Source organism: Vipera berus, assembly GCF_964194415.1.
Source record: "Vipera berus genome assembly, chromosome: 10".
Classification (NCBI taxonomy): domain Eukaryota; kingdom Metazoa; phylum Chordata; class Lepidosauria; order Squamata; family Viperidae; genus Vipera; species Vipera berus.
The window spans coordinates 6,823,964-6,884,911 of NC_138213.1; the positions used below are offsets into that span (position 1 = coordinate 6,823,964).

General features: G+C 43.8%; 3 protein-coding genes across 3 annotated transcripts; 1 reads left to right on the forward strand and 2 right to left on the reverse strand.

Moving 5' to 3' along the window:
• Positions 1-7,361: 7,361 nt before the first annotated feature.
• DNAJA2 (DnaJ heat shock protein family (Hsp40) member A2) lies at positions 7,362-21,839 on the forward strand. The gene is made up of 9 exons (XM_081335759.1): positions 7,362-7,583; positions 12,246-12,305; positions 13,388-13,611; positions 17,297-17,377; positions 17,702-17,835; positions 18,982-19,178; positions 20,013-20,157; positions 20,318-20,445; positions 20,976-21,839. The coding sequence occupies exons 1-9, from the start codon at positions 7,506-7,508 to the stop codon at positions 21,162-21,164; spliced, it is 1,236 nt and encodes a 411-aa protein (XP_081191885.1). The 5' UTR covers positions 7,362-7,505; the 3' UTR covers positions 21,165-21,839.
• A 1,936-nt stretch (positions 21,840-23,775) lies between these two features.
• Positions 23,776-32,605, reverse strand: LOC308672607 (borealin-2-like; the record flags this gene model as incomplete). The annotated part of the gene is made up of 10 exons (XM_081335651.1): positions 23,776-23,891; positions 24,595-24,681; positions 25,383-25,506; positions 26,730-26,837; positions 27,554-27,612; positions 27,956-28,032; positions 28,520-28,580; positions 30,101-30,153; positions 30,750-30,878; positions 32,470-32,605. The coding sequence occupies 10 exons, from the start codon at positions 32,603-32,605 to the stop codon at positions 23,850-23,852; spliced, it is 876 nt and encodes a 291-aa protein (XP_081191777.1). The 3' UTR covers positions 23,776-23,849.
• An 8,891-nt stretch (positions 32,606-41,496) lies between these two features.
• On the reverse strand, positions 41,497-60,026 carry GPT2 (glutamic--pyruvic transaminase 2). Its single transcript, XM_081336076.1, has 11 exons — positions 59,613-60,026; positions 51,288-51,377; positions 49,360-49,468; positions 48,520-48,653; positions 47,935-48,178; positions 46,534-46,613; positions 45,469-45,605; positions 44,727-44,901; positions 43,089-43,244; positions 41,707-41,819; positions 41,497-41,611 (listed from the first exon to the last, which is right to left on the reverse strand). Exons 1-11 carry the CDS (start codon positions 59,982-59,984, stop codon positions 41,521-41,523), a joined length of 1,701 nt encoding a protein of 566 aa, XP_081192202.1. The 5' UTR covers positions 59,985-60,026; the 3' UTR covers positions 41,497-41,520.
• Positions 60,027-60,948: the final 922 nt, after the last annotated feature.

A 60,948-nucleotide genomic window follows, 5' to 3' on the forward strand; every position in this document is an offset into this window, starting at 1 on the left:
AAATGACTGTCATCAATACCTTCTGCAGCCCAGGAGACCCGTTTTCATGCAATTCCTGACATTTTCAGAGAAGACCTTGGAAAACCTTGGGCTGCAAATCCTGCTCAGAGACAGTCATCTTGAAATGACCTATGATTTACAGCGTGGGCGACTTGGGCATTGCTGGTGGCAAATTACAGCCAAATGCCCAAATTTTGATCATGTGACCATGGAGACGCTGCAGTGGTTGTAAACGCGAAGACCGGTTGTAAGTCACCTTTTTCAGCGCGGTCGCAACTTCGAACGGTTGCTAAACGAATGGTTTTAAGTCAAGAACTCCCTTAATAAACAGGGGCAGATCCTCAGCGACGCATAACTAGAGATCCAGTTGAATCATGTTAAACTGTAACAGAGAGAGGTGTTTCGATGTGGCATAGTTCACTTTCACGACCCTTGGTTTAAGTCAATATTTTTCTGCTTCTGGATTTATTTATTTATTTATTTTGCTCGAAACTGGGGGGAAAATGAAGCTTTGAATTTAGGTTTTGACGATTAGAAAGATTTTTGTAATTGTAGAAATGGCTTTGAAATGTTGTGAAATCAAAACCAAAATTCTGGTCCCAGATGTGCTTGTAAGTTAAGGACTCCCTGTAGATTACAATAGTTGGGTTCACATAACACAGTACCTGCGCAAACAACATTAGGAAATAATGTGTGTGAAACCCTGAGATTTTAGCTGAGGTTGTATTGTTTTCGTAATCTGTTGCACCAAAGTAAGTCAGAGGTCATTTTTTCCCCTTTTCTTTCTTTGCTGTTTTCTCTTTCTTGTTTTCCTAACCTTGGCTTCTTCTATATTTTTTATCTTGGAACGAAACTTAACCAAAAGAAAAAATATCAATTTTTCCCAGCCTCAGCAACTTTAAGATGTGTGTGGAACTTCAACTTCACACCTTTTGCTGAGGTTGACAAACCCTGTTCTAACTTGTTTGCGTGTACACTTTTCAGACGTGGAAATGTTAATCTCCAGATAAAATGGAATACCGGAGGGAGGTTGGGTGCAGGATAAAGAAATGGCATTTCTCCTCCCCTGTACAATTACTTGCAAGTTGGGCTTCAGAATCCAATAAACTTAAAATGCCCTTTAAATCAAACCCAGTGCTTGGTGATGTCAGAGACCTATTGCTCCAAATGGGATCCTGCTGTAAAAAAAAAGGCTGGGAGAAAATCAAGGTGGATAGGTCAAACGGATGTGATAACGAGGATGAAAATTGATTTATTAGAAACCCTTCTGCAAAGATGTTTTATTCTCCAACTCTGATCTCCCCCACCTTTGAGACAAAGCTAATCCTTTTAGGAGGGATGAGGACCAGAAAGAGATTCACTATAAACTGTTTCGATTAAACCTTTAGGGTCACGGCTGATCTGACAAAGAAATCAACCCCAGCATTTCAAAAGGCTGGCGGTGATTTGGTGACATGATAACGCAAGACTTTCTTTGGGAAAAAAATATGGCTATAAATGAATAGGAGGGATAAATAGGAATTGTTATTGCTATTAAATGTTCCTCAGTGAAGATTCCTCTTGCTACGATTCGTTGATTTTAATATTTAAGGCTGACAGTTTGGGTTAGGGTTAGCGACAGTTTGAAACCAATGGCCTCTGAATGCATAAAACAGCACAAGAGGAAAGAGAAATTGGGAGGGCAGAGAGAGAAAAAAATCAATCTCCCAGGGATGATGGTCGTGAGGATGATTTATTTAATGGGTATGCCACCTGAGTTGCAATGATTCTAATAGCTAGACATAGATAGCCTAGACCAGGGGTAGGCAACCTCGGCTCTTTTATGACTCATAGACTTCAACTCCCAGAATTCCTGAGCCAGCCAAGCTGGCTCAGGAATTCTGGGAGTTGAAGTCCATGAGTCATAAAAGAGCCGAGGTTGCCTACCCCTGGCCTAGACCTTAGGGAAATGGCCCTCTTGAAGAACAGCCTTAGAAATGAGAGGGTTTGCAAGAGAAGGGTCTAAAAAAGTGAGTAAAAAGGGGGCAGACCCTTGACTGCCTGCTGGTGGCTGCCATCTTGACTTTTTTGACCTTCTCTGCAGATCCCCCACCTGGTTGAAGAAAGCAATAGGGAGGTCTCTCCTGCCCCAAAGGAGAGGATGAGACCCAACAGCCTTATGCTGCAGAAGATTTCGTATGTGCCTGAAGCAAATAACAACAGCAACAACAACAAAAGCAATAATACAAAGTGAAGAAGCTAAAGTGCTGTGGTACGTTAGAATTCAAGCCGATTCAGACCTATGATGATCACAATATATATATATATATATATATGTATGTATGTATGTATGTATGTATGTATGTATGTGTATGTATATGTATATGTATGTATATATATATATATATGTAAATTATTCAAATTGCTAATAAAGAATTTGGGAGGCTGAGATGATCATTTCAAACTTCTTATGTTCTCATCAGTCAGTCATACCCTTTATCTGAGATTCGAAGCTGGGCTAATTATATATTAGGCAGTTGTTTTAACTTCCTGAGCCACAGGTTCTTTCTCTCTTTTATTAGCTAGAAGGCAAGGGAAATATGTGTTAAGTATTTGTCAAGGCTTTTTGAATGCACCTTGCTAATTAACTCTTTCTTTCCTGCTGGAAAGAATTATATATTGCTGGAAAAAATAAAGGGAACACAAGATAAGACATCCTCCTATTAAATACAGTACATTGTGTTGTTTAAGTGTTCCATATATCATGTGATCTCCTATGCTATTTTCCCCAATTGGCTTTTCAACAAGCCAAGTCAATGGGGGATGAGTCATTTAACAACTGCGGTGATTCACTTAACAATATGGCAAAAAAAAGCTAGTAAAATTGGGCACAACTCAATAACCTTGGACATTCTGGTCCCTGTTATTGTCATAAGCTGAGGATTACCTGCAAGATGATTTTCCTTTCATGAGGATGAAGAACCTCAGTAGTGCTTTGTTTTTAGTAAAGAGCTTTATACAAGTGGGGTATTGTTGTTTTTTTTTGCTTAATAACAGTTGGGGGGGTGGGGTTTCCACACAGGGTGGTCAAAAACGGTCCAGATGTGGCTACAACGATGCCATCAAGGCTCTGCCTCTATTTTTGAGGTGCTCAACGTTGGCCAACCTGGTGCCTGCCAGGTGTGTGGGATTATCAACAGCTGTAATTTGCCACCAGCAATGTCCAAGCCACCTGTTAAGTCGTGGGCTCTGGTGAGCAGGAATGAAGACACAAGGCTGAGTACAGAGAAACTCATTCTTTTATTCTTGCTGGAACTGTACTTGAGCTTGGGCCGCACTCAGCCACAATATATAGCCTAGCCCTACGGTAGCAGCCAATAGGATTGAACCCGCTCTTGCCGCCTGGGGCTGACCAATTGCAGGACCGGAGATGGCCTGTCTGGGTTGCTGGAAAGCCGTTAGCTCTCCAGCAACGCACGTGGTGTGGTACCACAAGCCCAATACATAGCACCACCCACACTGTAAATCACAGGTCATTTCAAGACGATCTTCTCTGAGCAGGCTTTGCAGCCCAAGGTTTTCCAAGGTCTTATCTGAAAATGTCAGGAAATGCATCAAAATGGGTCTCATGCCTGCAGAAGTTCTTCCTGACAGGTCGATTATGATGAAGGTGGCCTGGCATCCCTGAACCCCTGGCAAGGCCATTGCCAGGCACCGATTACCCTCATTTCTCTCTTGCTCTGCACATCTCACGGCTTGCGCTTCCTTTGTTTCACCTTCTGGCACCACCGGTGGCGTTTTAAACATTTTGCAAACAAAAGCGCCCTCTGCTGGCTACATCAAGGGAAAGCTCCAACCTCCAAGCCTGCCTAGCAGGTTTTGCAAGCCTCAAGTTCGACCATTATTGTGACACCGAGTTTTGGAACATGAATGTCCAAGGTAGGGCTATAATAACGGGATAAATGAGTTCCCAACTGATTAGCCTACCTCCTTGAAAAGCTACGTTGCCCCCCCCCCGCATACATTTCAGTTGCATGTGGTATTTTAGGTCTTTAAAGCAGATTTTTCGATTTTGCAATTCCCAGCTGAAATGATCCATGAGAAGCTTGCTTTATCTGTCTCTCTTTTGTCTGTCTGTCTATCATCTATATCTATTTATCTCTCTCTCTTCTCTATCATCTCTGTCTCTCTGTCATCTATATCTATTTATCTCTCTCTTCTCTATCATCTATCATCTATTTCTATCATCTATCACCTATTATCTATCGATCTATTATCTCTATAGCTATCATCTATCTATTATCTATTGATCTATTATCTATCAATCTATTATCTATTTCTATCTATCATCTAGGGATGCGGTGGCTCAGTGGGTTAGGCCGCTGAGCTTGTCGATCAGATGGTCGGCAGTTTGGCGGATCAAATCCCGAGTGCCGCGTAACAGAGTGAGCGCCTGTTACTCGTCCCAGCTCCTGCCAACCTAGCAGTTCGAAAGCACGTAAAAATGCAAGTAGAAAAATAGGGACCACTACGGTGGGAAGGTAACAGCGCTCCGTGCGCCTTTGGCATCTAGTCATGCCGGCCACATGACCACGGAGACGTCCTCGGACAAGCGCTGGCTCTTCGGCTTTGAAACGGAGATGAGCACTGGCCCCTAGAGTCGGAAACGACTAGCACGCATGTGCAGGGGAACCTTTACCTTTATCTATCATCTATCTATTATATATCCATCTATCATTATTTTTGTATGCCACTCCACTCCCAACAGCTCTGGAGAGCTCACCAGAGCAATAAAAATGAAAATTAATGATACGGAGATGGCAGAACTGGATCAAACTGAAATGGAAAAGAAAAAAAGACAACCCAGGGGCTACAAGGCTGGGAGAAGAGCCAGATCTTTGCACCCACTTGGCATCATGGGATTACCATTTGCACCCTTACGGACTGCTTCCGACAAGCAAAATGAACGGGTGAAGCCAGATTTGCTTAACAACCATGGCAAAAAAAAAATGGTCATAAAATTGAGCACAACTTCCTTGCCTTGCTTAGCAATGAAATTCTGGTCCGAATAGTGACCGTTAAGTCGAAGACATGTATTGTGGTGGAGCCATTCTCATTTCAGCCAGAAGGAAGACGGTGCCTTTGACCCGGCGTTTTCAGTCAATGCCTACTCTAAATGTCAGCCTTTATCTCAGCACCGACCCCCTCCCGTGATCTCTACCTTTTCTACCTGCCTGCCACTCAAGAATAAAGGGCAGGGGATGCTGAGAACCAAGGGGTGCTCATATCTGAGGAGACAAATAGCCAATATGACCTTTTAGGAAAAGTTTTATTGCATTTCCTCGCCAGCCCAACCAAAAAAATGAATCCGTCTCTGCAGCAAAATAAAACCACCCCCTTCTGTACAAACATTAACAAAAAACACAGAAAGGGCATTTTACCTTCGGAGTAGAAACTGAACTCCTTACTAATTAAAATATTTATGAATGCCTTGACACCTTTTTTCCCCCCTTTGTATTTGTCCAATGGCAGGATTAAAAACTCCCGCTGCTGGGTAGTTGTAACCTGCTTCCAGAGCACGTCTGAAGAAAGAGTGAGAATTTATTGTAAATAAAATAGATACGTTAGCCAGCCTTTATTGATATAAGTGGATAATAATATAATGTAATCTGATGGCATATTTCTACTTTGAAATGTAATAGCGCTGTAGCACATTTTTACTCTGCAGAAGTATTCAGTTTTAAGAGAGAGATTGGTTTTAAAAGGTTACGGTTAGATTGTCAGGGGAAAAAAATCTATGTGTTCCCTAGGAGTTGAAAACAATTTAATGGCAGATAATCAACCCATCAGTCAATCAAGCACCCCCCTGTAATGGGAGGGAATAGCCATGTTGGAGGATAACCTACAAAATACCATATTGCTGGTTTTCATCGCAATCCAGCATTTAAAGTCAAGCTGGGGCTTCGGATGAAGAATCCAAGATAATTCAATGATGGCATTTTCAAGGTGTCGGTGCAACATCTCGAAGCTTGAAATGTGTACGCCGGGAGTGTCCAACTTTGATAATTTTAAGACTTGTGGACATTTAACTCCCAGAATTCCCCAGCCACCATATCTGGACTTCAGCTCCCAGAATCCCCCAGCCTGAATGCATTCATGCTGGCAGGGGAATTCTGGGACTTGAAGCCCACCCATCTTCCAATTGCTGAGAAGGAGAGATGCTGATTGATTTATTAAATTTCTATACCGCCCTTCTCCCAAGGGACTCAGGGCGGTGTACAGGGCAATAAAATACAACATACAAAAATTAAAAATAAATTAAATTAATTTAGCCCCAACAATAAATAGTTAAAAATAAACCCAAACCCTTAGTGCAGGCCGCCCTGTTCAAACAACCAAGTCTTCAGGTCACGGCGGAAAGAGCGAAGGTCGGGAGCCATCCGGAGCTCAACAGGCAGTTGATTCCAAAGGGCTGGTGTTCCCACAGAGAATGCTCTCCCCCTGGGGACTGCCAGCCGGCAATCCCTGACCAACGGCACCCTGAGGAGGCCTTCTCTGTGGGAGCGCACAGGACGAAGGGAAGTTGACGCTGGCAGCAGGTGCTCCCGTAGGTAATCCAGACCCTTGCCATTTAGGGCTTTATAGGTCATCACCAGCACCTTGAATCTCACCCGGAAGGCAACCAGAAGCCAATGCAGCTCGCGGAGGAGAGGTGTTACATGGGAGTATCGGGAAACCCCCCCATCACAACTCGCGCGGCCGCATTCTGCACCAGTTGAAGCCTCCCAGTTGTCCTCAAGGGCAGCCCCATGTAGAGAGCGTTGCGGTAGTCTATCCGAGAGGTCAGGAGCGCATGAGTAATGGAGAGACCGAGTGTGTTATTTCCACGGTCCTAAATCCAAAACCGAACCCGGCAATTTCCAGGGAACAAAGCAAAAACACCTTCCGCTGGTTCACAGGTGAAAAACCAGCGCCCATTCCAAAGCCCACCTCCCCACTGGCTTATTCGGAACAAGCCGCAATTGAGCCCTGACTCTGCCTTCCAAGCCCCTGGGAAGCACGCGGCTTTCCCCCCGGGGAATGCTGGGAATTGCAGTTCATTCCCCCCCACCCACCCCCAGCAGCGAACCGCCTTTGTTCGGCTGCCCCTCCGCTTCCCTGACGTCCCGCCAGCCTCTCTGGAATCCCCAATCCCCCGCGATCCGGCCTCCGGGTTTTCTTCCCCTCCCAAAAAAGGGCAAGCCAGGCTTCTTGGCTCTCCCCCTCCCCGGCCCGAAGGCGAAAGGCGGGGCCTGCAAGGAGGCGGGGCTCCTCCTGGCCGCGGGAAGCCGGGCGAGCGTGCGTGCGTGCGTGCGTCCCGCCGACGTCGCGTGCGTGCGTGCGTGCTTGCGTGCGGCCTTCGCTCCGCTCTCCGCCCTCTCCCCCTCCTTCCTGCTTCCCCCCTCAGACGCTCTCGCGGCGCCGTCGCGCTCCCGGCGTTTCGCGGCCTTTTCCCTTTGCCGGCGGCCGCCTTCCCCGGCGCGGACATGGCGAACGTGGCCGACACCAAGCTCTACGACATCCTCGGGGTGCCGCCGGGGGTCTCCGACAACGAGCTGAAAAAGGTCCGAGGCGGGCGGGCGGGCCAGGAAGGGAAAGCAGGCCCGGCTCGAGGGAGCCCCCCCCCCTCCAACCCAGGCCCTCCGCCTTCCCAAGCGGGTCCCTGAAGGCCTCGCCGGAGAGAAGGAGCCGGCGGGGAGGAGGAGGAGGCCGGGCGCTGGGCCTGGCCGCTCTTGGGGGGGGGGGCTGAGCAGAGGCCATCCGGTGGGGGGGGAGGGAAAGCAGGCCCCTAGGAGGAGAAGGTCGAAAGTCCAGGGCCCGCCGGCTGGGGATGATGGGGAGTGTGTCACGTAGGGCCCTTGGTAGGAAGAATAGAGGGTCGTGGGGGGGGAGGGGGAGGATCTGCAAGGTGAGGGGCCGGGGGGGGGGCGGGTAGAGGAGGGCAGGGTTGCATTTTGAGGAGGGGAGAGGGAGGGGGGATCGTGGGGGTGCTGGGGAGGATGGGAGTTGCAGTGTAACCGATGCAGAGGGTCTTGGGGGGAGGGGGGTGTGTGGGTGGTGGACGGGGCGCTGGGGAGGATGGGGCTTCTTGCCCCAGCTGCCAGGTGGGGGAGGGGTCGTTGTAGTAGAGGGCAAGGGGGGGCTTGGGAGGAGGCAAGGTGTAAGGTAAATTGTTCGGGGAGGACGGTCGGAAATATGAGAGTTTGGGTGCCGGGAAGTCGGAGTGGGACAGAAAATGGAGATTGCTGTGGGGGAGGGAAAGATGGAGGAGGGGGAGGCATCCCGATCAGCAGCATCCCCATTTGCTTCTTCCTTTCCCTCCCTAGCTTGTGGGGGGGGGAGGAAATCACATATCTTAAGTCCCATTTTTCTTAACTTTGGTGAATATCTATTTGTACAATTTTTCTAGCTACCCATCTTGCTAGGTTCTAATATCAATCTGACCCGTGGTTTCCAGGCTGTAATGTCTGGATCTGCAGCAAGACATTAATAATTGAGCAAATTCCTTGGCTTGGCTTTGCCTTTTGTATATCAAGGGTTAGTCTTCCAGTGTTCAGCGCTCTGTTCAAGTATGCTCAAACTGCAACTCCCAGCATCCCCAGCCAGAGCTGTAATCCCAAGCATCTCTCTATGCCCCTTTGGGAGAGGCTGAGCAACGTGCACCCATGTGTATATATGTAAACACCAATTTAAATACACGATGCCCTAGTTTGGAATGTGAAGAATAAAAAAATGTTGGGGCTTCCTTTGTTTTTGGCTTCTTCCTCATTCCTTCCCAAGAATAGGCATTCTGCACAATTGCCTTAAACAATTAGGATTCGAAAAGTAAAACAACATATAGCTTTCCTCTTCTGCCCATATTTTCACGTTCTTTTGAGAACTATTTTAGAGTGACGAGGGACTACATATTTACCCTCTTCCAATTTCGTAGGATAAGTTATGATTGCTTTGAAGAGCCAGAAATTACTTTCTTTTGGTTCATTCTCACTCCAGTATCTTAGGCATCTTCTAGAAATTTTTTCCACCTTCTGATCACATTCCCACTTCTTAGAGCAAGGAGGAGAAGAATGGGTCAACACTCGTATTTACTTTTCTTTTCATGGAAATAAATTTTGTTGCTCAAACAGGATGTCAGCTGAATTGTTTCTGTCTGCAGAATCATAATGAGGCTGAACTATATACTCCTCTTGAACTTCTCAAGTATTACCAAAAATAATTTCTAGTGAAAGAGATAGGGAAATTATTAAATGTGGCATTGTCTAATCCATAACTTTTTCATTAAATCAAATCCTGTTTACATTTTGCTCTCACCCGGCCCACTTTAGGGATTGTGTCACACTCTGGCCTTGTCCTCAGTAGCTGATCCTTTATCTATGTCCTTGTCAACCTTGCGCATCTGTCACCCAATCCAACGGAATGCCATCCCAGAACGCACTTTTCAACTGGTTAACCACTATGTCCTACCTCTCTATGATAAGCGGGTACTGCTACTGAGAAAAGAATCCTAGACATTTGGGAGTGTTGGTTTGGGCTGGATGTTTGTTATTGAGGAAGCAGGTGCATGGGAGGAGTCACACCAGGTGAGAGGTCAACAGGAAAATAAGTTCGCTTGTTGGGCTTGCCACAGCTTAAACCTTCAAGTAAAAACAATCATTGGCTCCATTTATTGAGAATTTATTTTCAGGCAAGATATTTTCATAACAGTCAATCCAGGCTTAGTTTGGCCCCTTCCTTTTTCCAGCTTGGTGACCTTGAGGCAGCATCTTGAGAAGATACAGCATTTACTTTTGTTTCCCAAAGCATTCCCCTCCCCATAGCTCATGGCAGTCTGTCACTGAATAGTAGTGAAGCACAAGCAAGCATGAAGTTGCTGCTGACATCCCTATTCTGAACTGGGGAGGGGGGAAAACCCCTATCTTCGGTGGTGTATTGCCTTTCTCCATGAGCAAACAAACAGAGTTTGATATTTTGTGATGTTTTGCCTCCTGTAAAACCATTTCCTTAGCTGGATAGTAAAATTAATTGTTCTTTGGCACTAATTTTGAATATCTGTTTGATCCTAACATTGAGAGAACACCTAAAGATTTCATAAATGTGGAATTGAAAATGCATCCCTTTTAAGAACTGCAAGTGAATGGGTTTATTTTAATATAGCTGATGTTGTTAGGGGGTCAAGTTGAATACCTAGCCATTTAATCTTTTCCCCAGATTCATAGAAAGTAGTATAAATCTGGCATGGATATTCGCTCTTTGAACTTTAGAACTCTTAATTATAACTGGCAAGTATCAGTTATGGAGAGTTCTGTTCCTATCTTCTAAAATGGTTGCTAACTAACAAGCCTTGGGTTGTATCTCACTCTGATGTACATTGCGTAACGATATTCCCATTCTTGTGCTGCTTGTCTTTTTAGAAGGAAGGTTTGGTAAAAGTGAAGTAGAACACAAAGCTGTTTCATTTTTAATAGAAAAGAGAATGTTGGCATGGCTATCTTCTATACATCTTGAAAAGAGGAGTGGTCTGTAACATGCCGAACCGATTTGGCTTCATTTTTATAACACTTGCAGTCCTTAGGAACAATTATTTCACATAAATCGATAATTGGGGTGCCATTTAAAATACCCCAAGGTGTTGGCCATGTTAGTTTTCTTCTCACAGTTGATTATTGCCAGTTTCTTGTACGCCTTTATAATGGTTTGAACTGCTGATCTTAGGAAAACATTATCACAGTGATTTAGCTGTTATTTGAAATAAAGTATACCTAGACTAAGGATGTGGTGGCTCAGTGGGTTAGGCCGCTGAGCCTGTCGATCAGAAGGTCGGCAGTTTGGCGGGTCGAATCCCGAGTGCCGCGTAACAGAGTTGAGCGCCTGTTACTCGTCCCAGCTTCTGCCAACCTAGCAGTTCGAAAGCACGTAAAAATGCAAGTAGAAAAATAGGGACCACTACGGTGGGAAGGTAACAGCGTTCCGTGCGCCTTTGGCGTCTAATCATGCCAGCCACATGACCACGGAGACGTCCTTGGACAAGCGCTGGCTCTTCGGCTTTGAAAGGGAGATGAGCACCGGCCCCTAGAGTCGGAAACGACTAGCACGCATGTGCGGGGGAACCTTTATCTTTACCTTATACCTAGACTAAACTCAAAAATGATTATTTAAGAAGTAAACTAATTGACCAGGTTAATATGTACTTATTGAACAAGTTATACTTGTTATAATCATATACAAGCGTTACGCCTCATGAGATCCCCAACTTTTAGAGGAAGTCCTAAAAGCCTTCCCAAAGTTGCTGCCAAATTGTAATTATGAAGGTGAGAGAGTTATTACATTATTTAAAAAATGTTTTAATTACAATTGGCTAACATTAAGTTAATTTTCTCAGATGAAAAGTATTTCTTGCTTTGTCCCTGGTTTTTGGAAAGCTGTTTCCAGTTAAGCTGAGTCTGAAACTTGGCAGAAACCAAAGTACAAAATAAAAGTGTGTAAATGATATACTAATAACTAGAGCAGTTGTAGCAACCATGATGGAGGGAGGTGTGCCTGTGTGGCGTTGGTGGGGGGGGAACCTGAAGCCTCAGGTAATGTTTGTGTTGTTGGACTCTTACTAGACCATCCCGTAACTATGGAATCCAACAACATTTGAACACCCACTGGTGCCCTCATATGGAATTACTAGTAATTTAGCCTTAGTTTCCAGACATTTTTTTTCTTATGACTAGTGCCTAATCATAGACTTTTGCTTTTTTCATATGTATTGATTTGGGAATGTTAATAAGGGTGAATTTTGTGGTAAATGGGGAAAAAGATGCTAGGTTTGTGAGAAGGATTACCTATTTGGAAGGGGGTTGTCTCAAATGTTTGGACTAACCACCCAACAATCAATCTATATTTGGACAATACTGTTAAATATGGCTACAAATATTGACTCTTGTTTCTGGTTGATTATTCCTTTTAATGGAGCCTATGGTGATATACACAATCTTGTCCAGGAATGGGAAATGATCGGCCCTGACGATCCTGTTGAACCCCAGTTCTTATCAGACCTAATCTGTGTGACTGAGGATGAGGAATTATAATAGCGGTAGTTCTACCGTGTCTGGAGGACCAGAACACACTCATTCTTGCATATTTTTGCATGGAAGTTAGATATTTTACATATTAATATAACTTGAACTGCAGAAAATTAATGACTGTCTGCTAACTTGCATTGGCTTCTTTTTGGTGTTTAGGCATACCGTAAGCTTGCCAAAGAATACCACCCGGATAAGAATCCAAATGCAGGTGACAAGGTATGATTTTCTTTCTTGCAGCTTGCTTTCGAAACATATTTTGCACCGTTAACTAAGCTAGATTCAATTGTAAATAAAATAGTATATGAACGTTTAGCCCAGGAGTGTCAAACTGCTGGCCCATGGGCCGGATGCGTTTATGAAGAAACCATAGCTCTTGATACGTCGCGCAATGTTACATGACGTTTGACATGTCTGGTTTAGCCCATGGATTTAGGAACTGACAAAATTTCAGTCTTCACCATAAAATAAAACATTTGATTGGGGAACAGGGCCTAGTTCAAATCCAGAGGCAGTCCTAAAATTCAGCAGGCCAAAAACTAGGAACTACTTTTCTTTTGAGCTTTTATAAGCACCAAATTAATGGACTCCTGTGTTCCCATGAGCTCCTTGGAAAACGGTGGCCTGCGGAAAATGTATTCACCTCTACCTTGTGTCAGAAGGTTGGGAGACTGAGTAGCTTTCAACCCTCAAACCTTTCTCCTCGCTATTGTGAGTCGAAGGAGGTGGAGTGGAATGTGTGGATGGCCTTGGGGGAAAAGAGGCAGGAGCCCCCTGTGGCTTAACAGAGAAAGAAAGTTGGGCAGGAAGGGCCTGTCCTAATGGGTGGAGCAGTTAGAAGTGGTGGCGGGAACAGGCTGATATTGTAGCATTACAGTAAGATGGAATTCATCTAGTCAAGTTTCCCGTCTGCTTTATCCAGGAGGACCGACGGGATCAGTAAAGGAGAATATTTGTAGTTCAGGGTTGGAGTAAAAGGGTCCTCAGTGCTCTCTGACTGACAGGAGCTTGCAAATGACAATTACTTTAAGATGCTTGAAATACACTGAGACTGGACCATCAGCTTAAACAGGCTGAGCAGAGGAGAGGCTTATGAAAGTAGACAGTGCAAAATGTTAGCTGCCCAAATGAAGCAACTTGTTTCTGGAACTGGTATACATTCACTTATAAAAAGCAGCAACGATTCCAGTATTACCCATGGAAGGTAACCTCACTTTCCTTCTTGGCTTGTAATACTAGGAAATGAAAGTAATCAAGGGTATTTTTTAAAAAAATAAAATGTTTTTTTCTTCTTTATTTAGTTCAAAGAAATAAGCTTTGCCTACGAAGTTCTCTCGAATCCCGAGAAACGTGAATTATACGATCGATATGGAGAACAAGGCCTCCGGGAAGGTAGTGGCGGAAGCGGAGGAATGGACGATATATTCTCCCACATATTTGGTGGGGGGCTTTTTGGTTTCATGGGCAATCAGAGTAGAAGTCGTAATGGGAGAAGACGAGGCGAAGATATGATGCACCCACTTAAGTAAGTACCAAGCTAATCTCCTTTCGTTGAAAAGTTCTTTAATTCACAATAGCCCTGTTTGCTGAAGTATTTCTTAGAAAGTGGGAGGGAGGGCCTGAGTTCTAGTTGAAACTGTTAACTAAAATATTGTTGACTTCAGGTTTGGTGACGGGTTGAAACCTGCGCTTCAGAATCTATACATCTGCTCGTTGCTGACTTTGCACAAATAAATGTAATTACTTGATTCCTTCCAGTGTGAATATGGGTGTGTGGGTGCAAGGGAATCACTAGGAGCTCTTATGGTGTGGATTGTGGCATTATTTGGGAGATGGGCCCTGTTTGCTCTCCAGTTCTTAGCAAGCTATCTCTGACTCAGTGGGGTTTTTGTGTTTTTTTTAATCTAGCTGGGATTTCAATGTAAGATTAGCAGGTAGAAAAATAACTGCTGCAAAGTAAAATATTGCATAACTTTTACAGTATTTATTTAGACTAACGTTACAGAGGGGCAAAAATGATAACGTAGAAATTAAGGGGAAAGTGACTTTGTACCTTCATCATATCTATAAATAATGATAACTCACCTTCCTTTAAATGCAACAAATGATCTCTTCTTCCCATGTTCCATGTCTTAGCTGTAAACAGATCCTTAAAGCCTCATCGTTCAGTCCTGATGTCAGTCCATTAAAATTTACCAGGGATAACATCTGTTTGAATCTTGATCCAATAAACCAACTTTGTATTCCTTCCTTTTACTTCTAAGAATTCTTAATCCTCAGTCTGTTCAAATAATCTCATGGAACTTGATTTTTTTTTCATTTTCTTCTATGGGAAAATTATCGCTTGGTTTATCGTTTGAATATCCCTTTTAATTATTGAAACATCATGGCTTACTTTCTCTTTTATCTGTTAACGCTCCTTGTATACCTTCACCAGTTGTTTTCATCTTTAGTCTCTGAAGAGAATCTTAGAAAATGGAAAGTTAATATAGGAAAACATAAAGGTATCCTGATCCAGATCATTTATACTTTAAAAGTACATTTACACTTTAAAAATACTATTTTGAACACAAGAAGAAAACGGAGTGGAAGCCAGTAAGGGCAGGAAATTACCTACTACTACTACTAATAATAAAAGTTTCTGATAGTAGCTGTTGCTCCATGCCATATTGGGCTAAATCTTCCTACCTGAAATTATACTTTGGACAATAATGGCTGAGTGTTGATTTCTGAATAATTTAAACACTATCAAAATTGTAAGGCCCTTGGCGGAAATAATTAAGCTGTGGTTAAAAAAAAATAGCGTTTCGGGCTTGACCCTTGAGGTCAGAGGAGGCTCTGTTATGGATTCTAGAATATAAAACTTCAAAATACTTTGTGGGAATTTTTATTTTGTTATTCATTTGTTTAGTACTTCGAGGCAAGCGATTCAAAAATAAGGTCATACCACTGAATCATCATAGAGTTGAGCATTAAAGCCTTGCCCACGCTGAAGGTAATGAGATACATTTCCTGGGGGAGGGAAACTGCATCTAGGAACAGCCCAGTAAGCTATAATAATAGACTGGAACCTATCCTTCTGCCAGTCCATGCGTTAAAAGTATGGCTCTGCATCTCTTTATAATAAAAAAACAGCAAAATATTTGAAATTGATCAAGACAAAAGCATTCACTGTATAGGACCAAATAGGCAACCATCAAGATGGGGGCATTTTTGAAATGTTACGTAATGGGTGCACTCAGAGTGGCTGGCACAGTAAGTTGCGTATTTGCAAATGAACTTCAGGATGAGGGTGTCCAGTCATGAAAACTTCATTTACTAGAAGATGACCTATCCCCCACACGGATGTTGTCTGAACATCCCAGAGGGACTTTTATGTGGTTCAAAGATCCTTTTCCTATTAATTATGTTAAGAGGATGGTGGTTGTTTTTTTTTTATCTGGGAGGGCCAGCTTCCTATTTAATTTTTAATAAACAATCTTCTAAGTCACGCGGAGCAGGTGATCTAAAAACATGTTGCCTGTGAGTGGTCCCACATTCCCACTTCTGGATATGCTGTCAGTCCTCAAAATACTGCAAGTTTGCATAGAGAAGACTTTTTATTGAAATGATGAATATTAGTGATCTATATCTTACTTGATACCTTGTCCTGGTTTTTTTTTTTAAAAAAAAATCAGGCAGCTCAACGTAGTGCATACATTTTTTAGAAGAAAATAACTTCAGTTGTGAGTGGAATGTTCCGTAATTTGAGTCTGCGATGATTCCTTCTCTCCTTGAAAGGATGACTTAAAAATTTGCCTTTTAAGTATGCTTTGAACTCTCCTGAAGGGAAGTGTAGTATATAGATGCTTTTAAAATTTTAAACAGTTCCCCCAGTAGGGCTTCAAAAGAGTTCACTTCCACTTTTGGTTGCACCTCTACGCAATTCTTCCTGTGTTATCATCACCTGATGGCTTTAAGTGATCTGCTAATAGCCATGTTATTTCTAGTGGACTGTGAGAATGACCTTGAGAGACAAGAGAAAGAACTGTAGTCTAGGCAACAGTCTTGAGAAACAAAAATTGAACCTAAACCAGAAATGTAATTTGAGAAAGCATCTCAGAATTGACCCTTACTATTTCTCTGAAACCAAACTTGCAATATTCTGCTACTTACAATAAAAATAGTATTCCTGATGTTAGTTTTCTGTTCTGGACTATTTGGGGGGGGGGGGCTGAAAGCAATGGTGCAAAAGAACAATTAAGCTGTGCCATAGAATTAAGTGTAAAGCTATGCAGCAGAAAAATCCTAATTATTCTGCTTAAAAAGGGAAGCAACAGAGAAATAGGGAGGCAGAAGAGTGAAATTAAATGGCTAGTACTACACATATATATATATTAAAAAAAGTTTTGGACTGAACACCTAAAAGGAACCCATCCCTTAATTGTTCCATTGACTTTCCTTCAGTTCTCCTCTGTTACTGTAACATATTCAAAATTCGGCTTATCTTGAATTTTGAACACAGCAGTGGTCAGGCGTAGAGGTAGAATGGCAGTACTTTTTTTTTAAAATTACAATTGATGCTGATTTAAAACCCGCCAAGTAGCTTACCACCAATACTAAGAAAAATCTGTAATTTAAATAGTTCAGAGTATTTCAAATTACAAACTCACTACGGCCTTCGACAGAAGTGATTGTTCTAAACACTGACACAAATTAAGATAGAAGTTTTAGGTTTATGGCTGAATGGCTAGCACAGGGGAAAGGTTGTATAGATAGCCAGGTGCATTATTTTGACCTACATTTCTTCCAGTGAAAAAGCTGAATGATGGTTATAGCATTGTAACCTGCTTTAGTTTCGGAATTTTCCGATTCAAATGCCTGCTCAACAATTAAACTCCAGTGATGTTGGGCCTGTTGGGGGTCTCGGCCTTGATTCCACGGTAGGATGAAGTAGACAAGATTCATCAGTGTTTTCCTATCCTTGGAGGAAATGGGGATAGAATGTAGTCATGGTGCATTATTAGAGGTGCAGAGCTCTCTGATGGCGAGAAGATAGAAGCTAACTGCTATTTAAATTAATTCAGCTCAACTCTTCTTACTTTGCTTGGGCCAGTTTTAACAAGTATTTGCAATGGCACATTTTCATTCCATCAAAGAAAACGTACAGCAGCACACCTATTTAGATTTGCATTTGCAAGTTTATTAAAATAAACTTCTTTTCTCCTCAGAGTTTCTTTAGAAGATCTATATAATGGGAAAACTACCAAACTACAACTTAGCAAGAATGTCCTTTGTAGTTCATGTAACGGGTGAGTTTTTCTTTTATTCATTTGTCTTCAGAAAGTTCTGAGTTCAAAGAATCGTCCATTAATCATTCCAAAAAAGCAAAAACAAAACCGCACATCCATCTAAAATGCAGCTGTTTGTATAAAGGGAACACTCTTCCGCCCCCCCCCCCCCCCCCCCCGGCCAGGGAAGCTGCGTAATATTTTGCATCTCCATTCTTTCTGTGGCCCTCGCTTAGGCCTTTCCATCCGGCACTCCTGCTTAACTTGAGCAGGCGCTTCCAGGCCATTATTTGGAACTCAAGAGATCACATTGTTTTTTTCTCTCTTTCTCTCCCTGGATCCCAGCCAAGGGGGTAAATCTGGAGCAGTTCAGAAGTGTGCAGCTTGCCGGGGCCGAGGCATGAGAATTATGATCAGGCAGTTGGCTCCTGGGATGGTTCAGCAAATGCAGTCGGTCTGTTCTGATTGCAATGGAGAAGGTAATCCAACCGGTTCTTCAGCAAGAAAAGAGGTAGCCAAAGAATTTAGGCAGGCTTGTTCCCATTCTTACCCAGTGAGTGATGGTTAATGTTCAGGATGATAACAGTGCCAGCTTCATAGCTAAGTGAGCATTTACGTTTTGTACTTTGGGGGGGGGGACAGAGAGGTTGTTTGCCTTGTCTGCAAACAATGGTATAAGTCAGGGGTAGGCAACCGTGGCACTTTTATGACTCCTGGACTTCAACTCCCAGAATTCCTAAGCCAGCATGACTGAGCTTGGAAACCTCTCCCTTTTCCCTCAGCGTGGCTGGCTCAGGCATTCTGGGAGTTGAAGTCCACGAGTCATAAAAAGAGCCATGTTTGCCTAGCCCTGGTATAATTGATGGACACAAAGTCTTCTGAAGTTGGGTGGTACCAATTGGCCATCTACATTTAGATTAGTTTGATAATACAGTAACTGGGTATGCCATTGATCTTGGCTTGGTTTATATATATCGCAGGATTAGTGGAATTGGGGTACAATTGAGACATAGCAGAGGGGGCTTTTTTGGTTGTTTTAAACAAGGTCTTGGATTACAACTCACATGCAGCATTACAGAGGTAGCATGATGCTATTGCATTATAATGTTTAAAACTAGATTTGAGTTGAGAACCTTTTAGGGATCAAGGCTACATTCAGAAAATGGATGTCTTCAAGGAGAAAAGCCGCAGGAAAAAACCCTTCTGTTAAAATTTTATACACACCGGGAATAAAAACATGTTTTTGCCACCAGCCAATTTTTCCAAGGAGAAGGCCGCAAAGTCCGAGCAAATAGGACAGTATCTTCTCATATAAACATACACAATCTCTCCTAAGTATGAAAAGGAGCAAGATTTCCCCCCCCCCCCCGAACATTGTTGTGCACTGCTAATTTTTTGGCAGTCAGGCCAAGAAGAAGGAACACAACCTCCTGTAAAATCTGGGAGAAGGAAGCATATCGATCTGCCCAGTTGTTTTGGATAGTGAGGCGGAAAGCCTATAAACTGAATCGATTCATAAATAAAATTATATGGAATAGCCATTGCTGATCTTAAGAATCGGGATCTTTGTGGCTTGAGTTTCCTACCTCTCGAAACAAGGTGCAAACATGTTGGTCTCTTTTTAGGAGAAGTAATCAACGAAAAAGACCGCTGTAAAAAATGTGAAGGGAAGAAGGTGATAAAAGAAGTAAAGATTCTTGAAGTCCATGTAGACAAAGGCATGAAGCATGGGCAGAGAATCACCTTTACCGGAGAAGCTGACCAAGCCCCTGGCGTGGAGCCAGGAGACATTGTCCTCCTGCTTCAAGAAAAGGAGCATGAGGTAATTGAATTTGAATTGCCAAAAGAACATTGGCTCAGTGACACCGGAACATTTTGAATGGGAATGTTTGGGGTGGTGAAACTTCATTAAATGTGCACAAGTCGTGGTGCCGCCATGGTTAAAAGTGCAGTATTGCAGGCTAATTCTGCTGACTGCCAGCAGTTCGATCCTGATGGGCTTCCATCCTTCTGAGGTCGGTAAAATGAGGCCCAAGATTGCTGGGGCCAAGATGCTGACTCTGCAAACTGCTCAAGAGAGGGCTGTACAACACTACGGAGCAGTATATAGGTCTGCTATTGCTAAGACTGATGGGATGCATCCTTTAGCCACCATTTTAATCTTATTTTTAGTGGAGATCTTAAGTGCAATTCTATGAGCAAGAACCCCAATATATTTCCTTAGTTGTGAGAGCTGTGGTGGCGCAGTGGTTAGAATGCAGTATTGTAGGCTAACACTGCCCATAGCTAGCAGTTCGATCCTGACCGGCTTAAGATTGACTCAGCCTTCCCTCCTTCCAAGGTCGGTAAAATGAGGTCCCGGATTGTTGGGGGCAAGATGCTCACATTGTAAACCATCCAGAGAGGGCTTTAAAGCAATGAGGGGCAGTGTGTGTGTGTGTGTGTGTGTGTGTGTGTGTGTGTGTGTCTTGTGATATTGTTGTTGTTAAATGATAACTTTGGTTTGGAAAACAGTGCTAACAGTGCAGTTCACTTGGGACAAGGGTTTGAAGAATCGAGTATGGTTTCTGAAGATGGCCAGCTTATGTATGAAACACTCTAGTGCCAAATGGTAAAAGCAAACACCCAACCCTGCCCTTCTCCCTCTTTCTCCAAGGTGTTCCAGAGAGATGGAAATGATTTGCACATGACCCACAAGATTGGACTTGTTGAAGCCCTGTGTGGCTTTCAGTTCACATTTAAGCACCTTGATGCACGCCAGATTGTGGTGAAATATCCCCCAGGAAAAGTAATTGAGCCAGGTAAAAACTCTTATGCTGTTGTTTTGAGTTCTTCCATCTTCAAACGCTTTTTAAAAATATTTTCACATCAGGTTTTTGTTTTGTTTTGTTTTTTTTGCCTAGAGAGAAGTGACACGCTGCCCTTCACTGACAGGTTTCCTTTTTTTTTTTTAAACTCTAGGCTGTGTCCGGGTAGTTCGAGGGGAGGGAATGCCACAATACCGCAACCCTTTTGAAAAGGGTGATCTTTATATAAAGTTTGATGTGCAGTTTCCTGAAAACAACTGGATTAGCCCAGAAAAGCTTACAGTAAGTATACAAAGCAGTCTGCTAAATATTCTCTCCTCAACTCTTCACATCTCCTCTCTACACGCAATCAAACCTTAAAATAAGTGTAATATTATTCAAGGAGAAGCATCCGCTCCCAAACACAGGAAAATCACATGATCTGGCCCATTCATTCCACATCATTGTTCCACCTTCTCCAGAAATCTTGGGGGTAGGGCTGGTAGCCACATCATGTTATATGAGCAAAAGGCAAGTTTTATTGAAAAATCAAATAACCATAAACATTTGAGGACATAAATAGAATGACAACTCCATGCAACCCTTTCCTTGCTTTGTCCTCAGGCTATCACTCATAATTGTCACAATGTTGTATGGCTGTAGTATTTTAAAACCTCATTATCTTTCTTAACCCTCTTATTGGTATTATTATCATTATTCTGTTGCTTTGCATGTACAGTGAGAACTTCTGCACCAGAGACAATTTCCTTGTGTGTCCAATCACACTTGGCCAAATAACATATTCAAATAAATTGGAAATATTTCATTTTTAGGAACTTGAAGATCTTCTGCCCTCCAGACCAGAAGTTTCCAACATAATTAGCGAAGCAGAAGAAGTAGATCTTCAAGAATTTGACACTACTCGTGGGTCAAGCGGTGGGCAGAGGCGTGAGGCATATAATGATAGTTCCGATGAGGAAAGTGGCCATCATGGACCCGGGGTGCAGTGTGCCCATCAGTAAAAAAAAAATGTTTGTCCAGGGCAGGGTAAGGGAAGTTACACATGGATTTTTCTCTCTTCAAAATTTTGCCTGACTTGTTCTCAGCAACACGGTTGGATAGTCTAAACAATGCACATGAGCCCAGTGGACATCCGTTGCTGTCTGTGTAACTTTTAAATTGGTCCATAGTATCTACAGAGTGTATAATTTAAACTAACCACATACACACACACACACACACAGAAAAAAGCTTACTTTTTTCCCCCCTCAACTGACTCTTCTGTAGCAGAATAAAAGCACTTGAAAGGAAGGTGAGACACTCTCCTGTTCATCTGGATTAAGTTCCAGTCCTTGTACTCGTGCTTGATTTTTACCAGTTTTTTGTGTAGATTTTAAGTTTTCTCTATTTTAAATTCAAATTCTACATTGTAAAGTTTTTGTGTAAAAATTTGTCCCGAGGCTTGGTATTTGGCTGCATCTGCATAAGCTGCTACAAATAGAATATTAAAGACATTCATAGCCTGTATCTACCACTTTAGATGCATGGTAAGTAAATTGGTTTTGGCAAACAAGAGGAAAACCTGATGGGGAAAACCATGGAAAACTTAAAATAAAAGTGGTTGTAAGAGTTTTTTTTTTACCATCTTGTGAAAAAAAGGTTTCTGAAACTTAATAAAAACCATTGGTGTATGATGATACGTTTTGTAACAGCTTTCTTTCGGTCAATTCACAGCTGAAGTTAGACCTTGGAGTTTTGAAGCAAATCACTTCCAGTATTGACTAGCTTGAACTGAAGAGAGCTAAAGGAAATCGGCCTAAAGGAAGCAAACGGGCCTCGGCATGTAGCACCAAGGCCCCCATAGGGGCATTATTTTTGTACGAAAGGAGAGGTAATAGCTGTAGCAGGAAGCCTACGTTAAGAAAACCCACCAAAAAGGCATCTCATTTTAGCTTTGCTTCCTCAACATCTCCCGCGTTTCCTTGCATAATCCAGTGTACAGCCCTGTGCAGGAGTAAAGCCACGTTCAAATAAATTCCCGTAGGAACTTGCATGTGATTACAGTTTTGGATTGACAAATTAGGAGGGCAGTTTTCAACATCTCGTTGATTGTAATTCAAATTTGCAAAAAAAAAAAGGCTGCAACGTGTTCACTTGAAATATTTGAAGGAGCATCATTTTCAGTTTTAAAGTTTCCAAACTAAAAAAAACTATGTCCTGTTCTTAAAAAATAAAATTACTTCCTCCTCGGGCTAAAACAATCTAGCCTTTACACAGATAAGCTCAGATCAAGTGTCTCTTGAAAGTGAACAGGTTTTGCAGAGAAATGAGAAAGGATCGTGGGCCAGTATCCTAAAAGTTCATGTAATTTGCAGGGCAAGAGGTGATCGTACTAATATGCTTAAGCTAGGACAACTCGGCTATTGGAATAGCTTTTAAGAAAGCTGTCACAGAAGCCGATATCCCCATTGCAAACATTCCCATACCCCTTGAAAAGCTGTGTGTGACTTGCACAATTGAAGACAAGTGCGTCTGTGTGAGGTCTCGAAGCATAAAATGCTTATAAATGTTTCTATAATGCAAAGTTCTTGAAGGTTCATAGAGGTCAACCATAAACTCTCATCAATTCTTTGCAGTTACTATTGCCTTGTAACCAGAACAAATAGAGGTTTGAGAGGTAATTCAAAGAGTAAACATAGCTGCTGGCCACTATTCCCTTCTACCTCTCCACCCTTCCCTTAGGATCTGAGCTAAAGTGGCCCCAAAAAGTTCTACCCTACGATGTTCCTAAAAACCTAATCATGGACACAAAGTCAACATCAAAAGCCACAGAGACTTAGCAATATACTAATTGCAAGTATTCTATCAAGAGACACTAATTTTCCAGAATTGCATCTACCTTAATTTTGTCTTAAGTTCTCAGAGCAGATACAGATATCAATACCCCACCCCAAAGTATGAGCTTCTATAATATTTCCACCCCCTTCGTGGATGTACCATCTTGGGAAGGGGATTTCTCTTATTTTTACAAGGTATATATCCTATGTGATATATATCTATTATGTTGGTCACAAAACAAGGTTGTAAGCTGAGGACTATAGCATGTCTCTAGCCAACTTTTAAAAACAAGCTAAGGCACTGAATGTACAGTTGGACTATGCAGGTTGATTTCTGATTGTCAGCTATTCTCCTTTGATAAGATCATATTGGGATTTTTCCTGAATTGTTAAGAGCCATTCTCAAAAGTCTAAAAAATGCAGATCTCACTAGATGCGCTACCATTTATTTTTGACCAGGAGAGATATACCTTCACCAAACTTTGTCATACTTATGTTCACTATAAGATTATGCCAAGAATCAGGCAATTTTATAACCTGATTATCAAGGTGACAAATGCTAAACCTAATCAGAACTCTAATGGAAGGTCAGTTTCAAATGTTTCAATAAACTTTTAGCTAAATTCACTAATTACACTTCAGGCATAAATTGAAATCTGGGGAAACGAATGCCAATAATCATTTTACTTTCATTCTCCCACTAAGAATGTTTGCTTCAAATGTCAAGTCACCAAGTGTTTCTAGATGAGAAATATACAAAGTTTATTAAGCAATAAATTCTTAAAACCAATTGTCTGCTGCTTTAAATGTATCAAGGAGTTTCTTCACATGAAGGAAATACAGGAAAAGCTGCCGTCTATTTCTTCAACTTTACTTAACTGTTGCTTTTCCACAAAGGGCCGTCAGCTGGTTCTGAGGAAGGAAAAGGCAATTTCATGTAAGTGTCTCCTTAGAAATCTAAGCATCATTTTGGGGGTTATTCCTGCTTTTTGTGGATTTTTATTTAATGGATTTTACGTGAAGGTAGAATTGATTCCATGTAGTTTTATGTCCAAACAAAATGGAAAGCTGATTGTAGCAAAATGATTATCCTTAATGTCATTTATTTCTAATGAAGGCTACAAGTCTATTCACCCTGGAAAAAAACCTATCCATGTGTCCACTAAGAATCAGTGTTGACTTGATGGCATAGAATTGATCAGTCTTGCAAGTCTCACTTGGATCCACAGCGTGGGTCATTCCAGTTCAATGATTTAATTCCCATTCTAAATAAAAATAGGGAATACCTTATCTCCAAGGGAACAAACGTTTTCCAGTTGGCCAAGTTGAATCCAGCTGCCATTTTGCAAAATTGCCAGTGTTTTATCTATAGCAACCCTTGTGTGAGAGTATCCAATACAAGCTCTCAATGTTATCTTTATACCCTCTGGCTGAAAAAGTTGCCAACTACTTTTCACCAATTGGGAAAGAGAAGGTTCAGACCAGCTCAGAACTGAGCAGAGTCAAGAGCTGGAGAGAAGCTTTCTGAAGAGGGAAACTCCCAAATTCTCAAAAAAAAAATGGATGTGGGAGACAGCTAGCCCATTTCTCAAAATACTTCACTTTCAACACTTACCACCAGGGTGTGGATGTGCTGGACAGTGTCATTATTTAACAGCTGCACATCAATGTTTTGGATGTCGTCACCAGATGAGCAAAGAGTCTGAAACCAGGCAAAAAGAATGTCATTTGGCATGTACCTAGGGGGACTCCTCAACTTTCCTTTAGCAACCAAAGTTATGATGGTGCTAAAAATATATATATCCAGTCCTCACATTTATGATTGTTGCAACATCTAACAGTCACGTGATCAAAATTTAGGCACCTGACAACTAGCATGTATTTTACGATGGTGGCAGCAGCCCATCAAGCGCAGTCAATGTGGGAAGCCAAATTTGCTGAATGACCTGGTTCATTTAACAACTGCGGTAATTCATTTAATGATGGCAGCAAAAAAAAGTGGTAAAATTGGGTATGAGTCCCTTAATGATCACCTCGCTTAGCGACATAAGTCAGTCCCAATTGTCATAACTTGAGGATCATCCACACAGCAAATAATACATCTAGTTTCACATAATTTCTTCCCAATTCATGTTGCTGGATGTTTTGTGGTCTTATTTCCACCCCAGTGACCTCAAAACTCCAGGGCCTTCCCTTAGTAATGCCGATTTTATTCCTAAGCATCTTGAAATAATTGCTACTGATCTGACAGTGAAGCCTGTCTTTTTCACCATCCTATTTCTGTGATGACCAGATTCATGCAGCTTCTTAACACACAATAATTAGATCCCGGAGATGTGTGTATACATAATACCCATCAAGTGAAGCCAGTTCTGCTATAGAAAAAGCCCATAAGAGCCATACCTGCCCATCGCTCAGAGGTATGTTGACAAAAGGAAGGGATCGTTCGGGAGGCATCGAAGAACTGCGAAGACTGGAAGTCTGAGTTCTCTCAGAGTTTCCCGCGGAGAGCGCCCTCTCTGCAAATCTAGCGAGAGAAAATGGGGAGTGGGGGGATAGACAAAAGAGATTGCTTTGAGTCTTTGAAATACTCATCTTCAAAAAAATCAGGCTGGGGGTATCAAAATCAAATGTGTGTACATATATATCCATGCATAGATAGGTAGATGGAGACAGAATTTTAATTTATTGGCTGCCCAACTCTACATATATACAAATGAACTTACACACAAGCAGGTAGACAGCTTCAGAGGTTTTTTTTTAAAAAAAAAATGCATCTCTGTTCCTATTTCCAAGCTATCAGGACACTGCCATCACATCACTTGCTCCCCAAGGTCCCCAGAACAGGCAAGAAGAGGGTCATCTGAACATCCAGAGGGCAACTTTCTCAAGGACCTCTAGAGAACTGCAGCTGGAGAAATGGTCCAGCACCAATCCATTCAGAAGACCCAGGGCGTTTTCCTTTCTTGTACCTTAACAACATAAACATGCCCTGACAATCACTTAAGTTTCTGACATTGCCTTCGTCTTCTCCATGAGTGAAATGGGCTTAGGGCACCCCTACTTCAACTGGTGCCGCACACCTTATATCCATTTTGACAGCATCTAAGGATAGCTTATCAAGGGACGCAGTGGCTCAGTGGGTTAGGATGCTGAGCTTGTCAATCAGATGGTCGGCAGTTTGGCGGGTCGAATCCCGAGTGCCATGTAGCAGAGTGAGCGCCTGTTACTCGTCCTAGCTTCTGCCAACCTAGCAGTTCAAAAGCATGTAAAAATGCAAGTAGAAAAATAGGGACCACCACAGTGGGAAGGTAACAGCGTTCCGTGCGCCTTTGGCGTCTAGTCATGCCGGCCACATGACCACAGAGACGTCCTCGGACAAGCGCTGGCTCTTCGGCTTTGAAACGGAGATGAGCACCGGCCCCTAGAGTCGGAAACGACTAGCACACGTGTGTGGGGGAGCCTTTACCTTTACCTTTAAGGATAGCTTCCAGACACAGATAGTTCCTTAGGCTCATCCTCTTGGTAAGAGGTCGGGCTGCTGCAGTGACTCGAAAGAGAAGCAAAGCAAGCAGGGTAGGGATCCGCAGTGAGAACAATCAGTTTCACGCTGCGGTCATTTTGTGCGTGGAGAACCCTTCAACTCTGGAGGAAAGCTGTAAGCAGACATCCACCTTCTCTGAAGAAGTCCAGTTAGTGGTGTAAGAGGCTCAAGAATCTACCCTTTAAAAAAAACCCAGCAATATTGACCTTTTAGAGCCTGAGCTGGTGAACCTGGGAGTAGATCTTGGCGGCTCGCGCAGAGAAGCTGATCGCTCAGTGGGTCTCATGTTTGGAGTGGAGCACACAGATGCAGACCTGATGGAAGATACCATCTTGAATAATTACACACACACACACAATATTTCTTCCTATAACTGCTCCTATTTACACCCTCCTGCAAACACAACTAAGGTGCAATTGACTAAAACCTAAAATGTTGGGAGAAAAACTATTTTGCACAGTCCTGAGAAACAGCAACTGGCTTTATTCTTTCCTTGGAACCAAAAAAAAAAAAGATTCTTGCAAGCAACCCATAACGGATCCACTTGCTTTTGCAAAAGGAGACCCCAGCCTTCAACTGCTTTAAGACCATTCCAGCTAGGTCAATTTCTAACCGCTTGATGCTTAAAGGTCTTCTCCACTAAAATAAATTAAAAAAGAGTCAGCCTGGGCCTGACATTGCTTATAATACAGACAAGTGCTCCAGGAAAACATTCCAGACCAGAGCAAATTCTGATTATCCATCCACCAGTCTCTTGTCCATATTTTCACTCCTCTGCAGAAAAATCCATTGCACCTTTGGCAGTCAAGCCATGCTGATTCCTTACTGGTTCATTACTGAGATTTTTCCCCATAAGAGGATTCCCCCCACCCGTTTTGGACACCCGATACTGCTAAGCACTCATCCTCACCCCTAGAATATTGCCAAGCGTCTCAGCTATCCAGCTATTTTTTTTATCAATCCCTCCCAGTAGACAAATCACCTTCATTTTTAAGTACAGTATGAATTAAAAGCATTGATCTGTTCTTACCTGCAGAGAATGCCTTTTTTATCTGTGTTGGCAGAAGTCAGTGACTTGGTTTTAAATATCTGCAAAAAAATAAGATATATATATATTATTTGCATAGCATTGAATCCAATGGGGTAATGAAATACAAACCTGGTGTAATAATAATAATAATAACAATAATAACAATAATAACAATAATAACAATAATAACAATAATAACAATAATAACAATAATAACAAGAATAAGAATAAGAATAAGAAGAAGAAGAAGAAGAAGAAGAAGAAGAAGAAGAAGTAGTAGTAGTTGGAAGGGACCATGGAGGTCATCTAGTCCAACCCCCTGCTCAGGCAAAGGTGCCTTCAAACCTGCAAAGAAAACAGGCGGAAGAAAGCAGAAGAGATCATTATCCTTTTCCCACCTACCTTCTGAGATCTTTTCTTGCTCTGAGTCCCCTGATCCTCTTTTGCTTCTTTATACTCCACAATTGTGGTGACTTTAACTGGAAAGGACATTTGGGTCAAGAGTTAGGAGACTAACACTGGGTACAAGTAAGTACATCTGTCTCTGCTTTAGAAATGACATAACAGGACAGTTTAGACCTTAGGGATTCAGTAGCTAATCTTTTTTTTTTTTGACATGCATGGCCCTAATAACCAGCCATTTTTTTCATCACCACAACTATGGTAAAATGGGCTCAAAAGGAACTGGGTGCGCCATCTCAATCCCCCTTTAAAGTAGCCCCTGACATTCCCACAATCTCTAGAACTTCTCAGCAAGTAGAACTTGACCGAGAAGTCAAGAAACTAAGGTCCATTCATCTGGTAGGTGTCCAAGCTCTAGAAGCTAGAATCAAGCAGACTTTGATGCCTTCCAGATGTCTTGAGACACCATTACTCCCTTCAGCTCCAAAAAGGGTCAGTACAGAAGAACTTGGGAAGAGTAGAGAAAAGTTTCTTTTGTATCCGGAGGAGCACTTTCAGATTTACCTCGCTTGCTGTTTTTCCTTATTAATCTGGGACTCTGCAGGTTTCCAAAGCCACAGTTGCTCTTTAGAGACGTTGGGGAGAAAAGGGTAAAAATTAAGACTAGCATCCTAGAGATCCCTTCTTCCAGATTAGGCACAAATCATCCATTTCTAGCTATATAAAATAATCAGATGTCATGGTTCTGGCAGATGAAACTCTTTAAAGAACTTCGAGGCATTAAAGAATCTTTATTCAAGTAGCATCGCATCGGCACTTACATGGTTGAAGGCAAAATCTGAATTCCCCTCCCCTGAGCACATAGTATCAAAGCACAATTCCCTCCTCTGATTAACAGTCATAAATCACATTCTCCAATTACTTTGAAATGCAGGCTTTCCCTCCAGTCCTCCAACCCAATTCTTTTCATCTCTTATTTCAATAACCTTAGTTCCCACACTGTTACAATATTGTTATGTCTAACCAACTCCCATACACATTCCTCCTCTTCCCCCCAGTACCATCTAATTCTAAGAGTAAAACATAAGAAGAAAAATGGTTGCATCTCCATATGTTGTCAAGGCAAAAACATCTGATGTTAGCAGCATTGACATCAGAAATAAGGTTTCGGGATCCCTGCTAATAGTTCTATGGCTGCAAGAAATCCCAACAGGTATAGATGTTATCCATGACCCCCTTGTGTGGACATTTCAGAGACATTTCCTCACCAGACTCCACTCCATGCCTCCAACAGGCGCAGAGCTTCTAATGTTCTGGAAAAGTTCTTAAAAATTGAGGAAGCTATTCAGAGATGCATCTGCCTTGAAAGTACAAGAAGTCCTTGACTTACGACTCCAACTGAGCCCAACATTTCCGTTACTAAGCAAGACAGTGAGTTTTGCTCCTTTTTTGGGGGGGGCACGGTTAAATGAATCACTCCAGTTGTTAAGAAAGTATCATGGTTCTTAAGTGAAATCTGGCTTCCCCATTGACTTTCCTTGTCAGAAGTTCAAAAAAGGGGATCCCGTGACCCCAGGACGCTGCAACCGTCATAAATATGAGCCAGTTGGCAACCGTCCAAATTTTGATCACGTGACCATGGGGGGGATGCTGTAACGGTCCTATGAAAAACAGTCACAAGTCCGTTTTTTTCAGTGCCTTTGTAACTTCAAGCTGTCCCTAAATGGTTAGAATTCGAGGACAACCTGTAGTCCAACTTGAACTGAGTAGCACAATCTCACATCCGAAGCTGACCACGGAAATCTCATTGTCCATCGTGCATTATGTTTCAAATCCTTACAGCAATTTTACACCATATTTTATAAAATGCCAAATTTCAATTCCACAGGAGTTATGAGTCCTGGATTTTGGGCCCCTTCTGTAAGTTAGCCCATTGGAGGTAGCTTGGTTCAAAAATTGTTCCATGATGCACTGTTTCATCCAGTTAAAGATTACAGGCAAGAGAGCTTTAATAGTATATAAACAGAAGAACTAATTCCATCCCCATCAGCCTATCAGAGATCTCCCTATTGGTATAGATATAACATACTATTCCCATTCAATGTTTTAATATACTTGGATACAATGGACTCTGCAGATACTTACTTTCTCCAGAGTGGCAACAGCTGTTGCTGCAGCTGCATCTTCCTCTTTCAGATCTGAAAGACAAGAGATTAAACCAAGTGACTTGCATCCTCCAGTTCAGAAATATCTGGAGCCGAATCACAATTCTCAGGATCTGCATCCAAGCAGGCCAGTAACAGCAAAGATTGCTAGAAGTTGGAATTTAGCAACTTCTGGAGATGCAGCCATATTTAGCTGGTTTTAGCTTGATCTCAAAAAGTTAAGCAGGGATAGTAAATTTTGGGGCTAGAGTTAAGAATGGGAAATCAAAAGACTTCCAGGAAGAAAACAGTGACAATGTCCCATCCATTATAAAAAAAAAAAGTTGGACAAGTCCATGGACAAGTTCAGGTAGACCTTCAACCATGGAAAGTCTCTGGCTGGCGTTCACCAGTCACTCTCTCTCTCTGTGGGCCAGGGTGAAAAGAGTACACCGTCTTGAGGTATGGGGGGAAAGAGTTCCCTTCCTCTTATGCCACTTTGTCTGAATCCATAGATATGGAAGGGTTGTCAGGAAGACCAACACCAAAGTAGGGTCTGCAAGCTTACAAGTCAAACCCTGCTGTGGAGAAGAAAAACCTGGGCTAGGAGAAGGGAGAAACAAGGTGGGCAGCATGGCCCAAGAGCTCACCCAATAAGTCTTTCCTCTTCATTTTTCTCATGGCTGGGGGCAGAGCCAGCAGCTCCACCCTGAAGGCTTGCTCAGCCATCTGGAGAAGTGAAGCCAGCTCTTTCTTCATCTCTTGTACGTGTTCCTTTGCTTGAAAAAGAGAAGCAGGTATCAACAGAAGAGAATACCGTATATCTGGGGTGTCCAACCTTGGCAACTGAAAGACCTGTTGTTGTGATTCAGGGTCAGCCTGTGGGTTCGGCAGCTGGGTCGGACGATTGAGAGGAGGAGGAGGGGGGTGTTGGAGAGCTTGCAGAAAACAGCCCTGAGGCTCCGCAGAGCCCTCAGCCAGGCCCCTCCCATCTGGTTAGGAGGCAGACCCAGCTGTGTGAGCCTGACAGCGTGGATGAAGATGACCCACAGCTGGCCCTGTTCAAGGACGCCCGACGCAGGAGGCAGTCAAGCAGGAGTAAACAGAGGAAGGCAATGGGACACCTCGGAAGGAGGTCAGAGAGAAGCCACGCCTTGAACTGTTTAAAAGGGGAATGTGTGGGAGGGCTGGTTTGCTGAAGGCAACCGTTTGTATAGCTCCTGTTTCATGGTTCGTGTTTCTGTTTTGCTCTGTTTTATGTCAATAAATTTGGCAGGCTTAGTTCCAGCCTCTTGCCGGTTTGTAAAGGGGTTGTCCCTGCCTTTTCTGCAAGGCCGGTAGTAGGCTGGTACAGAACACCTGTGGACTTCAACTCCCAAAATTCCCCAGCCAGCCATGCTGGAAGTTGAAGTCCACAAGTCTTCAGGTTGCCAAGGTTGGACCACCCCTTCTCGATATGTAGCTCAGGGTTGAACTTGTGAAGTCCTTGATGCTCTCCGAACTTGGGTTATTTGCTTGCAGATGGTTTGTTACCCAAGATGAAAACCGCCAAGCTCAGAGAGCACCAAGGACTCCAACAGAGAAGCAAGGGGTGAAAAGAGTGTCAACCTTTTCTCCAAAGTAGTTGGGGGAATTGATGGGGAAGATGGCAGGGAGAATATGAAACATGGCTTGCTTAACCCTGGTTTGCAAACAAGGTTCATGCAAAATGCAAACCCAAAGCTAGCCAGATTATGCTCAGCCAATTGACACCCAGAACAACTTGCACCATCAATGAAGGGTTACTGAATAAACCACAATGGGCAAGGCTCTCCCCCAAGGATAATCCATAAATACCACTACTAATCACAGGGATGAAGTTCTCACACGGTGTGAAGCCCAAACCAACTATAGCGTCTTGTAGTTTAGCATGAGGATATCACACCGTCTCCTAACTTCTCCTGCCAACTTATGGGATGTTGGACTCTTGAATCCCAGGTCTCAGCATAATGGTTCTTGTAGTCAAACAGAACGTCTGAAGATCATGGTTGGGGAAAGATGGAAGAACACCCACCCACCCCTTCAGGGAGACAAACGTGTGAATGAATGAATGACCACAACGGGTTGCGCCCCTTTTTTATTATTATTAAAGAGTTTTACAAAAAAAATTTTTACAATGCATATCCCCAAAACCCACCCGCCCCAAACCACCCCCCTTTCCCCCCCCCCACTTCCCAGAGCTGAATACAGGGTCATAGATACAATAATCATAGTCTAACTAAAATTATCCATTATAAAATTAACCAAATTCAGAATGTGCTTTAACTCCCCTTTAACATTGATACATTCAAATTATTCAAAACATAAGCCCCTTTCTGGAAGCCTCCTCACCTTGGTGGTCGAAATCCTGCAGAAAGAGGCTGATCCGCTGGTGCTTTTGCTCTTTGCTCAAGACGTTCCGATCCGGGTCGACTCCGGAGTCGGCGCTGCGCTTCTTGGCGTCTTCCATCGGCTTCGAGAGCGCCATGGAGAAGGACCGTGCCCGGCTGAACCACCTCCGAGCCCGCGGGATGATGCCTCTCCAAAAGGAACGCAGGTGCTGGTGGGGATGGTGGTGGGGGGATATTTATAGTCCCGCCCCTTTGGTAGACACGCCCCCTAGGAACCATGGGGCGGGGGCGGGGGGGGAAGGTAATAGGGGCGATTCCCAGCTGGGCTGCCGGGATCGCTTTGGGGGCGTGGAAGCAACAGAGATTCAGGTGGGCTGGATCTTTGTTGAAAAAGTTTTGGGTTGTTTTTTTTTTTTTTTTTGCAAAGATGGGCTGGGGGCAGATCTGCACCTGCTAATTCGGGGTCAACCACCAAAGGAGACCAGGCTGGGGAGGCAATGGGGCTATATTCCCATTCTACACCACCACCCCACCCCACCACCCAAAACCTTGAAGGTCTGAACTGGAGTCAGGCTGAGTTCCAGTTGTGCATCTGTATGTAATGCTTTAAACCTGGTTACTGTGTTCTGTCTGGGTTTGCAGCCTGTAGGGCCAGAAGGTGATGCAACTGGCTGGCTTTGCAAAGGACCTAAACCAGGGATAGGCAACTGTTTGGTTCGAATTGACGAGGACTCAGAGTGGTTAACACTAAACGAGTTTATTGAATACACAAAGTCAACTGTCAACTGTCAAATGTTGCAACCTTTTATAGAGAAAGCGTTTGAACTGTAACCAATAGAAACAGTCTCTTTTCCCGCTCCTTGGTTGTGGCGTCCAATGAGTGCACCTTATTTTCCCACTTTAAACCTTGCAAAGCTGCACTGTGTTTGCAATCTCTTCCATGGCTTATTGCTAACTATTTACATACACAACACCCCTTACCCCCCAGTTGGTGTCATTTCTTTACAAAATCCATTAGGTATTTTGGTGGCCTATGTATTCTGGACGGGTATCTGTTACTTTGGCTATTAGGGACACTTCTTCCTGGTTGACTGCTTGGCTGCTGGTTACTACTAGACCTGGGCTCTGGGTTACTGGCTTCAGATGTACTGTCTTGTGTATTAGGTTGTGTTTGGGATTCATTGGTCACTGGCCTACTTCGCAGGGGTATTCCCCAATCAATTGGACTGAATTGTTGTTGTTGGGCATCAGAGAATGTGTCATCTTGCCCAACCTCTACACCGCTTCCTGGCCTACTGTTGTCTGTACTGTTTCCCCTTACTGAGCTTTGGTCCCCCGCTTCAAATGTTCTGTTAGGAATGTCTAATTCAATGTTTGGTTGGAGTCTGTCAGGGTGTAATCTGTCCAACTTGGTCGATATTTTCCTGCCCCACCTCATTTCAGCTGGACTTTTCCCTGTAGCCGAACAAGGGGTTGTGTGTTGAGCCAACAAGAACTCAGCTAGTCTCTGATGCCAGTCACCTCGAATGATTCTTTTAAGCGCGTCCTTCGTGGTCCTCACATTCCTTTCAGCCAATCCGTTGGTGGAGGGGTGGAAGGGTGCAGAAGTCTTGTGCTTAATCGAGTTGGCCTTGAGGAAATCCTGAAATTCAATAGATGTGAATTGTGGCCCATTATCAGACACTATTAAATCTGGCAACCCATGAGTGGCAAAGAGGCCCCTTAATGCCTGTATTGTTCTGCCTGCCGTTACTGAACTGACCGGTACTACTTCTAGCCATCTAGAGTAGCTGTCGACCACTACAAGGAACGTTAACCCCTGGAAAGGTCCAGCGAAATCAATATGAATCCTGGACCAAGGATTCCTAGCTAGCTCCCATTTATGTGTGCGGATGTGTTGTTGTTCAGGCCTGGAACGTTGGCACAGATGGCAATTGGCAACGCATTCCTCAATGTCGTGGTCCAATCCTGGCCACCACAAGTGACTCCTAGCCAGGGCCTTCATCCTTACTATTCCGGGGTGTCCCTCATGCAATTCAAATAGAATAGCTGATTTGTGGATTTCCGGAATTACTACACGAGTTCCCCAGAGTAAGCAACCCATATGAACTGATAGTTCATCTTTCCTTCTGAAAAATGGACTGTATTTTACGTCCGGGTTGGCGTTGGGCCAACCGCTCATGACCCAGGCCATTACTCTCCTTAAGATGAGGTCCTTATTGGTTGCCTCAGCTATGTCTTTAGCAGTTAGGGGCAAATCAGGAATATCTTGTAGGGACATTACTTGTCCCACTGGGGCAGGGTCCTCCTCTGTTGCGCTAAGGGGCAATCTGCTAAGAGCGTCTGCATGACCCATGTCCTTACCAGGTCGGTATTGGAGGGAAAATGAATATGCTGAGAGGAAAATGGACCATCTCAGCATCCTGGGAGACATAATTTGGGGAGTCTGTTTATCTGTGGTAAACAGTCCCAGCAGGGGTTTGTGGTCAGTCAGTATTGTAAAGTTCCTGCCGTACAGGTAGTCGTGGAACTTTTTAACTCCTGCCACTATGGCTAAAGCTTCCCTGTCAATTTGAGCATAGTTCCGCTCTGCCTTGGTTAGTGTGCGGGAGTAGTAAGCAATGGGTCTTTGCATTCCCTGGGCGTCTAAATGGCTGATTACTGCCCCAACGCCATAAGGCGAAGCATCGCACGCCAGGTAGATTGGTCTATTTTCTATAAAGTGGGTTACAGTTGAACTACTGGAAAGGATGTCTTTTAAGGTCTGGAAACTCGCTTGGTGCTTGTCTTGCCAATGCCAAGGGGTCTTCTTATCTAAAAGCCTGTGCAGAGGTTCTGCAATGGCAGCCTTATGTGGCACAAAAGTGTGATAAAAATTTACCAAGCCTAGGAAGGCCTGTAGCTCCACCTTGTTCCTTGGTTCAGGAGCCCCTTTTATTGCTTTAATTTTTTCAGGGGTAGGATGGACTCCACTTTTGTCAATCCTGAACCCCAAAAAATCAGTGGATTTAACCCCTATGCTACATTTTTCCTTTTTTAATTTTAATCCAGCCTTTCTAAATCTGCCCAGTACCTGTTCCAGCCGCTCTACTAACATTCCTTCATCTTTTCCAGCTATTAGGACATCATCAAAGTAAGGGCATACTCCAGGTATGCCCTTTAAGGTCCTCTCCATCACTTCTTGGAAGATGCCTGGAGCTGCTGCAATTCCAAATTGCAGTCTGTGGACTCGGAACGCCCCCTTGTGGGTAACAATTGTCTGTGCCTCTGCAGCCTCCTTGGAAACAGTCAACTGTAAGTACGCATGCGCCAAGTCGAGCTTGGCGAAGATGGCGGCGTCCTGGATCGTGGCGAGGACCTGCTTCACCGTCGGGACCGGGTAAGCATGCTTTTTCATTCCAATGTTGAGGGTGGCCTTGTAGTCGGCGCAGATTCTCACATCCCCATTGGGTTTGAGGGGTGTGACAATCGGCGTCTCCCACAAACCGCCCTCAACAGGTTCTAAAACTCCGAGGCCTACAAGCCGGTCGAGCTCGGCCTCGATTTTTTCTTTTAAGGCAAAAGGTACCCTCCGGGCCTTTAGCCTGATTGGATTTACTGAGGGGTCTAGGTTAAAATTAATGGGGGGCCCTTTGTACTTGCCTAGAGATCCATCGAATACGTCTGCAAATTCTTTGCAGACGGATTCGAGGGTCTTATTTCTAATCACAGAATTTATTCCCCCAATCCAAATTCCCAGGGCAGGAAACCAATTAAGCCCTATTAAGCTGGTCCTATTCCCCTCCGTAACTATCAAATCTAAGACCCCCTTAAACCCCTTAAAGTTTACTCTAAGGCTGGTCTTCCCTTTTACGATTATTGGACTTTTTTGGAAGTCCATTAATTGAATATTTGTTGGACTAAGTGGAATTCTTTTTCCGCTTAGTTGTTCGATTTTCTCAAGGGTTTCAGTGGAAATTATCGACACTGAAGCCCCTGAGTCGATTTCCATTCTGCAAGGGACCCCTTGCAGAAGGACTGTGATTTTTAATTTTCCGTCCGGAAAATTGTGACCCCTTCCCCGCTGTCTCCGATTGACTCGGGCCACCTCCCTTAGGTTTGGAATTTTCACCCGGGTTTTAGGGGTCTCCTTGCCACTGGCTTTGGGGGTTACCTTACCCTCTGGCCACACATCGACTTCATTCAGACGGGTGTCCCGAACGCGGTTTCTGCAGATGGCCTGGATGTGGCCGGTCTTGCCGCAAGCCCTGCACTTGGCGGTACGGAATCGGCAGGAAGCGCGGGGATGGTTGCCGCCGCAGCTGCCACATCGGTTCTGAGTTTCGTTGTCGCGCGGTCTGGTTGCTGTGTCCCGCCACGGTCGTTGTGCCCCTGTCGGTGGTCTTTGCGGTGTTGCGGGTTGTTGCCGGCGGCCAGGTTCAGGCCCCTCGCTTCTGAGTTGTCTTGGTGCCATCTTTCCGAATCGCCTGGAGACTTCGGCAATCTCTTCCTCCCACTGCTGATCCACCTCCCCGCAGTCCACATAGCCCTCTTGGTTAATTTCGGGCGCTGCCGCCATGCTACTGCGGGGGGGGTCGCGATACCCGGTTGACTCATACGTTAGGAGTTCGTCTAGCACTTCCTGTAAATCGCCGGTAGGTTTGGCGATTATTCTATTTTGTAATTGTTCATCGCGTAAGCCCAGCACGACTCTGTCCCGAATTCTAATTTCTAAATTATCGTATTTGCAACACACTGCGGCTTCCCTGACGGCAGCGACGAATTTCTGTATGGACTCCCCCGGTCTCTGATTTCTCTTTTCAAAGATGCGCCGCCAAAAGAGTTCGGACCTTCGGGGAGTAAAGTGAACTTTTAATTTTGCGAGGAGGTCGGCATAGGGCACGCTGGAGACTGGTTGTGGCTGGCACAGCCCGACAGCAACTCTGTAGACCGGTGTGCCGCAGATTGTCAAAAGTGCCGCCGCTTTTTTCCGGTCGTCAGTGATTCCGTTCACTAACAGGAATCCTTCGACCTGACCGATGTATTCTTCCCAATCTTCGGGGAAGTTAGGGTCGAATTCCTTCAGTGACCCGATTTGCGCCATTCGGAGAATTTTTCCCTATTCTGCCGCGGCCACTCGGTTGACTGTGACTCGCTCTGAATTTGCCGCCTTCACGACAATTCTTCCTAATCTCTGGTCTTCTGTCAATCCCACCTTCGTCGCCAGTTGTTTGGTTCGAATTGACGAGGACTCAGAGTGGTTAACACTAAACGAGTTTATTGAATACACAAAGTCAACTGTCAACTGTCAAATGTTGCAACCTTTTATAGAGAAAGCGTTTGAACTGTAACCAATAGAAACAGTCTCTTTTCCCGCTCCTTGGTTGTGGCGTCCAATGAGTGCACCTTATTTTCCCGCTTTAAACCTTGCAAAGCTGCACTGTGTTTGCAATCTCTTCCATGGCTTATTGCTAACTATTTACATACACAACAGCAACCACGGCTCTTTTATGACTCATGGACTTCAACTCCCAGAATTCCTGAGTCAGCCTACCCCTGACCTAAACCTACTGGGAATGAAAGCCGATCAAGGTTCAGAGTAACCAAGATTTAACAGGTAGAGAGAGATTCATATAGCTTTTGCATCTCAGTTGGAGTGGCAAACAGCCAGCTGACTATGGTTTCCTGGATTCAGTGCCTGGTTCAGATAACACGCATGCATGATAAGTGAACTGTTGTTTGGATTTGACCAGCACTCTGGGGGCCCCCAACAGCCAACCACATTTATATTAGGGTGCTGAATTAACTCGGTTATCCTTTTTTTTTGCCTCAATGCAAGCCTGACCATGGGGAGTTGGAAAATGGACTACTATGAGCCCAATCATGGTTAAGCACTGCATTGGTTGTGATGTGTGAACCAGGGTACCCTACATCAAATTATTAAATGACTTCCACAGTTCATAATAGTTTTTATTAGTAAAAAATTAAAATTCACTCAAGAACAGGATGAAGAACACCAGAAGGCAGGAAAAACAAACCCATAGCCAAACATTGCAATGTTAGCTTGCCTTGGTAATCAATTCTTGACATAAAAAATGAAATGAGCTCCTACATTTTAATTATTTTGAAACCATACGAGGATCATATCCATCAAGGCTTGGAAGCAGATCAGAGAAAATGACCGTCACTAGCCAAGGACAATTAAGTGGCATGTTAATTTCCTTGCAGTAATGACCAATGTGATAAATCAGCCTTAACAATGATTATATTATGCACCATGCTCAGAGATGTTATAAACTCAAAAATATCAGAAATCCAAAGGCATCATAAAATACCATTTCTGAGTCACAAGGAAAGCTAGAAGTTGGTGTTTTTACAGTTAAGAGTAAATCAAAAGTATCACCTTCCATTTTTAAAAAGTGCAAAGAGGAGCAGTGGGCTAATGCCTCCTTAAGTAACACCAGCTGCCTGCAATTAGTGCAGGTTCGCATCCCACCAGGCTCAAGGTTGACTAATCACAGGGATGAAGTTCTCACACGGTGTGAAGCCCAAACCAACTATAGCGTCTTGTAGTTTAGCATGAGGTTGATTCAGCCTTCCATCCTTCCAAGGTAGGTAAAATGAGGACCCAGATTGTTGGGGGCAATAAGCTGACTTTGTAATAATGCCGCTTGGGGGGGGGGGAGAAAGCCCTAATAAGCAGGCATATACATAGAATGAAGGCTATTGCTAAGCACACTGATTTGTGCTTAGAGTGTAAGCCGCCCTGAGTCTTCGGAGAAGGGCGGGATATAAATGGGATTTTTTAAAAAAAATCAAAGTCTCTCTGTAAAAGCATTAGTTAGAAACATGTAAACTTGACGTAATTTTCAGTAGCATTAAAAAGTGACCACAAGAGAAAAACAAAGGACTACACATGCTCACTTCCCATCCATACGATCTGAAAATGTTTACTTACAAAAATATTTTTAATTGCAACTGCTCCGGATGAAGCATTAATATTCTCTTGCATTGGTTAACTACATGCATGTAGTGCATGACAGATCTGTGGGGGAAATTGCCACGTCTTTCAGAACTGCTATCACCCTCCTACAAATTGATGTCCTCAACAAAATACCAAATATGATTTAAGAGGCAGCCAATTGTAATTTATAATATAATCTAAGGAAGTCAGTTCAGAATTCAACGAAACTTACACCCAACCAAGCATATCATTAAGAAAACAGTGGTCAAGTAATTTCCAACAGAAGAGACGTTTGGTATGAAAGTTTGGGAAACTGGCTCAGCTACTCAAAATGACATATAATCTTGGTAATTAAGAAACCTTTTGAGTATTGATGGTACATTTTTGATATAATTCGTAACAACTCGACTAACATGACAAAGTTCAATATAAGAGATCTTCAGATGCATTGAACCCATAATTCCCATTGTATCTGAAGAACATTAGGCGGGCAGCAATTCTAAATCTTATTTTATGATACCCAAGTATAAGAGAAGTTTTAAAGGTTGAGAAGGGGTATTTCAAAATACACCTAATGGATATTTCAGTCTTATCTGGCAAAGAGCCATTAGCCCTTTGGTGAAGCAATCTGGGAAAAAGAAGAGAATTTTTCTTCTGGAATTCAGCCCGATTAATGAAATTCCATATGAATTTTTCCTTCTACTGTATGGTGGAATCTTGTTATTGGAGGCTTGACACCAAGGATCAAAGTAAGCAAGTGACATCCCATTTAGATATGTGAGAAACATTTCTTTTGCTATCCTGTTCTGTTATTTATGTTTTCATGTACATGGATCAGTCTTCCAACATCAAACAACATTTACCCAATTAAGAAATTTGAGTGAATAGCTTCTGAACAGTTGAAATTCGAGAAGCAGGAACACAGTTTGAAGCAGACTAAGTTCCCAACCAAGTCCCAGTTCAATAACAATTTAAATTTAAGTCACAGTCCTGAAGGAATCTGAATATTCAGGGAGGCAACATCAAATTGGACCCTTTCCTATTGTTCAGTCTTCTCTAGGTTGGCCCCTTTAAGATTATTCAAGGGCAATCAGAGACCCTTTCATGAAGAACAGTGATCAAGAAAACCAAAAGTTTTTATGAGCAAACGTTCCTCTGTCATCATCAACTTTTGTTTACTATGCAAAGATGTAATCCAACATCCCAATAATGTCTTCTTTTGTTTTGGACACTTTATCCAAAGTAACCATTTATTTTCCAAAATGTTCCTACTCAGATTTCTGCAACCGAGTTGCTCCCTGCTTCCCAATTTATTAAGACCAGCACTCATGATAGCCAAAGGAAGCTTAAACTCAATATTTCTAGCTTGGAAACAGCTGGCTAAAATTAAGAAGGAGTTTAAGTATTGTTATAATTCCTTAAGTCTCTTTCTAGCTCCCCTCCTTTTACTTATTTTTCAGCCAGGCTTGTAAACAGATGAAGTGACTGTTCTTCTTATCAAAGATAAATGTTGTATTTTGCATGTTGAGGCAGCTTCACCAGAAATTCAAAAGGCACTGAATTCATTCTGATTGTCAGAACAAGATCTTGAGCCCCTTCTTTTGATCCCGAAACAGGAGATTTTAATAGTTTTATTTGCAAAAAAAAAAATCTGGGTTCATCTCCCTTAGATAGGCTCATCAGAAGAGTTCCAAATAATTTCATCTGTGGTTTTAGCTGACCTGTACAACTGTAGTTTTCTAAATTGGTTTGGTAGGAAAGGATATTGTGATATCTTTTTTTTTTAAAAGAAAAGCATAAAGAATGTTTATCGGCACCAAGGCAATCAAGTTTTACTTTCATACTCAGGGACTGAGGCAATTTTTGTGACATCTCAATTTGCAACCAATGACTGCATTAATAATTCTTTTAATGCATTTCCCCTATCTTATTTCTGTAGGTTTGTTCCCGTATTTTACTAGTCTTTTCTATCAAACTGAAGCTCCAATAATTGTAATTCTATCATGAATTTGATGAAAAAAGACCGCCCCCTCTGAAAAGCATATTTTCCCGTCGCAGCTTGAATACACTTTCAAAGATACAGTCTAAAAAAATAAGAAGTTTTTTATTTTAAGAGTATTCCTCCAGAAATTTTATATGAAAATCTTTCACTTTCTCCAATAAGATCTTTAGTTTCTCCACTTGTGGGAGAATCGTCATCCTAGAAGGAAAAAGAAAAAGTACTTTAGTGAATATCTTTTGGCGATTACAAGGAAATAATTTCCTTGTGGCAGTATCTGTAAGTCCAGGCCTTACCTAAAGTGATAAGTTCCTTCTCTTTGGCCAAACCCGCTTCCAGGAACAACACAGATCCCGGTTTCTTCTAAAAGTTTCATACAGTAGAACATGTCGGGAGCCATTTGGTGGACCTGGAGTAATGTGAAGTTCAATGGCTTAATTACTAATCGCATAGGCCTTCCAAAATTCTCTGCTTGTTTCTGAATATTGTGCTATTCTGAAATGATTAAAGAGGTCTGAATGCCCTCATGTTCAGATACGACCATGTGTTTTCTTGCCCCCATGTGGTTTAGCACCTTACACTGGGTGTAGGTTTAAAAGAAGCAGTTGGGAGTGGGCAGGATCGCCAACTGTAGACAACTTACAACAGTCCGTTTAGTGATTGTTCAAAGTTACAACAGCACTAAAAACAGTTACTGATGACCATTTTTTCACACTTATGACAATGGCAGCGCTGGTCCCATGATCAAAATTCAGTTGCTTGGCAACTGACTCGTATTTATGTCCCAGGGTTACGTAATCACCTTTTGGGACTTCTGACAGGCAAAGTCAGTGGGGAAGCCAGATTCACCAAACAACCGTGTTACTAACGTAACAACTACAATTATTCACTTCATAACTGTGGCAAAGTAGTTGAGGATTACCTGTACACAATATCTGTTTTAGAATGAACCCTCAGATTTACCTGTGTTTTTCATTTCAAATGTCTTGGTGATGGACTTCAAATGTGTAGGATGCTGATTTCTAGAAACTATGGATTCAGATAAGGGCCTGAGGTCTGCACTAAATGATTGGGCACCCTGGGAGGTATAAGGAGAAGGACACTACCACCAAACCTAATATAATATAATATAACATAACCTGCCACATCTATTCTTTTTCTATCCCATTGTTTAAAGCAGGGGTCTTCAAACTTGGCCCTTTTATGACTTGTGGACTTCAACTCCCAGAATTCCTCAGCCAGCATGCCTGGCTGAGGAATTCTGGGAGTTGAAGTCCACAAGTCATAAAAGGGGCCAAATTTGAAGGCCCCTGCTTTAAAGGCACGTTCTCCAAGAAGCAAGCATAACTATCTTTTCATTCACTGGAAGAGCAGAGCAATTTGGCAACAAGTGAGATATTTAGCAGATAAACCAGCTTGTCCAATACTCTAGGCTCGCATTCTCATCATGGATAATGCCGCCCACATAACAGAGTTTTATTAGCGAAATGGCCAATGTAACGTATAAAGTCTAGCTTATGTGTAAACTCAGCCAGTTTTGGTTCCATTAAGAAAAATGTGGCCGAACAATCCTGCGTCATTTTGGCGCACGAATGTTCTGTCTAAAGCAGGCGAACAACCTCCAGTTTGATTCAGCAGCAGCAGCAACTTTTCTTGTAGAAAAACGAGACAGTCTCACCTTGGCTATTTCAATGGCCTTGGCAGGGATAAAGATTTGTGGGAACGCATACATGGCTCCTTGAAGCGGGTTGCAGTGGAGTCCCGGCACTTGATTGAACAAGTCTTCGGTTAGTTTGGCTTTCATTGCAAGGTTGTTCAAGACCGACTCCTTTTCCTGTGTCAGGAAAAGTGAAAGCATGTCACACAAAGGACACATGAACTGGGCAGCTCAAACCAGCTGGCACTATACAAAGATGATCAGGGGACTGGAGGCTAAAACATATAAGGAAAGGTTGCTGGAATTGGGTAGGTCTAGTTTAATGAAGAGAAGGACGAGGGGGGACATGATAGCAGTCTTCCAGTATCTCAGGGGTTGCCCCAAAGAAGAGGGAGTCAAGCTATTCTCCAAAGCACCAGAAGGCAGGACAAGAAGCAACGGATGGAAACTAATCAAGGGGAAAAGCAACCTAGAACTAAGGAGAAACTTCCTGACAGTTAGAACAATTAACCAGTGGAACAACCTGCCTCCAGAAGTGGTGAATGCTCCAAGACTGGAAGTTTTTAAGAAGAGACTGGACAGCCATTTGTCTGAAATGGTATAGGGTTTCCTGCCTGAGCAGGGGGCTGGACTAGATGACCTCCAAGGTCCCTTCCATCATCATCATCATCATCATCATCATTTTGCAGTTCTTATTTTATTTCTTACAGTATCAGTTATTCAAGTTTCTCAGCACCATCCACTCACCATCTAAACTTCCCTTCATCTGGTATATAAAAGGAGAGCAGAGTCTGCTGCCTACTAGCCCTGATGATGTTACTTAGTTCGGCAGTGAAAATGTCTGCAAGAAAACAACCAAGCTCGGAGAGCACCACGGACCCCACATCTAACTTGGCATCGTCCCATAATCTGCATTTTCTTGGCTGGAGAATGGGAGAAGCTTTGTATCCCACTCTTAACGAAAGAAATCACAGACAGGATAAATGAGTGAATAAGCAAACGATTATTCCAGCGAGGTGGACACAGCCAACTGTGATAGTTCTTGGTTACAATAGGCAATTAAAATTGCCCAGTATGCACTTGACTTGATTCTTAAGTTCTTAAGTTTTGTTATGCATTGTTTCTGTTGAATATTATTTGGGTTCCTGTGTGGTTTGTCGGCTGACTTGAAAGACTGCGCGAACCCAGCCAGGGGTATAAATGATTTGCAGTCCAATCTAATCCTATACGATTCAAGTGTGAACCCACAAACTATCCCTGATGCATTGTTATCAGTCTCTCTAAACACTGCCCACCACCTTCAGATAACTGTGCACGTTCTCAGTCTGGGATCCTCACGTGCCAGATGGAAACGAGTAGAGTTAAGTTCAAAGGCAAATTTGAAAAGGCACCAGATGGAGGAAGTTTGGATGGATGGAAGGACAGCTTACTTTCTTTTTAAATAGTTGTATGAAAAATGAAAGGAAATTCCACTTTGGAAAAATGGATCCCAGATGAATCCTTATGGACACATTGAAAATGTGACGTTGTCTTGGTGTTTTTTTTTTGAGCACCTATCATTCTCCTCTCCTCTGGCTGCCAGTGATTCAAGAGCTCCTGCTGGCTTTAAGAAGGATTTTTTTTAAAAAAATGGAAAGAATGTTAAATGCATGCACAAACCTTAATAAACTGGGCATATGATTCTTCTCCAGGAACAGGGGGGCTCACGACCACATCCATAGCAGCTTGACCGGAGACAGGTGGACACAGACGGACAGAGAGGAGCTTAAGTAGCTGCCCTTTAATTTCTGGATGCAGGTTTATCACTTCCATATAGCCCCCCCGGTAGCCACACCTGAAAATCAGGCAGAAGCAGCAGGAACAGAAAGGAGAAAGGAGAAAGAGGGGGGAAAAACGTGCTGGTGAGGAAAACGTAGCATGAAATTCTCGCAATGGCAGAAAGGCAACCTATAAAACCCACAACTAACACAGGATCCTATTTGAATCTTCTTGTTGCAAGAAAGGAATGGCAACTGCTTGGTGGATTATGCCAGCGTATAAGCCAAGGCTACGCATTGCGGCAGGGAGTTAAAAAAAATATCAGAGTTAATATGGACATAAACTTTCTTTTCTTCCCTTCATCTTTAGGGTTTAAGTTATCTAAATCATCAGGGTATTAATAATCTTCCAATCAATGCTAAATAAGTACTACCGTACCCAAATAATAGAAGGTACTACTTGTTTTGTAATAGTAAATTTTTTTTGAAAAATCAACCTGCCACACCTGTGCAGTTCAAGCCACAGCCCTTTTCTACAAAAGAAGTGAGGTGTTGACTTTGTTTGACCATGGAAGCCACAGCAAGGGATTTAAGTCAATTGGATATTGCATGGCAAAAATTCCATACTCAGCTGGGAAACTTACTCGCCCATGTAGCCCTTGGAAGTGGAATGAAAAGAAGCAAGTTCAACGTTATTCCAATAATCGGGTCCCATTTCATAAAGGATTTTTTTGAAGGAGTGGAACTGGCAGTTCTCCGCATATACGTTGTCTTGATAAACCTGCACCCCAGAAAAAGACAAAATACAGGGAGTCCTCAAATTAATCACCATGATGGTAACCTGTCCATTATAGTCGTAAGGTGTGGTGGTTATAAAGTGGGTCATCACATGACTCACCCAATTTTATGACCTTGGCCATTACCCTGAACCCATTGTTCACTCTGGGGCATTTTTTGCTAAAAACCGCCAAATAAATGCCAATTTTCAGCAAAAACGTTGTAAATTATGGTCACATGACCATGGGACGCATCTAAAGCCATAAAGGTGGGTCAGTTCCTGAGCGTCCAAATGTGATCACATGACTACAGGGGAAGCCTCCCCCTTTGGAACCAGGTTGTAAGTATCTTTCAGGGGGGACTGTAATAACTTCAAACAGTTACTAAGTGACCAGTCGTAACTTGAGGACTATCTGTAGGCTTCTTGTTTTTCAAAAAGCAAGATCACTTTTTAGGACTCAGTTATTTATATGACAGCGAACATTGTAGAGCTTCTGATGCTCCTTAGCTTGTGTGTTCAGGGAAAGCTCTCTTTATACCCAGCAGTTTTCTTTTCAGATTTCCCCCCCCCTCCATTTTTAACATTCTTTTAATATAAGTAAAAACATTGCTGTGCTCCAAAGAAAGTCCCCACTCTAACATTATCCTGAGTTGCATAAGGGTCTCTGGGTCTTCGGTCAATAAGTAAGTATGCATTGAAACACCTCATTTTAATTTCCTAAGAAAAATCTTGAAACCTAGGAAGGACCCAGGAATAGGTACGGTATTTATTTCTCTAGGACAAATAATGTATCAATCTTGTCTTTTCGCATCTGGAAGTTTTGTGATCGGCCCCACTGATCCTCCTGGTCATTTTGCAAGAACATCACAGCGATACATGCTCTCCAATGTCCAGATAAGCTGTTGTCTCCAAGGCTGAACATTTTCATTACCTCGTCAGCCAGAAGAAACAGTTTCTCTTCCCAGGCAAAATGTATCACGTCTTCAATACATTTCCGATTTTGAACTTGACCTAAAATTCAAGGAAGAAACAGGGGGAAAAAAAGTTTCAAAGCAGTCCTCCTTTCCAATGAAACAGAGGATACGTCCAGTGGTGGGATTCAGCCGGTTCGCACCACTTCGGCAGAACCGGTAGCTAATTTTTTGTTGCCCAGGCCCAGAATGGAATTCCAGAAGCGGCATCCACACAGAGAACCGGTTGTTCACATTTTTGAATCCCACCACTGGATACGTCAATAATGTCTTCATTCCGAAACAAAAGAACAACTGTCTCAGTCTTAGGTGTGAGGGTCAGGTAGGGTGTGAAGGGTGCACAAGGCTGTGAGGGATGCACAGCAAAAGGAGCATGGGGAGGGTGCAAGGAGGTGCTCAAGGCAAGTGTGACGAGGGTTGGGAAGGATGCGCAGGAGGTGTGACGAGGCTCCGGGAAGGTTTGAGTGGCGTGCAAATGGCCAGCACAAGTTGCCACAAAGAAGAAGGGGTCAAGCTATTCTCCAAAACACCTGAAGGCAGGACAAGAAGCAACGGATGGAAACCAGTCAAGGAGAGAACCAGCCTAGAACTAAGGAGACATTTCCTGACAGTGAGAACAATTAGCAGTGGAACAGTTGCCTCCAGAAGTTGTAAATGCTCCAACACTGGAAGTTTTTAAGAAGAGACTGGACAACCGTTTGTTTGAAATGGAATAGGGTTTCCTGCCTGAGCAGGGGGTTGGACTGGAAGACCTTCAAGGTCCCTTCCAACTTTATTATTATTATTATGGGAGAAGGTGCATAGGTGGGAGAGACTTACCTTAGTGACTTTTTTCAAGAGGCAACTGAAGTTTTGGGGATTTTTTCTTTGAAGTTTCGCTTCTCATCCCAGAAGCTCCTTCAGCTCCTGGGGTGAAAAGCAAAACATCTTCAAAGAAAACCCCCCAAAACTCCAGTTGCCTCTTGAAAAAGCACCTTTGGGATAACCACGACCTGGATGACTGAGAGTCTCCATAGAAATCTCAGTGACTTGTGACCTTTCCTGCCAGCTTCCCCATTGACTTTCTGGGGAAGCCAGCAGGAAAGGTTGCAAATGTCAATCATACTATCATACTGCAACCAGTTATAAGTGTGAGCCAGCTACACACAATCACATGACTGCAGAGACCCTGAGAAGACTGGCACTCTAAGGACCAGTCATAACCACCATTCGTTCAGCACTGTTGTGACTTTGACTGCTGGCTGAACAATGGTCGTAACTAGAGGGCTGCCTGTACTTTGATATCATGATTTACTACAACCAGGCCATAGAGAAAGGACAGAGAAAAGTGTGAAGAGCAGACCTGTAGAGGTTTTGCACACCTGTGGGGTTTCCAGGATTAATGATGCAAAGAACCTTGGGATTGCAATACGCTTTGGCTTCATATAAGGAGCGGCGTAATTCGTTCGCATCTAGGGCCCAGCAGTTCTCTTCGTCCAGGTAATAGTTCACCTGGATAGCATCCAATTCAGAAATGGCAGCTGAATATAAAGGATACTGAGGAATTGGGATCATCACTCCAGTTCGGGATCTCCCACCTCCAGAGACGAGAATCTTGAGAATGGTCTGGAAGATTGAAGAAAGATAATTCTGGTTATGGCTGGCTGAGGAATTCTGGGAGTTGAAGTCCACAAGTCATAAAGTGGCCAAGGTTGGGTACCCCTGCTTTAGAACATGGGATACCTTTGATCAATGGTTAGGAAAACGAGGTAGAAAGAAAGGAATTTAACATGTATTAGTAAGTTAAATGTTAGAACCTAGACAATGTGTTGCTGATAAAATATTAAGCACTTCTGATTATAAAAATTAATATCTATATATAATATCTATCTATCTATCTATCTATCTATCTATCTATCTATCTATCTATCTATCTATCTATCTAAGATGCCCCCAATGCCACCTACAGCAATGCCGTCGCTTGCTCCCGTGGTCAAATAGATGTTCTCTGGATCTGCAGGGACGCCACCATCTCGCTGCTCAATGTATGCCGCGACATCTTCACGGATGCAATTGATTCCTTGGCTAGCGCTGTATGAACCTGTGCAAGGAAGAAAAATGTCAGCCTCCCAAACCAACAAAAGACACTAAGACGTTTCCTTCACTTTTCCTAACCCCCCAAGAAAACCCCCAAGTAGCCTTGTTGCTACTGTCATTCAACTCTGCTAGCATTTCGAATTCCAATTTGAGATGGGAAAGGTGTGTTTCATTTGTGTTGAATGTTAAAACTGCGGGACGTTTCCACTGGAAAATTTCTAAATTTTTCTGACTGTGCCTCAATAAATTATTCCAGTTTAAACTCTTTCCTAGACACAATGACCCGGGAACATCTTGAACTGATGTTGACAGTGATGAGCATAACACGTCACTCTTATCTTTCTCAACCTTATCAAATTCAAGATATGGAGACTTCAGCTCCCAGAATTCCCCCAGATCACTTATCTAGCTAAGTGATCGTATCCAAAGTGGTTTATCATGTAGCAAGCAATAAGAAATGAAACAACTGCAATGTGAAAAGAAATGGAAAAGAAGGTAAAGTATGTAGGAAATTGGCAGAAAACAAAAGATCACTACAGTATTGTACTGGAAAATTATAAATAAAAAAAAAATCTGGGTGTTTTTTTTCCAGGCTCCATCTAGCCCAAAGAGAGAGCTTCTGTTAGACAGAAGTCTTCTACTCCTTCACAGTCCAGAATGACCGCTAACAGGAGACGGCCAGATCTAATGTGAAAAAATTATTGAAGTACCTAAGCTGTTGCCTCCACAGCCTTGCAAGATCCGTCTTGCCCTCTTCTTGGAATCGTCTGGGAAACTGGGGCTGTCCAGCAGGTTGGGGTAAGTACAAAGTGCCACCACCTACATCGCCCAGAAAACACAAGAGAAAAGGATGAATTGCACAGGACACAACTTTAAACCCAGCCATTCAGAGCAATCTATAAAACGATTCCAATCTCACTCTTAAGTCCTCAGTGCACAACTATTTATTGAGTGGTTGTTTGAAGTTACAATGGCACTAAAAAGGGGGGGGCAAAGGATCGTTTTCCCCATTTACAACTGCTGCAGCATCCTCATGATCAGGTGATCAAAATTCAGGTGCTTGGCAACTGGCATGTACTTATGACAGCTGCACTGTCCTAGGGTGATCACTACGAATAATCTTCCCAGCCGGCTTTGGACAAGCAGAGCCAATGGGGGAAGTCAGATTGACTGAATGATCGCATGATTTCAGTTAACACCTGCAGTGAATCATTTAAGAACTGTGTGAAATGCGGCAAGACTCCCATAACACTGCCTTGCTTAACAACGGAGAAAATTTGGAGTCTGTTGCAGCTGTCAGTCAAGAACTAGTTGTACCATTATTGTCAATAATATTATTATTTCAAAGGTACCATGGCATGACGCTCGTTTCTCAACTACTTGGCAAGCGTACTTTTGCTCCAATTTGCTCGTTAGCTCTGTGACACTCGCCAGTGCGTTTCTGACACACACACACACACACACACACACACACACACACACACACAAGTGCTTGCTATTCTCGATGGTATCCCTCCCGCTTTCTTAAATAAAAATCCATGTTAGCAGCTTGATTATTTTTTCCCCTCTCCTTATTTTAGTTTCCCATCTAGAGAAACAGTACTTAGCCATCCACTTTGGGATAATAGCAGACCCCATTCCTTAGGGCAGTGGTCCCCAACCTTCCCACCTTAGCAGCCCAGCCCGGTACTCTGTGTGTGTGTGTGTTTGTGTGTGTGTGTGTGTGTTGCACACGGCCTCCACTTGCGCTAGTGGAGCTGTGCGTACAAGTGGTGCGTGAAGCTCTACTCGTGCAATCAAAGGGCAACTTTGATTGCTTGGGGGGGTGAAAGCTTGGGGGGGGGGTGAAAGCCCTAATAAGCAGGCATATACATAGAATGAAGGCTATTGCTAAGCACATTGATTTGTGCTTTAAATTGTAAGCCGCCCTGAGTCTTCGGAGAAGGGCGGGATATAAATGGGATTAAAAAAAAAACTTGTGCTCACATGCTGTCAGAATCCATTTATATCATATTCATAAATGGAATGTTTCAAACATTATTCCATGGATTCTGCCATCTCCCGAAGAGAAGAGAATAGATGTGTATTGAACCGGTATTAGGCATTTCAAAGGAAAGGAGAAGCCTTTTGAACTGGGGAAACAAAAGGGGGGGCTAGCATCTGGCTTTTGTCACGGAAGACAGCAATAAACATGAAGGGTCCTAAGTTCCTTTTTCCCACGAGATGGATGATACGAGAGAAAGGATGGGGGACTGACCAAATGGGGTTAAGGGGGGTTAAACCGGGAACTCTTTATAAGGGTTTACTTCATGGGATAATATTAAGTCCTGTCTCGTTTCCTACAACCAAGCATGTCATAGTAAATATTCTTTTTGGAATAGATTTGACTCCAAGAATTTTGTCTTCCTAAGACGTGGTTTGGGGTGGGTCCTGACACATGCCAAGCTCCACTCGTGCAAGCAGCAAGTGCTTGTGCATGGAGCTCCATTTGTGCAAATGGAGCTTGGCATGTGAGCACAAACACCCTCTGCTTGTGCGAGTGAAGCTTCGCTTGCCCATCGTTCATGACCCCTGCATTATGGCTTTCTCTGCCTTTCCCCAAGGGGCTTCTGGTCTTCCTCCAGCCGTGTCCTCCTACCTGTCGAAGGAAGGTGATGGGTTGTTGTCCCATGGCATGAGCATCCCCAATGTTGGCCTTGATGACTTCTGTGAAAGGTTTTTTGATGCCCTGGAGGGAGAAAAAGGAAACCTGTTAGGCAGCAAAGCCAAGCTTTGTAGAACCCAACGCAACTAGGAAGACCACTTAAAACAGGGGTCTTCAAACGTGGCCCTTTTATGACTTGTGGACTTCGACTTCCAGAATTTCTCAGCCAGCATAGCATAGCTGGCTGAGGAATTCTGGGAGGTGAAGTCCACAAGTCATAAAACGGCCACGTTTGAAGACCCCTGACTTAAAATGTTTGTGGGCCATTCCTCAGGTATTAGTAACATGGTGCTTGCACATCACATGTTCTCCTCCATTCACAAGAGCTGAAACTGTTATTCAGGATTCCTGCCCCTGCATGAAATTAGCCTCTGTGTATGGACCAGCCCATACCTGTGTCTTTAAAACCAAATAAGGTCAACCGGCTTTTAAAGTAGCGGTACTGGTGTTTTTTTCTTAATAAAAGCCAGCCTCAATGTAGGAGGCATAAAGTTCTTTGTTCATGCTTTGTCACCTTAGAAAATGTATTGCAAAGGTCCACTGATGACATAAGAGGCCATAGGCAAGTCATGGGAACACTGGACATCACAATTATGAACCTTGTGCATCCTTTCCCCCTTCCATGCTTGGTTTAATAATATCCTGGTTGGAAGTCCATTGAATAATATCCTGGTCCAGAAGTCCATTTAGCCCAGCCTCTGACAGCAGTCAATCAGCTGATGTTCAGAAGACTAGAAGAGGAGATGATTGTGCTGGGTTTTTCCTACTATGGCAGGAGACATTATTCAAAAGTATATGGCTGCTAAAATCAAGACAGTCCACGCAATTGATGATTAGGTGTTTTTATGCAATATGGCGGAACCAGATTTCCAAGTTGAGAAATGGCATAACGTCTAGGTTTATTTGGAGCGTAAATGTGCTTTAAAATCTCACTGATGCCACCCCAAAAATCCTAAAGCTTGAGTTGGCAAACTTGCTTATTGGTTCTTCTGCTGCTGGAGTAATATCTTATAAAAATATAAAGCACCACCCTCTCTTTCTCATTGAAGAACAAGTTCCCTGCAGTAACAACTTCATATCTGGATGGTTATTACAGGATGTAAATTATTTCTGTTTACGTCAATAAAATTTACCGAAAGAGGACGAACATTTTTTAGAAGTACCACAAATGTGTTTATTGCCTATTTATATTCCATTTCCTATTTCCCCTGCCAGATGCCGCTTTTCTTGTTCCTCTCTCTTCTATGTTTTAGATTCCTTCCTTCTCCTTCTTATAACAAAGGCCCGCTTCACTCTTTATTTGCAGCAATCTCTAGCTTCATTCCATACAGCAAATGATCATGTGAGGAAGCCCTTCAAAACGAGGTGATGCCAATTCTAGCACACATTCCTGAATTTGGAGGCTTACTCAAACAAAACAAACCGACCTGTTTAAACACAACATGACATTTCAACCAAGTCACGGGGGTGGCAATCTTAGAAATTGAAGAATGAACATGCATAAATACCCGATTATATAAGAATATCTTAACTTAATAACTTAACTGGTACAATCACAAGCAATCTAGAGCAGGAAAAGAGAGAAACACATCCCGTTTTCAGTCTCCAAACTTTATTTTTTAACTCGGATGCTGTTGCTTGTTCTCTAACAAGTCAGAATTCTGAAGCAAAACCTCAGCTCCAATTCTGGCTCAGACGATAAATAAAGAACCCTGGTTTGGGTGTAACACTAAGAAAATCACAGCAGGTTTAGCCAAAAATGAAGCTATCCTACAGAAGCCAACAAATGAGAGACACCACGATGCTAATTCAAACTCCATCAATTCAGTCTCAATAATGCTGGACTTTCCTGACTCTCAAGGAAGTCCTAACTTTGATACCAAAGGACTTCATTCTCTCCTCTCAGGCTGAACTTGAAAGATGTTTCTTTCTTGAGCAAATACAAGAATATATTGCAGACGTAATTGGAGCCAGTCGAAGTAGACATTTAATCTGGAAGATGAAACATGGAAGGGTGTGCAGCATTTTTTATTATAAAAGGAATAAAGGAGTGCTTTCAAGGATGGATGTTTTTGTCCTAACACTGCACTTACACACAGCATTATTGAGGCTCAGTTTACAATGATACAAAATACACACTGAGGTGGGTGTACGCTGAGATCGCCGTACTGCACAAAATCGCACCCACCACCAAAATCAAATAAGAGAACACCTGGCTGCAATCAAGCATTCCTTTGATGTTAGCACTTGTTTTTTTAAAAAAAGAAAATAGCAGGCACATTTTGCAAAACAGCAACATCTAAAAGAGGGTGGGAGATGTTTTTACAGTTTTCCATCAGGGTGTTCAAAGCTATTTATGATCCAAAAGCTGAGCTGGATCTTGGTCTCCCATTAAGAAGTACAAACGCTGGAATTAGGAAAATGTTTTTCTCCTCTGAAGGAAAACATCCAAGGATGCATAGTTATAGTTTAAGGCAAGGGCTGACACACATTCAAGACTGAAGATCCTAAACATGTGTGCCCCCCCCAAATCTAAGCAAGTTCTGGCAAAGAATGCAACTTGTCTTCTTCTCCAACACCATAACAACAGCAGGAATGAGAATCTAAACACCATCCAAAAAAGGAATGTGAAATTAAGCACAAGTTGGAGATCTAATTTCATTTAGGAAATCTCTTTTTGCAAAAAACAACAAACTCTGCAATACAGATGCCAATCCTTGTGGGGTTCCTGGGTGAATAGCAAGTGGAAAGTTGAATGTCTTCCCATCTCTAGCAGTGAAAGCCTAAACCACAAATTTTCTGCTTTTTCATTCTGGTATTTCCACTTAAGCAGCAGCTGCTAAAAGCTACAGTTTAAACTTTTTTTGGATTGATTAAATGTATATATTTTCCATCTTCACTATCTACTCTGGAGGTTACATAAGTTCAGTCAAGAAAAAAAAAGGTAGATCTTGCCTCAAAAAATAATAATAGAATTGAGCTGGAAGGGACCTTGGAGGTCTTCTAGTCTAGCCCCCTGCTCAAGAAGGAGAACCTATACCATTTCAGACAAGTGACTGTCTGCTAGCCTCTTCTTAAAAACCTCCAGTGATGGAGCGCCCACAATTTCGGAAGGCAACTTTTGTTCCACTGGTTAATTGTCCTCACTGTGAGGAAGTTTCTCCTTAATTCCAGGTTGCTTCTCTCTTTGATTAGTTTCTAGCCATTGTTTCTTGTCCTGCTCTAGTACAGAGCACTGTCCGCATTTTACTTAAAACCCCAAAATGTTGGGGTTCATACAACATCCTCAGCCATGACTTGCTTTCATTAAGAAAAAAAAATCCTTCTAAAAGCTCAGGGGGAATTGTTCCTAAGAAAGCCTGCCAACAATTGACACCCAAATCTCCTGTTATCACTCTGCAGATGTTAACAAGGTCTGTTTATCTTGTGGGCTGCTGTTTGCATTCAGAAGGCATGTGCGTAATTCAAAGTGAAGTCACAACGAGGGAAGGTTGAACAGCCAAAAGTTAGATCGTAAATGGCCCTGAGATATCTGCAGAGTCTTCTGGTTCATTGCACTGGATTCATGTCACTGGGAAACCATGAAGTTAGAAACATCACCAGATATATACATATACACGCGCACATGTGCACACACACATATGTGTGTGTGTGTGTGTGTTAATAAGAGCCTCAGGGAATTCAGCAAGCCAAAAGAGAGCAAATCTCACTCCCTTCTAGCACTGATGTTACCTAGTTAGGTGATAAAACGTCTGCCAGAAAACAAGCTCAGAGACCCCCAAGGACTTCGCAGAGCAAAAACAGTAAGTGGATTGCTCTCCATGAAAGCTTAGTTCTGTTACAAGATTGGAAAACAACCAGCTTCTGGAAAACAATAGTATCTCCTGCTAGAATTGACTACAGTCCTATAGGCAGCTATAGGCCCTGGGTCCAGTGTCAACTGTAAATTCCAAATGCTGAAACGTACACAAAATGTTAGGTTCACCAAATAGAGAATCTGAGAAGCAGAGCAAGAAATAAAAGCAAGCTTTTCTCGGTGGAACTTGTTTTTCATGTTTGTACTCTTCCGTGTTCTTGTAAATACATTAATTGCTAGTTTGGGATATTTCAGTCTCATTTTACACTGACGCACAATTCTGAGAGTGTAGATGCTCTAAGGGAGGGACAGCCTAAACCAGGGGTAGGCAACCTTGGCTCTTTTACGACTCACGGACTTCAACTCCCAGAATTCCTGAGCCAGCTATGCTACCCCTGGCTTAGCCTGAGGGACAAATCCAACTGACAGCGAGACCAAAGGCCCTTGGGATGACCATGGTTAATAAATACCAAGAGACTGCCTTTCAGAAATAATCCATGCCCTGAAAGACTGCCGAGGGAACAGTTCTAAGGCTTCAAGAATGATTGCTGATCAATCTTAAGAATCCTGGATTAGGTGATCCAGTTTAGAACAAAACGCACAGCCAAGTTAATTGTCCAGGCGCATAAAGGTCAAGACAAGCATCACAAGACTGAAGCCCTAAGTCAACTCAAGAGAATTAAAGTCAACTGTCTCTCAAACAGTGCTGGGCCAATAATCAGAAGTCTTAAAACCCAGCAGCTGGGAATTCACATGGCTGAATACTCCTTTATCAGTATGCACAAGTCCTTCAAACATGGAAGTCCATAAGCCAAGGTGAAGGGGTCAGAGTCTCATTAACTAACAGGAAGAGTGGGGCAATCTCTAGCTCAGCCAATAGGTCAGGTAACAGCAGAGTGGCAAGCATAGGAAATGAACTGAACTAAGTCCAGTTCCTGAGGCATTTACAGGCAGTCCATAACTTACAACCACAATTGGGACTGGACCCTCTGTTGCTAAGTGAGGCAGTCATCCAGTGAGTCATGACTGATTTTATGACATTGTTGACATAGTAATAGCAATTGCTCTTATATGCCGCTTAAGTATATAAGAGGGCTTTACAGCTCTCTCTAAGCCAGGGGGTATTCAAACTTGGCCCTTTTATGACTTGTGGACTTCAACTCCTGGCTGAGGAATTCTGGGAGTTGAAGTCCACAAGTCATAAAAGGGCCAAGTTTGAAGACCCCTGCTCTAAGCAGTTTACGGAGTCAGCCTCTTGCCCCTCCCCCCAACAATCTGGGCACTCGTTTTACTGACCTTGGCAGGATGGAAGGCTAAGTCAACCCTGAGCCCGTCAGGATCAAACTCCTGGCAGTGAGCAGAATTAGCCTGAAATACTGCATTCTAACCACAGGGAGGGAGGGAGGGAGGGAGGGAGGGAGGGAGGGAGGGAAGGAAGGAAGGAAGGAAGGAAGGAAGGAAGGAAGGAAGGAAGGAAGGAAGGAAGGAAGGAAGGAAGGAAGGCAGGAAGGCAAAATAGCAATGACTATTAAACAAATGGTCATAAGTCAGGGACTGCCTGCACCATGCTGCGTTCACAAATATTATTAACTGTTATATGACTCCTCTGGTTTTGACATATGTTGTGTGAATGGAGCCAGCTGGGGCTTAGGCTGGACCGTGGTATACCATGATGGAGGCACTTAGAGAGGAATAAATTCGCTGGGGAGACTAATGCTGGTTTATTACTTTTTCAACTTGGTGCCCTGCAGATGTGTAGATGGCCACTGTCTTATGGAAACTGACTTCCAATATTATCTGCAAGGGTACCAAACTATCTGGGTAATCTTCTAGAAGATAAAAGATTGTAAATAAACTCCTATTAATGGTTTAAAAAGCTACAGACAGGTTCCAAGGTTCTCGGTGAACCGCAACTTATCTGACTTTAAAGGTGCTTTTAAAGGTTACAACCAGCACCTTCAACCAGGGTTGAGAAAAATTAATTATTTCTAAAAAACAAAACAAAAACCTTTTAAAACCGTCTCCCATTAACACAGCCAAGCCAAAAACACTTAAAGGCAAAAGCCCCAGGTGGGGATGAAGTGCCCCCCTCCTCCCCAAGTTTAACTTTTTACTGAAACAAGATCTAAAGTATAAAGTAAGTTATCCATTGTTACATAAGGCTGAGGAACCTAGGGTTGCATCAGAAGGAAAAGCAAATATCCTACGAAATATGCAACTACATTCTTATGCAAGTATCTGATATAGAAAAATGGGAGGTGGCTGTTTGCTTTTCTCCAGGTGTTTGTTCTCAAGGAACGAGTCCTGCGTAATTGCCTAGCAGAAATATTACAGGGCAACAAAACTGAAAAAAAAACCCACTCTATTACATGGCTGGAAAATCTATTTGAGTTCGCTACCTCTTTCCATTTACTCATACCTCTTTTTCTTTGCTACTCTATCATCAAGTTCCAATTCAAAAAGCATTTCCAAAGCAAAACAGGTATCTCCCCTAAAATAATGCCTGAAAATTAAAGGGGGGAAGTTAAGAGTTCCTTGCTTATTTGACCAACCAAGCAGCAAGTACAGACACAAGGAAAAACAAGGCACAGGTAGTTTTCCACTTACTAGCACAACTTGAGCCCAAAATTTCCATTGCTAAACATGACAGTTAAGTGACTTTTGTCCCCTTTCTGGCCACAATTGATAGGTAAATCATTGAAGTTAAGTTAGTAAGGCAGTTTTGTGTAGGAAATCTGACGCCACCATTGACTTTATTTGTCAGAAGGTCACAAAAGGTGACCATATGACTCCGGGACACTGCAACCGCCATAAATACGAGTCAGTTGTCAAGCATCTGAATTTTGATCACAATATGGGATGCTACAACGGTCATAAATGCAAGAAACAAGTCAGCTTTTTCAGTGCCGTTGTTAAGTTTGAACCGTCACTAAATGAATGGCAGTGAGTCCAGAATTATACCTGTTCTCAGTTACAGACGAAGCTCACTAGCAGAATCCTTGCCTAAGATCTGGAATCCCTAAGGCAGGGGTCTTCAAACCTGGCCCTTTTATGACTTGTGGACTTCTGGCTGAGGAATTCTGGGAATTGAAGTCCAGAAGTCATAAAAGGGCCAGGTTTGAAGACCCCTGCCCTAAGGTGGTGCTGGGAGGGATGGGTCCAGACTACTCTGCTTAACACTCTGAGTCAGGGGTCTCCAAACTTGACAACTTTTATGACTTGTGGACTTCAACTTCCACAATTCTTCTGCCATGCAGGCTGGGGAATTCTGAGAGTTGAAGTCCACAAGTCTTAACAGTTGCCAGGTTTGGAGACCCCTAGCTCCAGATTAAAAAAGGGATTAAAAAAGTGGGTTAGGACGCTGAGCTTGTCATCAGAAGGTCGGCAGTTTGGTGGGTCGAATCCCGAGTGCCGCTTAACAGAGTGAGCGCCTGTTACTCGTCCCAGCTTCTGCCAACCTAGCAGTTCGAAAGCACGTAAAAATGCAAGTAGAAAAATAGGGACCACTACGGTGGGAAGGTAACAGCGTTCTGTGCGCCTTTGGCGTCTAGTCATGCCGGCCACATGACCAGGAGACGTCCTCGGACAAGCGCTGGCTCTTTGGCTTTGAAACGGAGATGAGCTAGCACGCATGTGCGGGGGAACCTTTACCTTTACCTTTTAGCTCCAGATTGGAAGCCACAGAGAGCAGGCTCCCCCATCCCCCTTAATCCATGCAAGGAAAGCAGCAATGGGCTCTTTCCAAGGGTGTGGGGGGGGGCAAGATTTTTGAACGCAAAGAGGGGGAAGGGACCTTAGTCCCCAGCAGGACAGTAGCAGGCAGGGCCCGGGAAGAACCGCTTAAGCGACTCGGCCCCCGGTCCATCAGGAGCCTATCCGGCGAGGTTAGCGCGTCCCCCGGCTTGCCTCCCCCTCCTTCGCCGCACGCTGGCTGATTCTCCGGCCGGCCAGCCTCGCTTGCCCCAATCAAGAGCCGCAGCGGCGGAGGAGTGGCTCAGGGGGCGTCGGCCAGGATGACACTCGGGCTCTTCCCCCACGCGTTGCACATCTGGGAGGGGGGGGGCGACAAGTCGGGGTCCTGCGGGTGTCGCCCACCGCTCAGGACGGAGATCGGAGCCTAGCCGCCTCCGGACGGCGCCAGGTTTGGGGAAAGGCCGTTTCCAAGCATCCAGCTGCGCGAAAAGGGCCGAGGCGCGCGGCTACTGCGCTTTGCAAGCTGCGGTCGTGTGAACGCGGTCGGGCGGGTTTCGTTCCAGCAACCCGGGTTAGCGCCACGTGCAAACAACCAGCAACATTCCCCCCCCCATATAACGGAAACCTTATCCGGAACCTCCAACCTCCCAAATTAGAGCCCAACCCCATGATTGAGTCCCTACACCACCCCCACCACCCCCAACTACTACCTTCCGCAGTTCTTTCTCGATCTCGCCCGCTTTCAAGACGATGGGCCCCCGCACGGCGTACTCCACCGCCTTGACCTGCGGGTTCATGGATTCCAACGTGAGGATCTTCTCGCGAGGCGCCTTCTCCTTCAGCTGTAGCGCGGGGGCTTCGGCGGCGGCGCTGCTCCAGCCGGCCAGCCCCGGCCGGGCCGCCAGCTCCGTCTCCATCGGCGGCTGGGCGACGCCGCGCGGGGCCTCGAGCGGCCGGCGACGGCGCGGCTCTTTGCCGGTGGCCAGCCGGGCTAGGAAGCGCACGGCCTCGGCTCGACGCGAAGGGAGGCGAGGGGCTGCGGCGGCGACGGCTTCCCTGCTCAGCCCCGACAAGCGGTGCATGGCGCCTTTGGAGAAGGAGACAAAAGGGAGAAGATGATTACCATCCTGCCCTGATGCTGTTACCTAGTTGGGTGGTGAAACGTCTGCCAGAAATCAGCCCAGCTCAGGAAGCATCAAAAGATGCCTCATTTCGGCCGACTGCCAGGGAGGCTCAAGGTGGACTCAACCTGCCATTCTTCGCAGGACGGTAAGACGAGGACCAGGTTGCTGGGGAGAGAGACGGGGCGGGGGGGGGGAGGAAGAGAGCAAGAGGCTGGCTCTGTAAACCGCTTAGAGAGGGGCTTGTAAAGCGCTGTGAAGCGGCACCTAAGTCTCTACCTGCTATTTATGACTAGTTCAACCCTGAGCTGCAAAGAGTCTCCTTTAGCGGAGAAGATTAAACCGAGAGGGAGGGGGCGGGGGGGAGGAAAGGAGAAAAGACCCGACCCCGCCAGCCCTGCAAAGGCGCTCCCCGCCCCGCATCTCACCCTGCGAGAAGCAGAGGAGATGGCCCGTTTGCAAAAGAGCGAGCGAGCGAGCGAGCGAATGGACGCGCGCCTCTTCCAGCGCCGGCTCCTCCGCTTGCAAAAGAAAAAGGAAAAAAAAGGGAGGCGGGGGGGGGGCAGAGGCGGCGCCCCACCGAGCTCTCCTCTCCAATGAGCCACCGGCCTGGCTGCCTTTGCAACGAAGCCGGCTCTGGGAAAGCCCATCGGCCTCCGCCACGCCTGCTGGACTCAGAGCCGGGAGCCGCCCAGCCGGCCAGCCCTCGCAAGCAGCTGGCCGTGGGGATTGCGCCAGCCGTGGAGCGCTGCCTGATGGGGCTTGTAGTTGCCCGGGGCCGCCGTTGCAGAAGAGGGGAGGGAGGAAACTACTGCTCCCAGAATGCTCCCCGAGCAAGGGTGACGCGTGTCTTGGCTCCGGGGAGGGGGTGGTGGGGGAGTGGGTGTGCGCAAGCCGGAGGGGGAAACAGACGGTGGGAGGTCTG

Excerpts from the sequence above, each read along its gene's own strand:
- DNAJA2 (XM_081335759.1), top strand. The coding sequence starts at position 7,506 with ATGGCGAACGTGGCCGACACCAAGCTCTACGACATCCTCGGGGTGCCG. Across the intron at positions 13,612-17,296 it reads GATATGATGCACCCACTTAA|AGTTTCTTTAGAAGATCTAT; the intron begins GTAAGTACCAAG and ends TTTTCTCCTCAG. Across the intron at positions 17,378-17,701 it reads CTTTGTAGTTCATGTAACGG|CCAAGGGGGTAAATCTGGAG; the intron begins GTGAGTTTTTCT and ends CCTGGATCCCAG.
- GPT2 (XM_081336076.1), bottom strand. The coding sequence starts at position 59,984 with ATGCACCGCTTGTCGGGGCTGAGCAGGGAAGCCGTCGCCGCCGCAGCC. Across the intron at positions 48,654-49,359 it reads CTGTGGAGGCAACAGCTTAG|GTTCATACAGCGCTAGCCAA; the intron begins GTACTTCAATAA and ends TTCCTTGCACAG. Across the intron at positions 44,902-45,468 it reads TCCAAGGGCTACATGGGCGA|GTGTGGCTACCGGGGGGGCT; the intron begins GTAAGTTTCCCA and ends CCTGATTTTCAG.